Source organism: Pongo abelii, chromosome 1, assembly GCF_028885655.2.
Source record: "Pongo abelii isolate AG06213 chromosome 1, NHGRI_mPonAbe1-v2.0_pri, whole genome shotgun sequence".
In the NCBI taxonomy this organism is placed as follows: Eukaryota; Metazoa; Chordata; class Mammalia; order Primates; family Hominidae; genus Pongo; species Pongo abelii.
Window position 1 is genome coordinate 192,082,099 of NC_071985.2, and position 70,799 is coordinate 192,152,897.

The window sequence follows — 70,799 nt, forward strand, 5'->3', positions numbered from 1 at the left end:
CATCCATCCATTCATTACAAAGATGGACAGTGAGTGCCTACTGTATGTCAGACACTATTCTGGGCAGAGTGAACAAGCAGACAAGGGCCTGGGCCTTGGGCAGTGTGAGGATGAGGACCACTCAGTGACTGAAGCTGGCTATTCGCCAGTCTTCCAGCAGGAGAGAGGTGATCTGTGCCCTGAATCCTGGCTCAGTGCCCACCGGGATTATCCAATGGGCAGAGCCCCCTCCTGCCCCTCTTCAGCACCCTAGTACACTTGTTGTGAGCCCCCTGGGTAAGTGTGGGGCCCTAGACAAGCAGAGAGATGACAAGGAAGGTTGGGGGAGAGATGTGGGAAGGTGGAGCTAGTTGGGAGACTGCCCAGTCAACAAAACATGTGCTGAAGCACCCTAAGGTGCCCCAGTACAGGCAGGGGATAGCTGGACCTCCCTCCCTTGCTCTCAGCGTGTTTGCATTTCCCTTTTCCTACTGCAGAGGAGTATCCAGGTTGCTGAAAACTCCAGAGGCTCACCTTGGCCCTAAATTCAAAACTCAAGCCAGGGCCAAGTGCGGTGGTTCATGCCTGTAATCCTAATGCTTTGGGAGACCGAGGTGGGCGGATCACAGGAGTTGGAGACCAGCCTGGCCAACATGGCAAAACCCCGTCTCTACTAAAAATACAAAAATTAGTCAGGCATGGTGGCACATGCCTGTAATCACAGCTACTCGGGAGGCTGAGGTGGGAGAATCACTTGAACCCGGGAGGCGGAGCTTGCAGTGAGCTGAGAAGGCACCACTGCACTCCAGCCTGGGCAACCTAGTGAGACTCTGTCTAAAAAAAAAAAAAAAAAAAATTAAAACAAAACTCAAGCCAGGGCTTCTGATTGGCCCAGTGTGAATCACGTGTCCTTCACTGAGCCAATCAACATTGCCCAGGAGGGTAGGCTCTGTAAAAGATGGCAGCTCCCATTCTAAAATCAGGGTTAACATGGGTTGAAAATGGTTCCTTGTAGACAAAACCACAGATACCCACACCAACCTTGGGCATATAGAGATACATGGAGCCTCACTTTTCTGACCTGTAAAATGGAGCTAACTATTGTGCCAACCTCACTGGGCTGTCTCAAGGGTTAAAGTAGATAAACAAGTGTGCTTGGCACACTTTACAGATATTCAAGAAATGGAAGGCAAGTGTGATTTAGGACCTCTCTGGCCTCAGTCAACCCTTCTATAAAATGGGTGTCCTGCTCGATCTCCCCAACCCTGATGTCCCAGGATCCCAGGGCCCAGGGCCTCTGTGCAGGTGGTGAGTGACCACAGACCTTCCTCTCAGAGATCTAGTGTCCTCCGTCTATTCCTGGGAACTGAGATCTCCTCCTGCTGCTCTTCCCCTCTCCAACGAATGTTTCTGGCCCCCTGTGACCACCCTCAACACCCCACATCTCTGCCTAGAGTCCTGGGAAGAGCATGTGCAGGGCTATTCTGAGCTGGGCAACCAGAGTTCAGACTGCAGTTCTGGCTGGGTGCTCTTGCTCAGGCACCTTAAGCCCTCCGTGCCTTAGTTTCCCTGACTGTGACAATGGGGTGGTGAATAGTAGAAACTCTCTCATAGGGTTGTTGTGTATATGGCCCAGCACAGAGCGAATGCCATGTAAAAATCTTAGCCATTCCCATTGTTAACACTGCTGGCTCTCGCTCCATCTGCTGCGGAAATAGCACAGACAGGTCAGAGTGAGCTGAGCGCTGGGACAGAGCCATAAACAAGACTGACTGACGCCGGCCCTGTCCTCCTGGAGCTCCCATCCTGATGGAGGCAGACACATCAACAGGCAATTTCAATGCAGCGTGACCAGGGCCACTCTCAAGGGAAGCCTCGGCGGCCAGAGCAGGGGCCCAGCCCCACGGATAGAGGGTCAGGGCAGGCAGCCAGCAGAGGTGATGGCTGGAAGACAGTGCAAGTGGACCGGGTGAGGGAGTTCAAGGTGCATCGAGGCAGAGGGGCCAGACAGTATTCAACCTTGAGAGCTGACCGGGGTAGACACAGGCTGATCTTGGCCAGTTCAAGTGGAGGGAAGGTGGGTGAGGTGGGCATGGAGGGCATCCAGGTGGAGGCAGTTGCTCTCTGGGGCTGAGTGTGGAGCCTCAGCCCCGCTCTCTCCCTGGACTGTGCCTGTGTGTGATTTTGTGTAACTGAGATTATGTGTGTATGTGTGTGGCCGTGTAGAGGGTGGTGTGTTTGTGGGTTTGTTCCTCAGCAGGGTTGTGGCGAGGGTGTGAAAAATAGTGTGAGTTTGGAAAGGGATGCCTATTTGAGACAGTTTAGGGTGTGACCACTGTGTGTAAAGTTGTGTGTGTGATGCTATACGCGTAACTGTGTGTCCATGAATGTCCCTAAGACTGTGTGATGTGTGGCTGTATGTAGCTGTGTATTATGTGTGTGTCTTTCTGTAGGTATGTGTGTATAAGTGTGTGTATGTGTGTTAGACACACATGCACTGCTGTCTGTGGAGACCAGGGCAATGAGAGCTGCTCCCCGACTTCCATCCAGCCCTGCCGCAGAGGAGACACACACACACACACACACACACACACACACACACACACTCCTGGGGCTGGGAGGGGTGGCTGCCTGTCGCTGCCACAGCCAGTCAGAACTTGCTAATTTGCATGTTAATGAAGCCCGGGGAGCTCTCCAGCTCCAGACTGACAGGAGCCCCCGGCACCCCCATCCTCCCCTGACAAGACTGGGAGCGAGGAGTGGGGAGGGCTGAGAGACGGCAGAGGGAAGAAGAGACAGAGGAGGCTCTGGGATGAAGCTCCCCTTTCTCTTTCTCTCACTCCACCACCCCTCTGCAGGCCCCAGGCCCCCCCACTTAGCTGCCAGCCCCCACACTCTCCCTCCACTCTCCCCACAAGACTCTGAGCTAAGGGAGAAAAGCCTGGGTCAGAGCCCTCACCAGGCATGGGCAGCCCTGGGGTGAAGGCAGGGGACGCTGCTCAGGGCTGCTCTATGAGCTGAGCTGAGCTGCCCACACCTGGCCCCTTCACAGAACATGCAGCAAGTCATCCCATGGCACCCGCAGGTGCCCTGGGGCAGACGCCTTGAGCCAGGCATCTGAGAGCAGCAGGCACTAGTGTGCCCAGGTTGGTGCCAACACAGTCAGCGGGCTCTCTCCTGCCCTCTGCGCCAGGCTTCAGCAGAGGCCGAGGGGACTGCTAAGCTCTCAGCCTGCCGTGTCCTAAGAGGGAAGACTCAACCCATGTGGGAACCCCTGCCAGGGGTCCTGCCAGCAGGGGAGATATGAGGCAGAGTAGGGGACCGGGATGGGGCTGGGGGATCTGAAAATATGATGTGTGAGGAGTAACAGTGGGGTCATAACAGTGGAGGGCACCCACCACCCTCTCCCCAGAGGGGCTGTGCTCCCAGCGAGGGAAGGGCAGTGGCGGCCGGAGAGTGGAGCCTCGCAGCTTTGATCAACAGGTCAGTCCAGGATTGTGCTGTTTCATTCTCAGTGTTGTGCCATTTGCAGTCTTGTCTAGGCCCGGATCCCTCCCCCTTCCCATCCCCCCATCGCCTTTGTGCCCCATCCCCTCCTCCCGAGCTCCTTCCTTTCCTAATCAGCCACATCCCACAGGGGGCTGGGCTCTCTGGGGAGCCCTCCACAGCCAGCTCCTAAACACACTGTCTGGTTTTGTCTCAGAGAAGTTGTGTCCCCTGCCTTGGCAGGGGGACAGTCTGGGCTCCTGCCCTGTCACCCTGGCCCCTACTGGGCACTTTCTTCCCTCCTTTGCCTTCCCTTCTCCCCCCATCTCTCTTGACTTGGGTCTGGTCCAGTGCTCTCTGCCTACCGCTGGGCCTAGGCCTCCATCTCTCCCTTTTTTATCCAAATGCTCAAATCTTCCTATTTATTCACCTTCTCTCTCTCTCTCTCCTCTCTCTCTCTCTCTCTCTCTCTCTGTCGTCTTGACTCTTGGTCCCTGGACACCCACCCTGCCTCTGCCCCATCCCCCCACCCTGTGGCTACGCCTGGTCCCCAGATGTGCTTACCAGAGCTGGGAGGCAGAAAGGTGAGGGCACCTCAGGGCCCTGGGTCTCTGCAGGTGAGAAGAGAGCAAAGCAGTTGCTGGTGTTAATTGCAGGGAGGATGTCTGGCAGAAATAAGGTGGTTTTTCTGCTTCAGTGACGACTGTTACAATCAAATTGTCCACAGACAATTAGCAGAGTGGGAGAAATAAGAATTAGATTTCTAATTATTTTCCCAGTAAAAGCCGCCCTGGACCCTGTGGGTGAGGGGGAAGGGCTTCTCAGTGGAGCCAACAGGCGCTTTTGTGGGCCTACCTCCCCTGAAGCTGGTGTGAGGGAGCACCAAGTAGCAGGTGGTGGAGACAGAGGAATGCATCCCACCCCAGTGCTCAGCACCACCAAGACGGCAGGAAGGAAAGGACACACCTTGCTGAGCCTTGGAGTTTTGGAAAGAACCAGCATCTAGAGGCTGCTACTGGGTCTCAGGACCAGCCCTGGTACTACTTGCCGTCTCTTCCCATTTTCAACCCTCAGTTTGCTCATTCCAAAAATGGGGGACTAAGAATTCTCAGGTAGTGGAGTTGTTGTGAGGAGCCAATGATGCGAGCTGGCGGGAGCATCTCACAGTGACTGGCAGAGGGCAAGGGGTCCTGCCTGCTCCTGCCCCGGCCTCATTCTCACACCATATGGTGCACGTGCTCACAGACGACTGTGTGAAGTGTAAGCCCACACACACATTCACGTACGGGAAGCCGCTCCTTCCACACGCCTCTGCACATCTGGGTGCACAGCCTAACTCTTAACAAAATGGGCCAGGCATGCTGGCTCATGCCTGTAATCCTAGCACTTTGGGAGGCCAAGGCGGGTGGATCACTTGAGGTCAGGAGTTGAAGACCAGCCTGGCCAACATGGCGAAACCCCCTCTCTACTAAAAATACAAAAATTAACTAGGTGTGGTGGTGAGCGCCTATAATCTCAGCTACTTGGGAAGCTGAGGCAGGAGAATCGTTTGAACCGCGGAGGCAGAGGTTGCAGTGAGCTGAGATCATGCCACTGCACTCCAGCCTGGGGGACAAAGTAAGACTCAGCCTAAGAAAAAAAAAAAAAAAGCCTTTCCTTGATCTGTGTGAGCCTCCATTTCCATATCTGTTAAGGAAGCTGATGAAAGTGCCTACTGCATAGGGTTCAAGGACACATGTGGAAAGGGCATGTCTCCCGCCTGCTGCATGGCGTGCATTCAGTAAATGGTGTTAATGATGAAAATACTATACGAGGTGTCCAGCCCATGCCTGCAAGGCTAAAGGAGGAAAGTAGGGGGTGTTTCAGGAGGGAATAGGTTTAGGAAGTTGAAGGAAGTGATGAATAAGCATTTGTCAATCTCTACTAAGCACAAGCCCTCTGTGCTGCGTGCTCGGGACCCATCAGGCCCAGCCTTCATACTCAGAAAGACAGGCAGCAGCAGAGCAAAGACCAACTGGGTTTGAGTGGGACAGTTCTAGGTTTGTGTCGGAGCTGTGCCCTTGGTACGAATCAGGATGCTTCCACTTCCCCTCTCTGAGCCTCAGTTTTCCTCTCTGTAAAGTGGGGATAATACCTACCTCCCAGGGTAGTTTGCAGGCTGTGACAGTGCTTTGCACCTGGGAACATGCTTTTGGGGTGGAGGGGCCATTGGCACAATCACTCTGACTTGGACACCAGCGCCACACACGTCCCACACACAGACTCAGTGTCTACAGGTGGATGCCTCCAGACCACCCGGGGCTTTCAGGCCTGACTCCACATCGAGGAAAGGGAAGACCTAGCTCACTAATGTCCAACAGGTGCCCAGACCTAGTGACAGCCAACACACCTGCACAAAGGTCTCATGCAGGTGCCACACATGATCACTCTGTCACACTCATACACACACACAAACACCCCCCCACACACACACACACAAACACCCACGTACCCTTCCTGGGCCCGTTCCTTCTCGCACACCAGGACAGGCAGCCAGGATGTCCCCGAGTGAACCTAAGAGAAGCTCAAGGCCGCACCCACCAGGGCTGTGCTGAGGGAGGCAGCTGCAGCCCAGCTGTGGGGTCTGGGCTGGGGTGAAGGGAGCTGTGTGGAAACCCAGATGGGAGTTGGTGTAGGAGGGGCGCAAGGCTGCATCCTGGGCCCCACCTTCCCACCTCTAGGCCAACGGGCTGGGCTTGGTAGGGAGGCAGTCGCCTGCCTGGAGGTGGGAAGAGCCTCTTTCTGTATTGATCCTCCCTCCCCACCTGCCCTTTATTCAACAGTGACAGCAACCCTGGGGAGGATGCCTCTGCCCACCCTACATCAGCCCCACCTCTGTCTTCCTCCCCTGCCTCCTCCTGGGTCCATGGTCTCTGTCACTCTGGGCCTGGGTCTCCCCGCCCTCCCCGTGCTGGGCTATGTAAATGTGATATTTCCCTCCCATCATCGGGGCTGCCGGCTTGGCTCACATTTAATTTGATCCGTGGCGGCGCCTCTGCGGAGCCACTCATCAAAGCAGGAAGACAATTAGGTGAATGTCAGGGTGGCCTAGGCCCCGCAGGGGCCACCAGGGCCTGGAGCTGGGACTGTGAGGGGTGGGCTTGGGGTCCTGGCTGCAATCCTGGTCTCCTTTGGACCAGTCTATGCTCAGGTTCCAGTGCTTGTTGTGTGACCAGAGGCCTGGACTGCCCAGCGAAAACCAGGCTTAGCTCTGCCTAGACCCTGCTTTGAGGGGTGTGACCGGTGCCTTTGAAGTACAGGAAAGGCCCTGCAGACCTCTCTTTCCTTCTCAGGCCACAGAAAGCATGGGGCCCAGGCATCTGCATGGCTACATTCAGGTTGACCCCTGGGCTGGCAGTAGTTGGGTTTGGGGGAGGATCCAAGCTCTGGACTGGGTCCTGCTCCATCCCTGCTGCCCTGGCCTTGATGCAGAGCCCAGAACCACTCTTTGGCATCCAAAGGGCAGGGTATTTGGAGAACATGCTGGCATTAGTACTTCATGATGGGAGAGATGGCTTCTCCAGACATGTTCAAGGATAGCAGTTAGAAGTTTGGGCAGGAACAGAATGGAAGAATAGGTGTGTTCCTCTAATGAAAGACAGGTTTATGCCCCCCTGGAAGATCCCCTACCCATACCGCCCAAAGCCTGCCAGGAATGGTGGTGGCCAAAGGCCCTGCAGTGAGCATGGGGGGACTCTGATCCTGGATCATTTGGGCATAAGAATAAATGTAAATATGACCTTACTTGTCCTCATCGGTTCTGCAGCTCTGTGTCACCTCATGCCAAGGACATGAGCTCATTTAATTCCTACATAAACCCATTTTACAGGTGAAGAAACTAAGGGTCAGAGAAGCTAATTGCCCAGGGTCATTCAGCCAACAAGTAGTAGAATCCTATAGACTCTGGATTCATGCACTGTCCACATCTCCAGCTGCCCCCAGAGTGCCAGCCCTCCTGAGAGAGCTCCCCACATCCCCAAGGACACCTCCTACTGGGGACCAGGTTACCCATGTCTCCTGCAGCCTGGTGGAGGTCTGCCTGCTAGGGTGAGCCTCTGCCTCACCCGCCCACCCGTGTGCTAGGGACAGAAGGGGGACTTTATGTGCAATCTGCCCGACTCTCCAGAAAGCACTTAGGTTTACGATGTGCACGAAATTGATCGCCAGTTGGCGCAGCCCCCGCTCACTCAGTGCCAGCCCAGTGCTGGCAGGAGGCTCCCCCACCACCCCCCACTTTCAAGGAGCATCAAAGCCGGCTGCCAAGGCCTCTCGTGAGGGTCCTTCTCCAGTAACAAGTGCAGAATGGAGGGGGGAGTTCTGCCCAAAGGCCTTTCCACAGTGCACACACCCCCGCCCTGTGAGAGTTAAATAGCTCCGTGTTTTATGCCAGTTCCAGCCTCTTCTGCTTCCCCTCTAACAAGCCGATGCTTTCAAAGGCCCCACTAATTGGTGTTTGCACCTCACACACCACGACACTTTGATAGTCACTTAGAATGTGGGTCCATCCATCACACCCAGGGTACAGGGAAGCTGCTCACCTTGCTGTACCAGGGTACCCGGGCCTGTGTGCTCTGTGCATGTGTGCAAGAGTGCGCATGCCTGCATGCACATGTGAGAGTACTCATATGCCTTCCTTCATATGTGCAGAATATGTGCCTGTACAGGCACACCTATGTGCACCTATGTGTATAAATGCTCCCTTGAGGATATTTCTTGTACAACTCTGTGTTTGTATGACAATGCATGTGCATGGGTGAACACTAACATCTGTGCACGTGGGAGTGTGAACTTGTGTGTATGCACACTTTCCTAGGTAGTGTTTGCATGCACATGCAATAGTGCTTTCGTGTGTTTAGGCATGTGCAGAAGTGCTTTGTATGTCTGTGTGCAAACATCTGCCTGGGGGCATGTACATGTGAATTTTTACAAGTCTACGAATGAGGAATATATTCATGTCTGACTGCGCCTATGGGTGTGTGGGTTTGCCTGCCTTAGCACAGGGGAGAACAAACTTGTTTGTGTACATACAGGGAAGATGTGGCGATGAGTGAAGTTCTGTGTCTATCTGTTTCTTAGTGTGAATGTATATACAGGCATACGTGTACCTGGCCATTTGTGTCTGGCATGGAGAGAAAAGGTTTAACCTAGTCAGTGGCCCATCGGCTTTGGGTTTGAGACCTGGCTCTACCATTTTCTCGCTCTGTGACTTTGGGCTAGTCACTTAACCTCTCGAGTCTCCGGTTTTCTCATCTGTAGTGGAAATAATAAAAGCATCTTCCTCTGATTGGTGTGCAGGTCAAATGGGATAATACATCTCAAGGGCTGGCAGGATGCAGGGGCGAGCCTGTGGGCAGACAGGCAGACTCTCCTCTCTCCCTATGCTTCCCCGCTCCCTGGGAACACCCACGGTGCAGACACTTTTCCTGGTCTCATCATGTAGCTAGCTGCCCGAAAGAGACCCTGTGGGCACTTGGGGAGAGAACTGGAAGAATCGTGAGAAAAGCCTGGTTGGGCCCAGGTCACACAGTGACAGCCAGGACTTCTGAGATTTTTGTTGCATCCAAACTGAGTTCTCACTTTATTACCTACCTTTGACATGTGGGAAACTGAGGTGCAGAAGTAGATGCAAGCTGGTGGCAGAGCGGAAACTTGCTGTCAGTGGACGCAGCCTACAACCAGGCTGGTGGGAATCCAGGATGTCCTTCTGAGTCCTGAGGGAGAAGGGGCAGCTTCACCTTTCTCATGCGCCTCGTGCACAAATACTAAACCTGGGATTCTTGCACTGACCCCGGCCTGGGGTGCCTGTCACAGGCTGAGTGTGGACCTCAGGGAGCCCAGCCCTGCCCCTCTGTAAACACAGACTGAAACACACAGCTCTAGTCTAACCCTGTCATTTACTCACCAAGAAACAGAGGGCCAGAGAAGGAATGGAGCTGGCTCAAGGCCACAGGGCATGAGAAAGCTAGAACAAGGCTGCTTATGTCCCAGACTGGGGTTCTCACTCTATTGCTGTCCTCGTTCACCATGCTGCCACTCAACAGTATTGACCTGGCTGGTGGGTCATGGCTGGGGCAGGGCTCTCCCCATGGGCAGGCCACAGGACCTTCAAACCCACCTGGTGGTCAGCCCAGAGGATCCGTGTGCCTCCATTTGGGGGAACACAGCCTCTAGACCTGGGCTCCCACACTGCCCCACCTAAGATCGCAACTAGTATGTGTCCCTTGTTTTTTCCTTCTTAGTTTGCAGGGTACATGTTTTATGCTAATTTTTTAATATAAAAAATTTAAACTTTACAAATCACAACCAGCAGCAGCAGCATGGCAGCCTCACCAGTTGACATCCCCAGTATCATTAGCACCACCATCCCCCAAAGTCATCGTCATCTCCAGCATCAGGGTATGACTGTACCCTGCCCACCAATCCCCACCCCTTAAGCAGTCATGACTCCCTAACCCTTCATAAATGTCCCTGACATGGCCCAAGAATCAAGCAGAAATGGTCCTCTTCCACCATCCACATTTCATTTCTCACTCCCCCCTCGTCCCTCCCTCACTATGCCCATGCTCATTCCAGGATCATATGACCTAAAGCCCTCCCAAATCTTTATCCCTCCCTGTTCCTAAGAGCCCTGGGCCTAGCCTGTCCTGCAGAAACTGCGGGCTGGGCTTTGGCCCTGGAGTCTTCACTGGGGCAGGCAGCCAGCAAAGGGAGCCGGGAGGAGAAGGAGGGGTGAGTGGCCCCCTCCTCAGGCTTGGTGCCCCACCCACCCAGCCGGCGGCCTGTCTGCCTTCCTGAGCTCATTAACTGCAGGTCACCGTTCAGCAGGAAAGACAAGGTGTGGGTTCTGCGGGCATTCATTAGCCGTGAGAGGAACAGTGTGTGTGAAATTAGCAGTCACCTGAGGACCTCGATAATTTCATAATTAGGAGGCCTAATGGCTCCAGCTCTGGATGCCAAATGACTTAACCCCTCGCCTGCTGGGCCCCCAACCCCCAGCCCAAGGCTGCAGGGGAGGGCCTGTAGTGCCCTCTCTTCTCCAGTCCCCCTCCCTAGGGCCCAATAATGTTTATTTCTGCCTCCCCAGTGCCCAGCACAAAGGCTGGCACAGAGGGGGCATAAAACCAAAGTTCATGGAGTGAATGAATGAATTAATGGATGAATGAATGAGCAAGTGTCTGAATGGGGAAAATGTTCCAGCCCCTGCTGCAGGTGCTCAGGGGAGGAAAGCTTTGGAAAGGGGTGTGGAATGGCTCTGCATCTGCATGAGCAAGTATGCAGCTATGCACATGCTGGTCTGTGTGTGCATGTGCACATCGAAGCCACACACATGTAGGTGTATGATGTCTGCTTCTAAGAACCTTTCCTGGGTCCATGTTCAAGCTCTGTGAACACACTCATTCTGCTGCCTCCTCTCTGAGAACAGGGGATGCTCTGTCATGGGGCCCAAGAGCCTCCCTTGATGCCATCCTCTCCTGGCACCACCTCAATAATGGTGACTCCAGAATTTCTATATGGGGGCATTCTTTGGGGGAGAAAGGCATTCTAAGGCGCTCACCTTGAACCTGTATAGCAAGTGCATTGCTTTTACCAAGACTGAATGTTTACTTGGGAGTCTGGGGTACTGGTGCTAATAAGAGTGCTGAAATCACACCCTTTAGCATAGGGGGAGCTGGTCAAGGAAGCCTCCAAAGACCCCCCTCACCCCGCCACCTTTCTCAGCCTGGCCCCCCTCCTCCCAACCTTCCTCTGGTCCTTTGGAGGTGAAGGATGAGGTGGAGGGGTGGGGTCCTTGGGGCTCCAGGCTAGTGCAGGCCTTCCCCAGTTTGGGACAATTGATTCTGAGCCTCCCTGACCCAGCCTCACTGTAGAGAGAAGGAGGTGAGTGGTGTGAGAGGGGAGGTCTATAAAGAAATAGGGAGGAGAGGAGGTGTGGGGAGAACAATAAAGGAATATCAAGGGAAAGAATGGAGGGGAAGGGGAAGAAAGGGGAGGAGGAGAAAGGATAGGAAGGAGGTGAGAGAGAAGAGAGAAGACGGGAGGGGAAGGGAGAGGAGGAGAGGCAGGGAGGCTGAAAGCATTATCAGCACTTAAAAAGCCAGCGGCTCAGTTCTTCTTTGGCACAAATAATGGCTTTTTATGAATAAATCATGTGTCAGACGCCTCCCAGGGAGTGGGCATAGAGGGGAGCGCGTCTGCTGGGCTCCAAAGCTGATGGGGAAGAGCCAGTTGCAGCCCCCCAGCCACAGGGGTGTTGCCCCCTTTCTCCTGATGGGGCCCAGCAGGACAGAAGCTGTGTCTGGAATGATCCCTGGCCTGAGCCAGGCAGAGCTCAGTCAGAGCTCTGAGGTGGTCCCACTCCTCCCTGCTCATAAGCTGGGCTGGATCCCAGGGTCTGGATGTCCCTCTGCTCCCCTCCCCTCTGACAGACAGCAGAGCAGCCCAGAAGACGCTCCTGGCAGGGGAACACCAGTGCTGATGCTCCCGGAGAGAGCTTTGTGCCAAGACAGGCAGGCAAGCCCAGAGAGGAGGGTGTGCATGGCACATGTGGGGACAGAGACAGCACCTCACACAGGCATGGACTGCACAGCCCCGGCACTTGTGTGGGCACACTTGGAGGCAGATCCACTGTCATTCCCACCACACACACACACACACACACACTCACGCCCAGCCATGTGCACACTCGGCAGGGAGAACCTCAAGCACCAACCCACCTGCCCCGCAGCACACTCACTAACCCCTAACACACACACAGACACACACACACAGGCCCACACAGACAGACACATATGGGACTACATGGAAACACACAGCCCTGCACACACACACCAGCGGCCCACCCTCCGTCAGCCTAGGGTGGGGGCAGTTCTGCAGCCCATATGGAGCCCACACCCAGCTGGGCTATCTCAGAGGCTGGCTGTGGGGTGGGGCTGGGGCATCTGTCCCAGGGGAGGGGCCATCAGCCTCTATGTGCTCCCCACTTGGCAGGGACACCCGCCATACCAGGTTGGGTCTCAGCCCCAACTCAGAGCCCAGAATCTGTGCGGATTCTACTGGCTCTGAGTTCCTCTGCTCCTCTGCTCTCAGCCACCTCATCAGAGAGGCAGTGGGGGCTGCATGAGAGCCTGGGTGTTGGAGGTACACACTCAGGGGCTCTGGCCCTTGCCAATAGTGTGACCTCAGACAATAATTCCTATCTTATTTGCTCCTCAAAACAAATGTGTGAAACAGGTGCCACTGCCCCATCTTCCAGACCAAGAAAGTGAGGCTCCAGAAGGCAAGAACATTGGGTATTCCTTTCTAGGACACCGTCCCCAATTCCCTGGGGTCCTGCTTTTGCTTCTCTTCTCCTCTCAGCCAGTGGGTCCCTTCTGTGCCAAGATGTTCATCAAAGCAGACTTGGACTTCCTGCTCTTCCAACTCTGCAATCCTCCCCCTCCCAAGCCATTTCCAACCCCTCAGTGACACCTTCTGTGCTCCTGATTCTTGACCTCCCTTTCCAGCCCAGACACCTTCTGGGCTCTGACCCCACTATGCAAGTGGACACCTCAGGGCCACTATGTTGCCCAGTGCCACAGAATGTCATTTCACGCAGTGTGTATGCTCCTGAACATCCCTCCCTCTGCTCCAAATCCCAAAGATTCTCATGAACTGTAGCTCAAATGAGCACATCAATTTCCCTAGGGCTCCTCCTGCTTTGGTGTGCCCCATCTCAAGGAATGGCCCTGTCTCCCCAGATACCCAAACAAAAACCAAGCATCAATTGATGCCTCCCTGTCCTTCATCCCCCAGGTCCAATCCCCAACCAAGTCCCCAGTGACACCATATCCAAAGTAGATGTGAACTCATCCTTTCCCTTTCAGCCCCGCTGTCCTCCCCCATCCCTTGGTTTGAACCACATCAGCACCTCTGGCTGGGCCACACTGTCCCTCTTCCACTGTTGAACCCTCTGGCCCATTAGCCTACCTGCCATCAGTAATCTGTCCCTCTCTGAACTTTAGCCACACTCAACTGCTTTTGGTTCTGGAATCCACACACCTCTTGACTCTGGGCCTTTGAACATGCTATTTCATCTAAATCCCCTTCCCAATGCCAATTCCTCCTACCAAGCTTAGCTGAAGCAGCACCAGTCCAGGCACCTTCCCTGACTCAAGTCCAAGATGAGTGCTGCCCCATCATTCATTCCCACGACAGCCCCCAGCTCCTCCTCCGATCAGCACAGCTTTGATCTATAATCGCCTATTTGCTGGTCTGTTCTCCCCAGGAGCCTCTAAGTTCCTTAAGGGTAGAGACTGTGTCTGTGTGGCTCTAGGGCAGCCCCAATGCTTGGTATAAGAACTTAACAGGTGCTCACCGAATCTTCCTGGAATGAACGAGTGCAGGACCCGCGCTGAACACTTTCCATACCTTTCCTCGTGCCTGACAGAAGTTCATGAGATGGACGCTACTATCCCATGGTGTAGTCCAGGAAGACAAGGCTTCAGAAGTTGAAAATTTGCCCGAGGTCACACAGCTGGCAAATTGTAGGAAACGGATTCCAACAGCAGTCTGTGCACCTCAAAGAGTTCTCTTTTCACCATCTCTACCCTCCTTCCCAAGTCATTTTCTCTCTCTGACCTTGTTTTCTCATCTGTACAATGGGAACAAAAATCGTGCCCAATACAGAGCCTGGCACTAAAGGTTCTCAGTAAATATTTGTGCATCCTCTCCCAATCTCTGAGGCTTATTTAGGACGCATTTTCCTGGGCCAAAACTTCGTGTATGCACATGTTCACAGAAACAGGTGCAGAGCTCGACGAAGCACATCTTCAGCACGGGGGACTCAGTAGGCGCTTAACCAATATGTGCCGGGCAGAGGAGCATTAGTTTAGCAAAGGCTGACGAGTACCAGACACAAAGCCACAATAGTGACTCAGGCACAGGAACCCTTCCCCTGCCCCAAGTTCCCTGTCAATTATCCTCCACCACCACTCCCCTCCCTCTAGCCCAAGGCGCGGGAAATATTTAAAACAATTTTATTCATGAAAATATGCTGTACAATGCACTCTACACAGCCTTGACACGGCACACACGCACACGCACACTCTGACGGCACGGCCACGGTACACTGCCTACGATACGCGCCGGGGACGCCGCGCCCACCGCCCGTCCCGGCCGGACACTTATAAATATGGGAGAAGGGCCAGAACTGGCGCGGAGAAAGGGGCGTCGGGGTTGGGGGTGGACGGGGCTGGGCCCCCTGGAGAAGCTGAGACCAGTACCGGGGGGTTGGGGCGGTTGAAGAGAGGGACTGACTCCGACGGGGGAGGGGAGAAGCGAGGGCCGGCAGGGATGGGAGGGGGAGACTGAACTGTGGGGGTGGCGGTCGTCGGAGGGCGATTTGGGGGTGGAGGGCTGCTCAGGGTGGATGGATATAGGTAGGTGTGAGTTTTCAGCAGTGTTGCTGGCTTCGGGTGGGTGAGACTAAGACCAGTGGGAAAGTGTGTCAAGTGGGAATCAGATCCGTGTTTGGGGTGGGCGCGGGGTCACGGCTAGCGCTCCGCAAACGAAACTGAAGATTTGTAAACGCTCACTGGCCCATCTCCTAGTTGGCTTCCCCGACCACCGTCCACACCAGGCGGCCCACCCCGCTCCTCCCTACTCCCAGCCAGCCTGGAATTCAGCCTCCTCTCCCAGGCTTCCTGCCCAGGAGAAGGGGGTAGATCTCAGGAGTGTGGGCAGGGGCAGTGGGGTGCCCCGGCCCCTCCCTCCCCTTCCCCGGCGGCCGGCCTCCGAGGGGGGTCCCTAGCTGGGCTGGGGCCGCCTCCTGGGGAGCTAGAGTCGGGGGCGGGGACCCAGGAATCGGGATGGGAAGACAGAGGCCCCTTGGGGACGGGACGGGGCGCCCGGGAGCGGGAGGCGGCCCTCAGCCCGGCACCCAGCTCTGGTTGGGGGGCGGGGCCCCGACCAGGCCCGGCGGCGGCGGAGGCAGGGCCGAATCGAAGTTGAAGTCCATTTCGTCGCTGTCCATGAAGTCGTTGAGGATGATGGACTCCACGTCGCACTCGAGGCTCCCGCTGAACATGTCGAGGTCCAGGTCGGCCGGGAAGCGGTCGGGCGCGGCGCCCAGCGGGCCGGCGGCCGCGTAGGGCCCCGGCAGCGCGTCCAGCAGGAGGCCGCCGGGCGGGCCCCCGAAGGCGGCGGCGTGGCCCGGCGGTGCCAGGCCCGCGGCGCCCGCCTCGCCGGGCAGCGTCATAAGGCTGATGGGGTGGGCTAAGGCACTGCGCGAGGGCGCGGGCGGCGCGTACGGGGCCGCCCCCTTGCCGGGGTAGGCGGCGGCTGCGCCCGCCAGCGCCAGCTCCCCCGGCGCACCCAGCACCGGGCCGGGCCTGGGCGCGGGCGGCGGCGGCGGCAGCAGCGCGGGCAGCGCCCCGGGGCGGAAGGGCGCCGCCGCCGCCGGCGCGAAGCTGGCCTGCTTGTTCTCCTGGATGGTCTGCATGGGCAGGCGGCGCAGAGCGCCCATCGCCGGCGGCCCGAAGCCCCCGCCCCCGCCGTAGGCGCCGCCCTTGCAGCCGCCGAAGTAGGCGGGCGTCCCGGCGCGGGCCCGCGGCCCGTACGCGTCCTGCGCGCCGTCCAGCAGGCCCTCGGGCAGCCCCGCGCCGCCGCCGCCGTGCAGGCCCAGTGGGCCTCCCAGCTCGGCCAGGCGGGGCAGCTCACCCGGACAGCGCGCGCCCAGCCCCGGCGACAGCGCGCTGGCGGGGCTTGGGTACATGAGCGGCGACGATGGCGCCAGGGCCTCCAGGGCCTCGTCGTCCTCCAGCTCGGCCGCCTCCCCGAGCAGGGGTCTCCCGCCGCCGCGGAAGTCGGCCCAAGCCTCGTAGTCGTCGCTGGCGTGCGAGGCGGGACTGGCGGCCCACTTGGCTGCGGCAGGCACCGGCCCCGGGGCGGGCGCGCTCGGGGAGCTGTCGTCCGGGCTTCGCTCGGGCGCCTGCAGCTGCTTCTTCTTGCTCGCCTTGCCCTTGATGCGCAGGAACTTGGCCCCGTTGTCCATGGACACGGCCCTGCGCCGCGGGGTCTTGCCTGTCTTTCCGCCCTCGGGGTTCAGCATCCACCACGAACTCTTGCCGGTGCCCTCGTTCTGCACGCGGATGAAACGGGTGTGCAGCGACAGGTTGTGCCGGATGGAGTTCTGTGGCCAGAGACAAGGACGCGGGTGGGAGTCGGGGAGTGAGGAGGCCATGGGGAAAGAGGGGACGTGATGGAAAGAAGAGGGGGAGGATAAGAGAGTGTAGAAGGAGAAGGGAGATAGGGATGAAGATGAGGTAAGGGGGTTGGGAGAGGGAGGGGACAGGTGTAAGTACCGGGTTGGACAAACTCAGAGTACCCACCCTCTGCCCCAGAACTGCACCCCCATCCCTCCCCACTCCCACACAGAGACTGCCCAGAGGGTGGGGGCCACAGCTTTGGGCCTAGCCTTTCCCTGGGGGCATGGCCAACCCTGTGGGCTACTCTGAGCCTGTGGGGGGCCTGCAGCAGGGAGCAGGACCCCCTCTCCCCAGCTCAGCCAAGCCCCACGCGGGGCTAACGAGGCTGCCAGGGCCCCCAGCAGATTACGTAAGGGCTTATGCCGCCGCGGCTCATTTGTCCGCCCCCCTCCCTCCCCAGCCTGGCATGGCGCCAGGAGCCCGAAAACCCAGGGCTCCAGAAATCAATCTCGCGGTGACTGATTAAGCCCTGTTTAGAACTAATTGCTCTTTCGTGTGTGGGGAGAATAAATTACCTGCTTTAATTTCGTGTCTTTAAAATGCAACTGCAGGTAGAGAAGACTGTTAACCCTTTGCTGGGAGGGCCTGGCCAGGGGAAACAGAGTAGGCTGGGGGTCCCCAAGGTGGGTCCAGGCCTGAGACTTTTCGGAGGTATCACCCCAACTCCTCTTAGCTGCTGTGAACTCCGCAGAGGGCTTGGATTCCAGCAGGCCCCTCAAAAGACATTCTTTTGCCACAGAGACCTCAGCCTTCACCCTCTTCAGTGCCCGCCTTCAGGCCAGCCCAGCTCTCCTGCCTGCCCTTTGGGCTGCACCCTGCCCTCCTCTCCTGACCCACCTGCCTGCCCTCCAAGCCCCTTCCTGGTGGAGTCTTCTCAAAATCCCCACAGTGTGTGGCAAAGTCCCCATTCACACACCAGAAGACCTAGGCTCAGAGAGAGGAATGGCTTGCCCAAGGTGGCCTTTTCTGCTGTCCCTCGGTTCCTCCCTGGGCTTCACCTCTGCCATCTCTCCATACATCCTCTTTTTAATTCTGCTGTGCCAGTCTCCGGTGCTCCCCATGTCACTGCCTGCTTTTGCCAGGCCTGTTCTGAGGACAGAGGAAGGCAGGAAGTCCACTGGCCCCACTGGAATCTGGAGTAGAACTTCTGCTGGGCCTGCCGCACCCCACCTCTGGGGCCTCCCACCTGGTGGCCTCAACCTCCGGGTCCAGGTACTGCTATGGAAACAGCAGGGGCTTGGGTATCAGAGGGCGGGACAGGATGCCTGGCTCTTTGGCTGCCTAGCTATGTGACCATGGGGTGTTTACTCAGTTTCTGTGAGCCTCAGTGAACTACTCTGAGAAAGTGGGCTACATTCAGTAACTACCTCTTAAGGCTGTAAAATCATTACATGTGCATGAATAAGTGTTTGCACACCAGGTTCTTATAAACGTTGGTTATATCCTCACTCTGGCCAGAAGCTCTCACCCCTTAGGTCCCCCAACAGACCTGCTCTGTTTCCATCTCTTTAACATCATGCCTTGTGTGCAACTGTGCTGGGCACCAACAACTCTGGGAAGCTGGCATTCTCCAATTTCATACACTGGGGACCAGAGGCCCAGAGGCATGATGTAACTTCCCATGGCCCCACAGCTAGGCAACGATGCCAGGTACCACTCCAGCTCTGCCCAGCTCAGGGACCTGCTCTTAACCTGTGAATCCACCCAGCCACACTCACAGCCATTGCTCTGTGAGGCTCTCCCTCCTGCCTCCTTCCCACCAGTCTCCGGGAGGAGGGGTCCTTCCTGCTGCCCGGGGTACCCTCCCACCCCTCACCCCCAGCTCCAGGCACTGACCTGACTCCTCAGGGCCCCAGACTGCCTGTCTCTGGCACTTTCTGGCCTTTGAAGGCAACAGCTGGGACTTGCCAGCCTTGCCCTGCCTGGTTCTCCTGAGACCCTGAGGGGAGGGGAGCTGGGCCCCCAGGGAGCAGTGCTCCCTCAAGTAGATACCCCCTTCCTGTTCCCACCCCTGCACCTGGCTCCCCAGCCCCTCCCCAACACCTGTGTTCAGGCTCCTAGGAGGCCTCAGTTCTCCTCCCCCATAGGACTGTCTGGCTTACAAGAGGCTCCAACTCCCACCTCCCCATTTCTCCAGCTGGAGGTCACTCAGGCAACACCTCTTTATCAATGTCATTATGTCCTGGAGGAAGGACAGTACCAGGTACCAGCACCTAGCAAGCACTTGCCCATTCAGCCCTGGGCACTCTAAGTACTTTATCTAATGTAATCATTAGATGAACTCCATACAAGTCCGGGATTGTGATCCCTATCTCATAACCAGAGAGTGAGGCTCAGAGATGTTAAGTGAGTTGCCAAGGTCACACAGCTTAAGTGCTGTGCCAGGTATTGATTTCAGTTTGGTGTTTTGTTTTGTTTTTTGTTTTGTTGAGACAGGGTTTCACTCTAGCCCAGACTGGAGTACAGTGGCACGATCTCGGCTCACTGCAACCTCCACCTCCCAGACTCAAGTGATGCTCCTGCCTCAGCCTCCCAAGTAGCTGGAATTACAGGTGTGTGCCACTGCCACCCGGCTAATTTTTGTATTTTTAGTAGAGATGGGGTTTCACCATGTTGACCAGACTGGTCTTGAACTCCTGACCTCAGATGACCCCCCTGCCTCGGCCTCCCAAATTGCTGGGATTACAGGTTGGTCTTATTCTAAGTCTAAAGGACATCACATTCTGCCATGGAAGACAGAAACAGGTCTGAGAATCCCAAAGAATCTTAGGAAGCGAGTATTCCAGTGCTCCTCAAACTTTCCAAGTAAACCATCCCTGGAAGCTGGCAGCAGGGGAAGTCTGGGGGAATGTTGCACAGGTCAAAATTTCCTGCAAGTCTCAGCTTTCTTTTTAGAATTCCAGGAGATTTTGCATATACTTCATAATCCACCCACATTTTCTTTATACACGTTATTCACATGTTTTAGAATTACCGCCAAGACAAGCTCCAGGCCTCTGAAGGTTTGCATCCTTCCCTGCTCTGTCCCAGATCCAGCCAGGTACCCCTGGAGCTCAGGCTTCAGCCTGAAACCATGGCTGGCCCAACCCATGGGGAAGAAAGGAGTTGCCCAAGGCTGTCCAAGACCTGGTGGCAGAGCAGGGATGTGAGCCCAGGCCTCCCGACCCCCAGCCCAGTGTTCCTCCCACTCTACCAAGCCTGACCTAGATGAAGTTTCTCCTTCTTTGGGGGCCTCAGTGTCCTGAACTATAAACTAAGGAGATGGGCAAGTTGTACTCTGGGGACCTTTTCAGTTTGACACTGAAAATCCTTAGAACCATTCAGCCCAGAGGTTTTCAAACATTTTTCTTAAATAGTGGAACTCTTCCTGTAAATGAGATTTAGGGCAAAACTTAAGCGTTACACACTCAAGCCAACGGGGGTGGGGACAGGAGTACCTGGATCCCTATGCACTCAGCACCCTTTTTCACAGAAAATGAAGCTCCTGGGGAGGATTCTGCAGGCAGATGGATGGGGTCGTCGAGGCACAGAGGGATGCCATGCCTTGCTCAGGGTCAGACAAGGTGGCTCAGAGCTGAGCAAGGACCTAGGCCTCTGACTGCTGAGCTGGGCTCTGAACCAGGTGTGCTCCAGGGCTGTGCCCCATGAGAGAAGCTCAGGCCCTGCAGCCCAGTCTGGCTCCTCAGGGCCCAGCCACCTGGTACCAATCAGAGCTCCCTGCCAGATCCAGTGGCAAGCACTGATCACAGCTCTGGCTCACACCACAAGGCCTCCTGGGAGGCCAGAGGCCATGGAGGAGGTGAAAGAGGTAGAGGAGGGAGATGCCTCTGCCAGGCAGCAGTAACCAGGGCTCCCTCTTAGAGTCGCCTAGCAACCTACCACCACAGCCACAGCCCTGGCATGCCCGGGCTCCCCTGGTGCCCAGAGCTGGGCCCAGCTTCTGGGGCCTCATGCCTCCCACACCTACATCCAGACCTGGAGCATGTTGCTAGGGGAGTCAGGACCTGCCTGATTCAGGGCCCGAGGGAGACCATCTGGGGGCAGAGGGAAAGGACAGTGGGTTATATGTCATGCCTACCCCATTCTCCCTCAGAACCTGGGCCAGGGAGCCCAGCACCCCAGGGATTTCCCCACCAGGGAGGAGGCTAGAGTAGGGCAAAGTACATCAGCTGTAGCGTTAGAACGGGATTCCAGTTTCAGCCCCATCACCCGTGAGTGCTATGACCCTGGGGCAATATGCTTTCAAGCTCCATTCCTCAAATGGCTCCCTGCTCCCTCCCTCACCTCCTTATAGCACTCCACGCAGCAGCCAGGGTGACCCTTCAAATAACCGAGATCACGTCCATTCCTGCCCAGATCCCTCCGACACCCTCCATCTCATTCACAGTGAGGAACAAAGGCCTTGCCATGGCCCACAAGACCCACGGTGATCATGCAGGTACCCTGCTCCATCCCTCCCTCCCATCCTCAAACCTGCCAGGCACCGTCCCACCTGCCCCCAGATATCCACAGAGATCGCTCCTCTCCTTCCAGTCTTTGTTCAGATGTCATCTTTTGGAACGGGGCCCATCCTGACCTCTCTTAAAAACTGTTCCTCTTCCCTGGAATTTCTTGGCCCCCTGATCCTGCTCTATGTTTTTGTAAAGCATTTTCACATTCTAAATTAATACATTATTTATCCTATCTTTATATTAGAATATAAGCTTCATGAGGGCAGTGATTTTTATCCTTTTTTAAACTGTACCTCATGTGTTTGGTACATACTAGACACTTAAATGTTTGTCAAATGAATGAATGGATGAATGAATAAGAGAAAGTGTGTATGTGCAAGGAGGAGTAATACTGTGTTGTAGGGAAATAGACTGGGCAGAGTGGCTGGCACATAATAGGGGCTTTTCCAAACCGGGCAAAAGAAGACACAGGCAGGATGAGAAGCAGGCAGTGGGGTGAGAATGTCTGCAGCAGTCTGACCCACTGAGGGGTGCCAGGGAGAGGGGTAGGGCATCCGTTGGGGGTGAAGGAGAGGTCCCAGGGTGCACAGTGCAGCTGCCTGCCCTCCCCAGCCCCCCACCCTGCTCCCCAGAGAGACTTGGATAACCCAGGGCTGGCACACACCGAGGTCTCCCCTGGGCCAGAAGACACTCCAGGAGCCCCAGTGGGAACAGAATAACCTCGTCCTTGCTGATGGTGCCTCCCTCATGGACAGGGTCTGATCCATTTGGTGGTGGCAGCTCATCTATCCAGCAGGACACCCTCATCTATTCCCAGGATGCCCTTCACCCGTGAGCAGTAATGCATTCACCTGACAGCACAACCCCATTTATCCAGCACACCAGTCCCATTTATCCAGCAAGTACAACGTCATTTGCTAACAGCACTCCATTCACCTGACGGGCCCCCTCATTTATCCAGCAGGACACCCTCATTTATCCTCTGAGTCGGACACTGTCCTTCCTCCTGTGGTGTGGCTGTGTTCTCTGACGGAGCAAGCTGACTGATCCAGCAGGACGTCACCTCTACTACAAGTACACTTCATCCCCTGACAGTACAACCTCATTTATCTAATAATGCAGCCTTACCTTGCCTCCAAGTACCACCTCATTCCCTGACAGTACAACCTCGTTTATCTTCCGGTACAACCTCATTTCTTCTCCCAACACAGCTTCATTCTCCGACAGCTCAACCTCATCTAATCTTACGCCTCCAGCCAGGGCCTGCCAGATCTCTGGGAGCCAAAGGAGAGTGTAGAGAAAAGAGAGGTCCCCTCATTTGCTGTCCCCCACCTACAAGGGCTGCCTGGTGCTATAACCATCCAATTTCTCCAGGCCCAGAAGGGGCCATGGACTTTGAGTTCTAGGCTGCTTGACCAAGCCAGAACTCCACTATTGCCCTGCCTCCTTTTCTGTCCCCACTATGGCTACAGAGGGCCCACAGGATGGATTCTTGGACATGGACTCATGGTTGCTATACCATCTTCTTATTTATTTATAGCCAGGTTCGTTCATTCTTTCTTTTCTTTCTTTCTTGCCAGGGTATTTATTTATTTATTTATTTATTTAGAGCCAGGGCCTCCCTCTGTCACCCAGGCTGGAGTGCAGTGGTGCAATTATAGCTCACGGTACCCTTGACCTCCTGGGCTCAAGTGATCCTCCCGCCCTACCCTCCCGAGCAGCTGGGACCACAGGTGTGCGCCACCACACTCGGCTAATTTTTATATTTTTTGTAGAGAGGAGGTTTTCTTATGTTGCCCACGTTGGTCTCGAACTCCTGACCTCAAGTGATCTTCCCGCCTTGGCCTCCCAAAGTGCTGGGATTACAGGTGTGAGCCAACTTGCCTGGCCATCTCTGTGCCATCTTCTTCTGATCCTGGGCAGTGGGACTAGGGGAAGTTACCTTTTCTGGGGCACATTTAGTGGTGTGCTGGCAAATGTTTAACCACCAGCTCTTCTGGAAGTTAAAAAAAAAAAAACCCCACCTGATCTGATTTGTAGCTGTTGCTGCTTTCTGTGGTATGGATACTCACATCATAGCCAATTTTAAACTGCCACATGACGTCACTGAGTGCAGAATTGGGAAGAAGTGTGCACGATCAGCCCTCATGAGCCAGTGCAAGCCAGCTCTCGCACACCACTGGCATGTGCTTCAAATGCTGAAGCCAGAGAAGGGCAGCACCTACTACATGCCCAACATAGGCTAGGCTCCTTTAATCCTGATAACCATCCTGTGAGTAGGTACTGCGATTTTATGAAGCGGGCAAACTGAAGCTCAGGTGGGTTAAATGACTCCTGAGGCCACAAAGCTGGGAAATCATGGAGCCAGGCTTGGGTCTTAGGGCTGCTGGATTCCAAAGCCAGAGCTCTTCCCACACCTACCCCTAATGTGGCAGGGGACACTCTGCTGTCCACTCCAGTGGCCACCTCCACCTTGACGCTCAAGCCCAAGCTCTCCTAGCTTTCATCAGAGACAGGAGACAAGGACTTTGCCCCCACCTACCACCAACCCTGTGCTACCTCCTGGCCTCCCTGGTATCTGGGGTCTTTCAGGATCCAAGGGCGGCCCTGGGTCTTGTGTCCACCCATCACAGCCCAAGCCCAAGGTCAGGTGTGGATGCCTGTCCAGGTTGCATCACAGTCAAAGGCTCAGCCCAGCCCCTCCCTCAGGAGACTGACCCTGACTACCTGATGGGGAAAATGACCCAGCACCTGTTACTGCAGTGACCTTCTGTGGGGCTGTGGTGAGGGCTCTGATCCCCTCTATGATTCCCATTTCCTCCTTCCCTCCTGGCCTGCCTTCCTGCATATGGAGAGGTCAAAGACAGGGGACTGAATCCCAACTTCATCCATGTGACAGTGGGCCTCCACTATAACGGAGATAACAATCCCAGCATCCACAGGGACATATGGGACCTAGATGAGACCTCACATGTCAAGAATGTCATCCCATCCCTGTCTCAGAGCCCCAGGAGCCTCCTCATCCTACCCCTTGCCCCCACCCAACTCTGGGGCCCCAGCCTGGCCTAGGAACACACACCTGTGTCAGACAGAGCCACAGACACCCTGAGAGTCACTTGCCCTGCCATCTGGGGTGAAGTTCAGGTTCTCAGTCCAGGCCTCTTCCTGGCAAAAGAGGTGACCTGGATGATGCCAGGGACCCGAGGCCATGTGCAAATCCTCGGCACTAGGGTCTGCAGTGGAGAAGGGATAGAAGAGCAGGTGGGGGCCATGAGACACAGATGTCTCCAGGTGAGTGGTCTCAGGATCAGCAGTGGATCCCAGAGTGGGCAGCCTGGGGCCAGGAGGAACCAATATCCACAGGAAGGCATGAGGCTCTGGCACCCCCCAGAGAAAGCAGAGCCCACACACCCAGGCTCGGCAGCAAATAAACCACCAACGAAAGTCCAACCTCACACTGCTCCAATGCACATTCATCCTTGTCACCCGCGGGCTTGGGTCCAAACCCAGGCTGATACTAAAGAGCCCTCTGATGTCCTCCAGCCTCATCGCCCCCTTCCCTTAGGGCCATCTGGGCCTTCAGCCACCTCGGATGCCCCCATCCCTGTGCCTTTGCACACTATTCCCTTTACTCTTGTCCCTTTCTCTGCTCTATCAGTTCCTGTTCCTCCATCAAGGCTAGCTCTGTGGCACCTTCCTCATCCCCTATGCAAGCCCCAAAGATAGATGCTCCCACCTCAGGGCTCCTGCAGAGATCTAACAGCAAACCAGAGCAAAGTGGTGTCTGAGCCAGCCTCCCTACTCAAACTTTGTGGGGCAATCCTTGGCTCAAGAGAAGTCAAGAGATAGGATGGAGCCCTCAGTAGCCACAAGCTGCTCATGCCTGGCATTTCTGTGTAGTTTCTGTTCAGCAAAATCTCAGGCCAGAGCTCCAAGGCTTGCCCACCCTCTACCAGGGTCCTGTCTGACCCTTCTCCCCGCTGCTTTCTCCTGCAGCTCCTGCTGCCTCTGCCACCTCCCTACTTGTCCTCAGTACTTCCTGCCTCCTTGGGAAAGTGAGGCAGTGAGTGGGGAAGGACTGCTGCTTCTGAGACATTGACCACATGCCATACCCTGTGCTGCCACTTGAAAATTATCTCATTGAATTTTTGTAACAACCCTCTGGTTGGTTTATTGTCCCCATTTTACAGGTGAGAAACTGAGGCTCCAAGAGACAAACTGACTTGCCCAGGGTCGCATAGTGTAAGTGGTGGTGCAGGAATTTACACCCAGGGCCCTTGCTCTTTCTCCTGCCCTGAGAGACCTCCAGAGAGGAGCCAAAGCCAAGCAGAAGCTCCAGAGTGAGCCTGCGGTAGGGGCAAGGGGACTCTCCGTACTAGTTCAGCAACCCCTTCACAGACCCTCCTTCATTCAGGATTAAAAAGAACTCCTAAATGCAAAGCATTCAGACTTTTCCATCTCCCCTCTCAGTCTGAGCCCCTCCCTCCCTCTGCGGGCAGCACTTCCCCACTCCCCTGCCCCAGGTCCTGGGAGCAGCTGCAGTGACCTCACCCAGCCCTGCCCTGAGCCCAGCTCTGGGGAAGGCCCAGCAGCTGTGCCCCAGCCCTGCAGGCTGGCTCCTGGGGGAGAAAGAGGAAGAGTGGGCATGGTGCCAAGAGAACCATCTGCTCTCCCAGGGGCACGGCCACCCGCACAGACACTGGCCTTGCCCCCAGGGGCTGCCCTTGGTCCCCATGCCAAGGGGCTCCAGGAGCCCAGGGCAGCCCACCCAGACTGGGGCACCAGCCCTCATCTGCCATCTGTCTTCTCCTAGAGACTGAGAGGTCCTTGCAGGACATGTTGGAGCACTCAAATGTCCACTGGAAAATGAACAAGTGATCAGAGTAAGCCCTAGGGGCAGAGGCCAGAGGCCAGGGTAGGGTGTGCTGAGCACTGCCTCCCCCAGCCCCGGCCCCAGCCTTGTCCGGCTAAGAGCCCTCAATCCCTTCCCGGGGCCCTCCATCTCAGCACATCTGTTCAGCTGGCAGGTGCCTCAGGAAGAGGGCAAGCCCCTTCCCCCAGGGCCCCAGCTCAGGTTACAAGAGGAGGAGGAGGAGGCCAGCTGAGGACAGAGGGAGGGGACAGGAGAGAGAAGGAAGAGGCCTCACAGCTTCCCAGAGTGTTAGGGGAGGGGAACTCAGAGCCAAAGAGGGAAGGGCCATGCCCAAGGTCGCACAGCTTGCCAGTGGGGCAAAGAGGAGCCAATGTCCAGGGGCAGGGCAGTCCTGGGTTCAAGGGTGACCTTGAACAAGACATGTCCTTCATCTGTGAAAATGGGGTGCCTAAAACCTGCCCTGCTTGTCATCCAAGGCTATGGGGAAGGCTCTGGAGGCTAGAAAGCAGCGGGCCCAACTAAGGGCAGGAGGGAGCTTGGACATCCTGAATATCTGACACCTCAGTCTCAGGGACAAGAAAGGGAAGCATTAGAGGAAGGACCCTATTATTATCCTATTTTATAGAGGAAGAAACTGAGGCTCAGTTGCCCAAGGCTACGCAGAGGGTAAGTAGGGCTAGGCTCTGCCTGCCTGTTTGCCTCCAAGACTCCTAACCATACAGCTTGGCCTCACCTAAGGGATTCTCAAGGCACCAAGGGGTGCTGCCTATGCCAGGCCTGGCATCTGGGACTCTTTGGGCCTCTGCCTTATCTCAGGCTCATTTTCTCCCCTGGACCCCAGTAGCAGGCCCACACTGGGCGCCTGGGCCAGCCTCTCCCTCCTGTCTACTCCCCACAGCACCCTTGAGTGACCTCTGCCCATGTCATTCCCATGGATAATTCGCAGTGAGAAGCCCAGAGCCTGGGATGCTGCTCTTCAAGGCCACTCACTTGCTTTCCCAGTTTCAACACCTGCTGGGCCCCACATAAGCACAGCCAGACCCTCAGCGGCTCCCCACACAGTCCTGAGGCCTTGACCCTCTTTGTCTGCTTTGTCTCCCTTCCCGTCTTCTACCTCCAAACACTCAGCTCATTATCTGGCCTTCCATCATGACCCTGAGCAGGTTTTACCCTGCATCAGAGTCAGTGTCCTCATATTATCTCCCTAGCTTGACCCCTGCAGGCTGGGATCTCAAGGTCAAGGAGCTAGTCCAGTCCCCACCCAGCAGCCCTGCATAATAGGTACCCAGTGGATGTAGCCCTGGATCACAGGGAATGGAGGGAGCTGCCTCAGCCCTGGGGGCTGCAGACCAGGGGAACATCAGGCTGGTCTGCCCCCACCCTCAGGGTGCTCTCTATCTGCGAATGGGAGCCAGGGACCCTAGGGCCATTCCACAGGCCAGAAGCCTGAGGGCCAAACTCCAAGGGATAGCAGAGAGACAATGACTGGGAGGGGGAAGGGGCAGAGGGAAGGAAGGTCAGAGCCCTGGGCTAGGGTGGAGTTAGTCCTGGAGAGTTTCGTTTCTGCCATTTAGAGTAGGGTACTGTTCAAGCTGCTTACTTTTCTCATTCTTTGTTTCCTCACCTGCAAAATGGGGAAAGTAACCCTACCAGCTTCACAGGGTTGCTGGGAAATTAAATGAAAGAATGTACGTAATGGCACGTGGCAGGTTGAATCCTGAGCTGGAATAGTTCAGTGTGGCTAGGGCAAGGGTCAGAAGATGGGAGGGTGACTGGAGAGGTTGACTAGGGCTGGTGGCCAGGCCTTGAGTGTCCTACTAAGGCCCCCCAGGACTGGATTAAGCAGCTATACACATGCCCCTCTTCTCTCCCTCTTCTCTGCTCTCTGAGAGCAGGGGCTGTGACTTTTTGTTTGTTTGTTTTTTGTTTTTGAGACGGAGTCTCGCTCCGTCGCCCAGGCTGGAGTGTAGTGGCGCAATCTCGGCTCACTGCAAGCTCCACCTCCCGGGTTCACGCCATTCTCCTGCCTCAGCCTCCCCAGTAGCTGGGACTACAGGCGCCTGCCACCATGCCGGGCTAATTTTTTTGTATTTTTAGTAGAGATGGGGTTTCACTGTGTTAGCCAGGATGGTCTCGATCTCCTGACCTCGTGATCCGCCCGCCTCGGCCTCCCAAAGTGCTGGGATTACAAGCGTGAGCCACCGCGCCCGGCCGTGACTTTTAGTTTCTTCATCATTCCAGTTCCAGAGAGGCTTCCTGAGTATTTACAACCACACAGACTCTGGCCTTGTCCCCAGGGGCTGCCCTGGGCTCTCTGTCCCCTTGCCAAGGGACTGCTGGAGACCAGGGCAGCCCTTGCTCCCTCCTGCAGCAAAAGCTCCTAGTAGCAAAGCATATCAGCCCTGGCTGTGGCTCCATTCTCTTCATCCATGTCCTATACAGTGTGATTTCTAAGCCATGGGGTGGCTGCATGATGCTGACGTGGTGGCCCAGTCCCTGGGTGCTGACTGCATGGGGTTCAGAACTCTGGAGGACCCAAAAGGAGTGAGGAAGAGGGGCGTAGCCTCAACCTGGGTAGCCTGCTTGGAGAAGAAGCTGGTCCACGCTGGGAGGAAGAGGCAGGGGGACAGGCAGGAGGCCAAGAAGCCACCCTCTAAGGCATCGGTTCAGAATGACCTGTCACCAGCCATACACAGATTCCAGCGCCCATGCTGATATGAAGGATCTGAGCTGGGGACTGGAAGCCTGTGTTGTCAGAAAGCTTCTAGGTGACTCTAATCATCAGCCAGGTTTGCAAACAACTAAGGACTTGAGGCAGGAATTCTCAATCAGAAGTGTTGGGTTCCAGCATCACCTGGAAGGTAGGGCTTTGTTCAAACCACCCAAGACCCCGCCTAGTTTCTAAGGGGTATCCAGAGGGATCAGCCAAGGAGAATCAATAGGTGCCTTGGTGACCGTGTGACAACGGCAGTGGGGTGTGGGTTGAGAATTCCAGTGTCAGGTGTGAAGGTGGAGATGCCAGGGCGACCTGAGATCAGAGGAAGCAGGAAAAGTGGGAGGAAGGGCAGGGCCTGGACAAGGTGGGCTGAGGGCCTATGGGTCCCAGCAGAGCAGTTTGGGTACTTGGTTGACTTCCAGTTGAACCATGGAGCCCAGGAGGGTTCTGGAGCAGGAGAGCCTGGGGGCAGGAAGGCTGGCTGGCGTGTGGAGCTGACAGCACCAGCATGGGGAGATGCAGAAATGTGGCAGAGACAGACGGGTCTGCGGCTAAATCCAGGCTCCGCCTGTCCCAGCTATGCTGCCTTGGCCAAATGACCTCATTTTTCTGGGCCTCCATTTCCTCAACTGCAAAATGGGGTTATTAATGTATACCTAGCGGGATCCAGGGAAGATGAAATGAGAGAATTTATGTGAACTGCCCAACTGACTGCCTAGCACCCAGACATTAATTCTCTTACCTCTCTTTCTCCTTTCCATAAGAAGCACCCCCACTTAGAGACCAGAAAGGTTTCTCTCTGCAAAGAGGGAGGCCCTTGGGGGAGGGTGTGGGAGGCCCCTCCCCCACACGCCACCTGGCCCCCCTCCCACCTCCACATATGGGTTGGGGGGTGGGGAGAGGCAGCAAACAGCCAAACCCTCCCAAACAGGAGTTGGTTTCTATGGTAACCAGGGTGCCAGGAGAAGGGGGGTACTCCAGATCCAGCTGTCCCCCTGAGAACCCTACCCAGGCCCCAGAGCCTGAGCTCATGCCCACCCAACACCCTGAACCCCCATCTGCCTGCTCTGGGGGCCAGCTGGAACTGCCATAAACACCCCTTTCATTGTACCTAGAGCATATCTGCCACCTGGGTACTGCCACAGACAGGACAGGCATCTTTAAACAGGAGTCCCAAGTTCAAGTCCACCCACACCCGTACTCATATGTGTCCACCTGGGAGAAGTCCTCTCAGTACTATGTGCCCTCTTTCCAATGAACCCCTCATGGCTCCTAGAACCAGTGGGCTTGTAAGTTACGGCACTGAACCAGTAAGAGACTGAGTTAAGGCCCTCTGGACACAGATGAGAACACTGAGAACCAGAATGGGAGAGAGCTTTGCTCCAGCTCACACATGCAATGGATCAGGTTCCCTACAGGTAGGTGTTCTGTCCAGCCCCTCACCTACTCCTGACTCCACAGCTGACTCCAAATGACACCAAAGGGCTGGACTAGGAAACCCTGTGTGATGCTGAAAGGGGATGGGGTACTGCTGGGGAGAAGGAAATAAGTCCTAAAAGCTTTAAGACTCATCTAGCAGCCAGGCATGGTGGCTCATGCCACGATGTAATCCCAGCACTTTGGGAGGCTGAGGCAGGTGGATCCTTTGAACCCAGAAGTTCAAGACCAGCCTGGACAACATAGGGAGGACCCCTGTCTCTACAAAAACACCTTTTTTAAATTAGCCCCGGTGGGATGGCCTGTGCCCATGGTCCTAGTCACTCAGGAAGCCTAGGTGGGAGGATCACTTGAGCCCAGGAGGTTGAGGCTGCAGTGATCTCTGCCACTGCACCCCAGCCTGGGTGACAGAGTGAGACCTTGTCTCAGAAAAAAAAAAAAAAAAAAAAAAAGACTTGTCTAGCAACAGCATGGGCAATCCCGAGACGGCGAGTTTCCAGTCGCTGGGAGTGTGTCAGAGTGTTGAGCTGGGGAGGAGTCAGGGGTGCGGAGACTGGGTTCCAGGGCTCTCTAGCTCTTTGGAGAACCCAAGTCTGATTTGAACGTGAGGGAGCAGGCACCAATGCATAGGCAGGCCCAGCCCCACCCTCTCCTGTTTCCCAGGCACCCCCCACTCCCGGTAAACGGGAGTTGGGAAGGGGATCTAGTGAGTCTGCTGGGACGTAAGGGAAACTGAGGTGAGGAAGGGGCTCCCCCTGCTGTAGCTGATGCACCCACATCCCACCCAGTACTTGACTACCCCTCAACCCCTACAAGTCACAGATAGGACCCCATGTGGTGGTCACCACTAGCTGCCACTCAAAAGACAGGGAAGGTAGGCGGCAGGGAACAAGCCCTGAAGCCTTTCAGAGTCCAAAACAAGCCCTTCCCTCCAGCCCCTGCCCCACCTCAATCCTACCCAATGGCACAGAAAAAGCTCGAGCTTGGGGTCCAATTCCCAGGTCCACTACTTCACAGGTAGCGACCTCAGGGAAAGTCACTTCCCCACCTGGAACACAGGGGTGCCAGCCCGCCTGGGTGGCGATGAGGGTCTGATGGGAGTGCTCTGGACCGGCGGGCGCCTCTGTCCCGGCCCCCTCAGCCCTCCGCCCCTCTGGCAGGGCCTCTCCAGTTCCTCAACCTCCCTGCTCCCTCTAGTCAGTCCCTTGGCTGGAGCCCTCGGGGCGTGCAGAGAGGGGGCCCCCCAGACCCGCGGAAACTGGGGGCTGGGGGCGCTGAACTTTCGAACCCGCAAACCCCCCCGCGCCGTTCATTACCTTAACGCGAGTTAAAAATAACCGTCTCATCTCTTTAAATTAGTCTGTCTGCAATTACCGCCTGGCACGGCGCTGCCCGCCATCGTCCCGCTGGAGCGGCGCCAGGTGGCAGGCGGGGCCCTCACCCTGTCTGTCGGTCTGTCTGCCTCCAGGCCCCCTCCTCTCCCGCCGCGTGGCTGCCCCAGGGGCCTCCCTGAGCCCCGCCTCCTCAGCTCCCTAAGTTGCGCGGGGTGTGGCGGGGGCGGCCGCAGTGGGGCCGGAAGGGAGCGAGGGGGTCCGCGGGGAGCAGAGCGGGGTGGGGGGGGCTGGGCACGGCGGCGGGGGAGGGGCGCCGGGAGGCCCGGGAAGCCGGAAGGGCCCGAAGCGCGCCAGCGCTCGTGGGTGGGTGTGAGCAGGTGGCCGTGGGAGTCTGCCGGGCGTGCCAGCAACTGTGCCAGGAGCGGCTGGCACGGGCTTGTGCCCAGGAGGCGGGCAGCTGCCAGCCCCCCGCTCATGCAGTAAGGGGGGTGAGGACACCCCCCAACCGGGGCTCACACCGCCTCCTCCCGCACCCCCATCAGCCCTTGGGGCTGGGGATCCCCGGAGGACAAAGGAGGAGGAGGGAGCCCTGCTGGAGCAGGCTGGGGGGAGAGGAAGGGGGTGGCTTCAGCTGACAGCCACTGCTCAGGGCTGTAGCAGGACCCTGCCCCCAGCCTCTCAGATGAGTCCCTCTCTTCCAGCCCCACCCCACCTGGAACTTCCTGGGCCAGATGGGGGTGGTGCCACCTCTCCTGATCCCACCTCTCATCAGCCAGGCTGCCGCAGCCCCTGGGAGAGAAGGGAAGTTCCCATCCAGTGTGCTCCTTCTGGGGACAGGAATGGGAGGCGCCCAGGCCTGGCCTGGGAGCTCCCAATGGAGCTGGCAGCCAGGAAACACAAAAGCAGGCAGAACAACTCCAGGGGCGCTAAGTGGAAGGTGTGCCAGAACTCAGAGCAGCCTGAAAGGCTTCCCAGAGGAGTCCAGGGCCAAGGGAAAGTGAGACTGGAGCATCTGAGAGAAAGTAGGAGGCTCTACCTGGATATTCACAGTCTTGGGACACTGTAGAGGGACCGCCCATCCAAGCCCCCATCCTAGGCCTGGAGGGGAACACGACCAGCCCCTTTGGTTGGGTTCCCAGCAATGAGCCCAGCCTCTCTAGGCCTCAGCATGGTCTGGGTGTCCCCAAGCCTGCTGCTGGTCTTGTCTTCTCCAATTCCTGTCCTGCACCACTCAGCTACCTCCCTGCATCACAGATGTGACCACAGGGATAAGGCCAAGCATGTCATCCCTTCCTGATCTGGCCCATTCCACCCTTCCCATGCCACCTCCCTGTCTTGCCTGGACACCCTTGGTTTGACTCTGGCACACCCAAACTGTCCCCCAATCAAGCATGCACAATTTCACCTCCCTGCCTTTGGGAATGCAGTCAATACTTCCTGGAAGACTATTTCCCAAATTCTCCCCTCCCCAATGAAGGCAGTGCAGACCAAGTGCCACCTCCTCTGTGAGGACCTCCCTGGCTCCCCCAGGGTATCTAACTCCCCTTCCCCTAATCCCTACCCCCATCCCCAGCCTTTCCTATCTACAAAACACAAGCCTGGGTGTGGAACTGGCTAAGTCCTGATTATTCTGAAATAGATCCAATTAATGCCTTCTCCTTTGGTCCCCTGCCCCATCTAACACAGGGTTTGGTATACCCCAGGGATTCAATTCCAGTATATTTGTAGGGGAGGGGAATGAGGAGAGAACACTGGGCCCTAGCCCCAGGCCTGGCACCTGAGGTGTTCTGTCTGTCAACCTGAGCCTGGCTGGGAGCTGGGACGGCTCTTTCACCAGGCCTCTGGAGGAAATGACTGGGAATGGGGAAGGGCACCGTGCAGGAAGCTCCAGGAATAAGTGGGGAAGTAGGCTCGCTGGGGAGCTGGGTAGAGGGTGAGGTGGAAGGGGACAGCATCAGGCCGGCCCCTTTCCAGTGCCTGGGTGGTCTCTGTCAAAACCTAGGTCAGGAGCCCACGCCTGAGGCTCCCTCTCCAACACCCAGCCCATGACTGGGGAGCCCAGGCACAGGGAGAATCGGTGTGTCCCTAGCAGTGTGGTGCAGTGGAAACCGCATCCAATGGGCAGGCGGGAGGCCTGGGCCCTCATCCAAGGCCTGCTGCTCAGTGATGCCGTGGCAAGACTCCTATCCCCTTCCAGGGCCTCAGTCTCACCGTCTGAGAAATGAACTCATAGGTCTAAACTATCTCCAAGCATATTCTCAATCATGTTTTAGGATTTATACCTGCCCATATTCAAAGCCTTCAATGTGTCCCTACCACCCACCCCCCCCCCCAACCCCCGCCAGCAGGACACTGTTCCAGAGGCACTTGGGGACCCTGGAGGGAGACACATGTAGGCTGGATTCCAGCTTTCCCATCTACTAACTGTGTGACCAGTTCACTCCTAAATACGGGCCTCAGGGCCTTCCTTGTACTTGGGGCCAATGCCGGCTTTGGGGACCCTGGAGGGAGACCACTTGGTCACAGTAAAACCACCTCAGGGACTGTTGAGAGCATTAAAGGCAGATGTGTGAAGGTGCCTCTCACAGTGCTTGGCCCCAAGACCTTCAATGAACTGCAGTTCTCTGCTGACTTCCAGCCTCACATTCCCTCTTCCCATCTTTCCCCATGCTGCCTGATGCAGCAAGCCCAGCTGGAGCTACACCTCCTGCAAGAAGCCCTCCCAGCCACTCTGGCCCAATGTACTGTCCCCTGCCTCAGCATCCTGCACCATCCACTCAGTTCCCTACTCTTTCACTAGACACACACTGGTGGCTTCTTGGTGTCAAGACTGTATGCTGGGTGCTGTGGGCACAGAATGGCTCTGACACTGCCACTGTCTTCCAAAAGCAGGGTAGAGAGGGGAAATGAGACAGAACACAAATGACTAAAACCTGCTACCAGCAGGGAGAGGGCCAGAGAAGGGGGAGTCCTAAGCTAGCTAAAAAGGGTTAGGGAAGGCTCCCTGGAGGAGGCATCTGAACTCTGTACCCTTGAGGACAGTGAATACATCTACAGGGAGGAGTAAGCCAGGGCATGGGGAGTGCAGGACACACTTGGGGGAAATGTGTTCTGGTGGGGGTTGAGTCCAAGGGGATGGGAGAGGGGATGCGGAAAGAGACCCAGGTCTACTCCTCCAGCCTGTGTTCCTGCCCCACAGTGGCCGGTGAGGGACAGAAGCTGCCAGCACTAACCCTGAGAGCCATGGGCTCCCAGGTCAGGATACCCTGGCTCTACAATGCTGCCCTTGGGTATCTAGAGCTGTTCATGCCCACAAGTCTCCCCTCCTCCACTGGCACACCTCCTTCCTCTGACCCAGCTTGCAGGCACCACAGGGCACAGCCCCCTCCCTTGACATAGGCATGCCTCCCTCACAGAGGCCACCCCTCCCATAGGGAGGCTGACAGCTCGCCTCCTAGGCACAGGAGGGGTCTCCAGCCTCCTCTTCCCCAATGGCCAGGGGAGGAGCTGGGTCGAGAGGCCACAATCCAAGCAAGCCCCTGTCCCCTCCTAAGATGGCTCCCCCCTTTCCACTGGCTGGCACTGAGGCCTCCCTGGGGTACCCTGCCCCTCCCCCAGCCCCTAAATGGATCTGGGCTCCGACAGCCAGGGAAGTGGGAAAAAGCATCCTGGGTGGGTACGGACAGATCCCCAGCTCTCAACACCCTGTCCTCACACCAGCAGGGGCCATCACCAGTGACCCCCATCGTAAGGGGGGCAGCAGCCACCCCATGGAGAACTCAGATCTCAGGTCACCTGCCGAGTTCCCCACTCCAGGCTGGTTGGTGCCCTAGGGTGAACTCTGGCACCACAAGAAGAACTGTGGGCCCATGGTCACACTCCTCACCCTGGGGACAGCTCCAGGAAGCGCAATGATAGAGATTTGGGAGGGAAAGCCAGCATTGGCCCCAAGTCATTATTCCAGCGCTCTAAGAATGGTGTTCTGGTGGAAAGGGTAAAACAAGAGTCACACAAAGCAGACTTGGGGGAGGAGGGGGAGGCTCCCGAATGTCCGCGGCCTGGGAATGGGTTCCTCTGCTATGCCCCCAAGGACCGGGTGGGGACGTGCCTCGGGGACGCCTCAAAGCGGCAGTCCCTTGTCACCCTACCAGACCTCCCACCCCGCATCCCTCCCCGCAAGGGAGCACGCACACAGCTGCTCCCAGTACGCCCCCGCCCGTCCGCTGGCCGGCCCCACGCCCTGGGCGCACACTCTGTGACCCCAGGGGGTGCCAAAGAGCCCTCCTCCTGACGGCCCGCCTGGAGCCCAGCACACCTAGCAGCCCTGAAAGCCCCAGTCGGCGTCCCCAGCCCCCTCCCCAGCCGGACGCCCCCACCTTCCAGCCGGCCGAGCTGTTGCTGTCGCCTTTATCCTTGAAGTAGGGCACGTAACGGACCATCCAGTCGTAGATCTGCGAGAGCGTGAGCCGCTTGTCCGGGGCGCTCTCGATGGCTTTGGTGATGAGGTCGGCGTAGGACAGGTTCCCCCACGCGTTCCGCCGAGAGCTCTTCGCTTTCCGCAGCGGTCCGACCTCCGCGCCCAGGGGCGGCGCTGGGGCCATCGCCGGGGCCGTGGCCCGGCGCTCCGGCCCGCAGTCCTCGGCGCCCTCGGCCACCCCTGCGCCCAGCGCTCTGTCCTCGTCGCCGGCCAAGTCAGGCTGCGGCAGGGGCCAGGTACACGAGCGCGGCCGGCTCTGCGGCGCGAAGTCCGGGTCCACGTCCACCTGATGCGCTCGCAGCTTCGCAGCCATGGTCCCGCCCGGCTCGGGCGAGGAGGGGAGGGAGGCTTCGCGGAGGGTGGGCGGGCGGCTCCGGGATCTGCACGCCCCGGGGAGGCCCGCGGGAGGGGTCCCTGGCGGCGCTGTCTCAGTCGCGGGGCGCCATGGGCCGAGGCGCGGAGGCAGGGGGCTGGACGCGCTGGGGAGCACGAAAGGAGGGAAAGACCGGGGCAGTGAGGGGGCGGCGGCCCGGGAGCCCAACGGGCACACACCTCGCCCAGCCCCGCTTCTAGCACCTGCCGCCTGCCTGCGCCTGCAGCCACCACCGCCACCGCCGCTGCCGCTGCTCCCCGGGCGCCGGCCCTGCGCACGGGCCCCGCTCTCCCGGGACGAGGCCGGATTGCACCATGCCGGAGCCCGAGCCGGTGCCGGAGCCCGCGCCGCCGCCGCCCGGTGAATGCCGCCGCCGCCGCCGCTCCGGCTCCAGCGCCAGCTCCCGCGCCTGCCGCGCTCAGCGCCGGCTGCACCTCGGGATGGGCGGGGGACGGGGAGGGGGCGGGCCCGGCGCGGGAGGGGGCGGGGCGTTTCGCCTGCGGCCGCGGAATCCTCAGCCAGCCCAGGTGCCCCGCCCGCGGGCTGGGAGACCGGGCGCGGAGCTCCCAGCTCGGGGCGACCCCGCCGCAGCCCCTGCAAGCAACAGCGCCGCCTACGGAGCAGGGGCGGAGCGGCTGGCGCGACCCCGCCCCCTGCTCGGCGCGGAGGGGCGGGGGGCTAGGGGGCGGGGCCCTAACACTCCCATTGGTCCGCGGCTGGACTGTCCCGCCCATGGGCTCGACAGGATCCCTCCCAGAAGCGCGTCACCGGTTATTGTTACAACCCGGGGTTTCCCGGGGCAACGGGATGGGGCGGGGCTCAGGGCACTGGCCCCGCCTTCTACTCCGGAGAGGACTGCCCCGCCCTCTGTTTCTAGACCCCTGACGTTCCCAAGTCTCCGTTCCAGGAATCTGACAGGGAGGATGATCGAACTCTGCTCTTCTTTGTGCCCTGGACTGGGCTGGGGGAAAAGAATGGGTCAAGAATACCTGGGTTCTAGGCCAGGCTTTGCCACAATTCTCGCTCCTCCATCCGCAAACATGTTCTTCATGGTGCCTGTGGGCATAGTTTTAGAGCTCCAATTCTCAAAGTTTGACGCAGAGCAGAATCATCCCCTAGAGCTTGTTAACATTGCTGGACCCCAACTCCAGAGTTTCTGATTCGGCAGGTCTGGATTTGGGCCCCAGACGTTGCATTTCTAACCAGCTCCCGGGTGATGCATGAGAGACCACACTTTGCAAACCATTGCTTTAGAGTCTGTGGGAGGTTCTTACTACGGTTGTTGGAACAAGCGCTTGTCTAAAGTTCACAGTGTTTGGGGAGATGCTTCTCATTCAGTTCCTGGATATTTATTGAGCACCTCTGACGCACCAGGCACTGTCCAGGGCTCTACAGTGAGAGCAGCAACGGAAACAAATGAGGTCCCCTACTGCATAGACTAGTCAGGAGTCAGATGCTAATCAGATCATCACATGAGCTCAGAAGGGCGAGGCTAGCTGAGAGGTTGGGCAGTCCGTGGCCTTATCCTACAGGCTGCTGAGCTAGGTTTCCCAGTCACCACTGCACCTGCTGGCCTTTGCTCAGGGTATTTATCCCCTCTGCCTAGAACACCATTTACCTTCCGCAAGGCCCTCATCAGAGATCCTCCCACTCTTCAAAGCTCCGTGCAAATGTCAACTTAACCCTGACACCTTCTCTAGCCCCAACTCCCAACACTTTATGTTCTCTCCTCGCCCAGACCACTTGTTGAGCTGCCGGCAACACCTTCTGCCCTTTAGCACAATATTCCTATTTTGCCAATCAGGAAACTGAGGCCCAGAATGAGCAGGTGATTCCCCTGGTGGCATGGCCAGGACTGGAATCTCAAGCTCCTGATTTCTTTACCAGCCAGTACCTTGCTCCTGAGGAGGCTGGAGATGCAAAGGTCTCTGGGCAGTGGGAGGGCTGAGCCCAGGCCATGGAAGATGACCTCCTTTCTCAAAAATTTCTTCCTTTCAGTTTAGGACCTGAGGAGCAGGGCCAAGGGTGAGGGTGGGGGTGGGGCTGGAGGAGCCCCTCCTCATTCCCCAGGGTGGGAGCAGGACTTGCTTGCAGATGCCTGGCATGGCATTTGCCTGAGTCACATCCCAAGGCAAGGGTGGGCATGGGAAGTGCTGGCTGATGACACCCCCCCGATCCATACACATACACACATCCTGCAGGTGGTTCTGTTTAGAGTCACAAGGAGCCTGAAATCATTGCTGAATCCACCCCCTACCACCACATCACTCATATGCCCTCCATGTCTGGGGAGTCCCTACTGGGAGCTGCTCCCCTAAGGGACCCTGGAGACCGAGCAAGCCTCCCGCCAGTCTGCAGCCCTGGCCCAGCTCTGAGCTGTGAGACAGAGGCCTGCTGAGGGCCATACCATTGCTGGGAGGATCTTTAGCTGGGGGCCCTGGCACAGGCTGCCACCGTGGGTCTGGGAAGCCAGGTTGGCAGAGATGCACTAGAGGCTGACTCAGGCCCCTGCCCTGCCCAGTGTCCACAGCTGCTGCCTGGACTCTCCTCTGAGGCCCATGTCTGGTACACTCAGCTCCTACACACACACACACACACATTCAAACTCACACCCAATGGTGCACGCTCACATTCTTCTCACAACTTGGCCCCTGCTCACGCATTCATTTTGAGGCAGTATAACATAGTGATTAAAAGCATGGGCAAGTTACATAACTGCTCAAAGCCACTCTTTCCTACTCTACAAATGACAACCATAATAGCACTACCTTCACAGGATATTTGAAAAATTAAATACGTTTATGAATGTGAGCACCAGGCTCAGAATAAGCACGCAATAAATGCTAGCTGTTTTTATTGCTGCTGTTGTGTGTACATATCTTCCCTTCCTACTTTGCCTAGCTCATACAGTCCCACCTGCTCTTACCATGCACACACTCACAGCCGCTCACACACATAGGCTCACTCACAAGCACACTTGCCACGTGCCTCACACTCGTGTCCCAATTACACAGACCCATGGTTTCTACCTACAGTTCCCTTGACCACCAGCTCTCACCCTTCCCCGCTCCCCCAGGCTGGCTCTCAAGCTCCCATCCACCCTCCCTACCACGCCCACATTCATTTCTGTTCACAAACAAGCCCCCACTTGCTTCCCCTTTCATTCCTCGTTTTTCCACATGCAGGCACGTATTCTTCACTCACACCTCCCTGGACACTGGAACATGCTCGCATTCCAGTGCACGCGCACTCACTTGCCCACAGGCAGATGGATGTGCACGTTACCCACTCAACTCGTGCTTGGATCACAAAACTTGTACACATACACTCAAACAATCCCAGTGCATGCCTCAATACCTCAGCTGGCTCGCCCGCTCCCAGTGAGGAGCACACACCACACAATTCTCCCAACACACACTGTCATCGGCAGACACCCCCCCACCCAGGGCTACGGTGGCACGGTGGCACTCCCCTCACCCTCAAGAGTCTGTCTCCTCCCTGTCACTTCCCCTCCTCCAGTCTCGGCTCCCCAGCCCCTCCCAGCGCTCAGAATAGCCCCTGCCACCACTGCTGCTGCCACCGCTGAGCCATCAGGGCCCGCCAGAGCCCGCTTCCCAGTGCTTGCTGCCAGCTTTCCCAGCTCACTCAGGGCAAGTGAGGACAGGAGGACGAGCTTCTGTGAGGCCTGATGGGCATAGCTGCGCTGCATCCCCAGAGCCCCTTCCAGAGCCCACCTGGAAAAAGTCAGCCATCCTGGGATTGGCTGCTACCATATGCTCAGGTTTCACCTGTGTGCCCTGGTCCTCATACCCCCCGCTGAAAGCAGAGAGGGCTGCCTCTCAGAGAAACCCAGGTCTGGGAAGGAAGAGGTTTGCTCAAGGAAGCGCAGTGAGTTGGGAACAGAGCCAGACCACAATCAACCCAATCATTCCTAGCCCATCATGCAGGAGCTTGAGAAGACCCTCCCCTAAACCACATGGTTATCAAGAACCCCCACCCTGCCAGCACTGAGCAGAGCCTGGTTGATATTTAATGCCACTGTTGCCAGGAAAAAAGAATAGCACAGAGGTGATGTCTGGGGACACCTCTGGAGGGGAGGGGAAGGGGCTGGTGACCAGAGGAGGCCTCCGGGGGCAGAAAGGGGGAGTGTCTGCAGAAGCCAGAGGGGATATCAGGACAGCTGGGAGTGCCTCCAGGACAGGCTCAGGCCTGGCCCTTGCAGGGACAGTGTCAGGGAGTGGGTGGGGCTGAGCTGAGGAGGCTCAGCTGAGGGGGACAGTGCAGCAATGCAGCCCCTGTGAGAAGACCCAAGGCCCCTTCGGCGGCCTGCATAGACCACAGACCAGGCCTAGGCAGAGAGTTCTGCTGGCTCTGGGGAGGCAGCTTACAGCAGCAACTGCTGGGTGCCCAAGAACATGGAGCCCAGGCCCAAAGGACCTTGTACCTTCCTTGTCCAGGAGGCTGTACTACCACTGGCAGGGTAGAGAATGAATGCCAAAGTGAGCTCCTCTTACAGGCCAAGCCCATTCTGCACACCATCCCATTCAACCCTATATTCTTATCCCCATAAGATTCCCCAAGCACTCACTAAATGCTGGCCTCTGTGGAGCACCTGATAGGCATTACCCAAAAGAATCAGACTCCTAGGAGCAAGAACTGGGCACATCTCGTTCATTGCTGTGTCTCTGGGGCCTAGAGCAGAGGCTGACACAGAGGAGACCTTCTGTAAATATCTGTTGAGTGAAGGGATGTGAGAAGAAATCACAACCACCTGAGAAGCAGAAACTATTATTCCCATTTTCTGGATGAGGAAAGTGAGGCTGAGAGAAGGGAAGTGAGTAACTTACTTCCCTGGAACTCAAACTAGAGTCTGGGTTTGCTCCTTGCATAGCACCAAGGGGCAGGGAAAAAATGAGCTTGGGGCAAATAACTTCCCTTTTCTAAGTCTCAGTTTTCTCATCTGTGAAATGGGAATGACTGTACTTACATCAAGATCCCATATGTGAAGTGCCAAGCACAAAGCCCTGCAAAGAGTAAATGTCAAACATCACATGTCCTTCGTCCTCCTCCTCTGCCTTGGGTTTGTCCTGATAGTCTAAATTTCGGCAGGACCACACCTGGGAGCTATGATGCCTGTATGTCACCCCCCTTCTGTACCATGAGAAGGAGGTATATTAATTTGTTAGGACTGCTGTGATAAAGTACCACAAACTGGGTGGCTTAAAACAACATGAGGAATTTATTGTCTCACAGTTCTGGAAGCTAGAAGTCTGAAATCAAGGTGTTGGCAAGACCACACTGTCTCTGAAGGCTCTAGGAAGAATCCTTCCTTGCCTCTTCTAGCTTCGGGCAGTTGCCAGCAATCCTGCGTGTTTCTTATCTTGTAGACGCATCATTCGAGTCTCCGCCTCGGTCTCAACATGGTGTTCTTCCCCGCCTGTGTCTTCACATGGCAATCTCCTGTCCATCTCTGTATCTTTCCTCTTCTTATAATGACACCCACCATATTGGATTTAGGGCCCATTCCATTCTAGAATGACCTCATTTTAACTTAGCTAATTATATCTGCAGAGACTTTATTTTCAAACAAGGCTATATTCTGAGGTTCCTGGAAAGGCATGATTTTGGGGGGCCACTATGGAACCCAGTGCAAGAGATGTAATAGAAAACGTGTAGGATTTGGAGACAGGCAGGTCCAGATTTGAATTCTGCCTCCTTCACGAAGAAGCTATTTGACTTTGGCCTTCTCTGAGTCTTGTTTCTTACCCTGTAACATGAGGACAACAACCTTGACCTCCCAGCGTTGTTGCAGGGAAAAGATAAGTGATGATCTGATGGCAGTGCCCGGCAGAATAAGACCTAGCATCTCACTGTGGCCTCACTGCCTGCCATGTCCTGCCCAAATGTCCTCTCCTCTGGATTGCCCTGTCCCCAGGGCCTCCAACAGTGGTGTGAAAACACTGGGCTGCAGTATTCTGCTACTGGCCCTGCTCTTGGCTAAGTCACTTCTCTCTGGAGCTCTGTTTCCTGATCAGTCAAAAGGGTGGAGGACCTAGGCAGATGCTCTCGAAGCTTCCATCTGAGGGTGATGTTCACAGAGTCTTGAGACCTCCTTGCAAAATACTAGTTTGGAACTCTAAAGACATAACCATCACTATAAGAAGTCACTGAAAAGGGAGTGAGCTTTCTAGGAGAAAGCTACCCCTTCCAGCTTCCCTCCTCCCACCAGGCCCTCCCAATCCCCACCAGGCCGTGGAGGCAGTGGACTTTCCCAAGTCAGTAAGCCTCCACCTGTGAGGACCCCCCAGACTTACTGCTTCTCCCCTTGGCGGCCGTAGCTCCAGCGCTGGTAGGTGACTGTGGAAGGAGGTAGCTAGTACCAGCTCCATTAAGGACCCACTGTGTGGCCATGGAATGGTTACTTACCTCAGTTTCCCCATCTGCAAAATGAAGATCACATCTATCCCACTCCCCCAGAGGAGATACAAGAATAAAAGGAGATAATGAGGTAGGGAAGGAGCTATGGGGCCTCTGAAAAATTGTAAGTATTTCTCTCTCTGGCTGACAGATTGGCCTTGCCCTGTGTCCTCTAGATGCATGGCCAGCGTCACCACCTCCTCAGCTTGACTCTTGGTCTCAGGGCCCCACCGCACAGGGAACCCTGGTAGAGAGGCTGGCGCCTCCTGGTGAATTAAGATAATTAGAACAACCAGCCCTGCAGAAGTGGCTGACGGAGGGAGGGAGAAAAGTCCTCCTGTGTGCCAGGCACTGTGTTGTGTGCTCCGTCTTATTTAATCCTGAAAGCCACACTCTGGAGCAGCCACAGCTATTCCTATTGCAGATGGGGAAACTGAGGCAGCACTCCTGAGGAAACTTCACAGTGTCTTTGTGAGAATGATAATAATAATGACTGCTATGGTCGAAACGTTTAAGTCCCCCCCAAAATTAATATGTTAAAATCCTCACCTGCAAGGTGATGGTATTAGAAGGCGGGGCCTTTGCATGGTGATTAAGTCTTGGGGCTGGAGCCCTCATGAATGGGATTTGTGCCCTTATAAAGAGGCCCTAGAGAGACCCCCTTCCCCTTCTGTCATGTGAGGTTGCACCAAAAAGTTGAAGTCTATGAACTAGAATACAGGCCCTCACCAGACACTGAATCTGCCAGTGCCTGGATCTTGGACTTTCCAGGCTCCAGAAAGGTGAGAGACACATTTCTTTTGATTATAAACCACCCAGTTATAGCAGCCCACGTGACTAAGACAATGAGGAAGAAAATAATGTATCAAAGCACTTACTAAGTGCATCCTTTATGCTAAGTGGGTCCCTGGCTCTCATTTGATCCTAAATTAATCCTAGAGCCTGGGATTATTTTAGAAGGGACAGCAGAGGCTCAGAGAAGTAAAATAAATTTCCCCAGGTCACAGAGCCAGAACCTCAGCCCGGATTTTCCAGCCCCGAAGCCAACGCTTTCATGGCTGCAGCTGCTTTCTCTCACCTGGTTGCTGCCTGCACAGGTGGGTGATGCCAAATAAGTGGGGCACAGACTTCCCAGGCCAAATGGAGCAGACAGGGTGGCAGGGAGGGGGCATGCCCTCTTCTCCCCTTTGTGTTGTGTGAAACATGCTTAGCCCACAGCCTTAAGTTCTACTTTTAATTACTGCAATTTAATACTTGGGTTAGAGTAAGTGAGGACAAGCCAAAAATGTGGTCCCCACCAATGCTGTCATCTTACCCTTTGTAAACTCTCATCAACCAGCCGATAGTCCCTCAGCTGGCCTGACCGCCCTGGGACCTGGTTCCGGCCCCAGGCTGCTTTGCAGTCACTTCTCTGCTGCTCCTCTGGGTGCTAGGCATGGCCTGAGCAGGGCCCCACCACAATGACCACAACTCTTACCCGCAGGGCCCAGGCCAGCCACGTGTGCCGCCCACATTCTCCCTGCAGCTGCCGTTCAGAGGCCCTCTCACCCAGTAGAAAGACCTCATGCCGTGCATGCTCATCCTAAGCCTACCTGCCTAACATGCTTTTCCTGAACCTTCATTTTTATCTCCTGATCTCCTGGCCTCTGTCCCTTAACATGGAGAGTGCAGGAATTGAGCCCAAAAGGCTTGGGTTAGAATCCCGGCTCTAACTCGGTGACTTTGGACATTTCATTTCCCTGAGCCTCAGTTCCTTAGCAGTAAGGCAGCACTGGCATTGGCAGCAACAGCACAGGACTATTGTGAGGATGATAATAATAATAATAATAATAATAATAATAATGACAGGCTGGATGTGGTGGCTTACGCCTGTAATCCCAGCACTTTGGGAGACCGAGGTAGGTGGATCACTTGAGGTCAGGAGTTCGAGACCAGCCTGGCCAACATGCTCATGCCTATAATCCCAGCACTTTGGGAGCTCGAGGTGGCAGGATCACTTGAGCCCAGGAACTCCAGACCAGCCTGGGCAATGTCCCTACAAAAAAATTAAAAACTTAGCCGGACACAGCGGCCAGCGCCTGTGGTCTTAGCTACTCAGGAGGCTGAGGTGGGCCGGGCGCGGTGGCTCATGCCTGCACTTTAGGTGAATCCCCGTCTCTACTAAAAATACAAAAATTAGCCAGGTGTGGTGGTGGGCGCCTGTAATCCCAGCTACTCGGGAGGCTGAAGCAGGAGAATCACTTGAACCTGGGAGGCAGAGGTTGCAGTGAGCTGAGATCGTGCCACTGCACTCCAGCCTGGGTGACAGCGAGACTCTATCTCAAAAAAAAAAAAAAAAAAAAGAGACAAAAGAAAATAACAATAATATTTCTCAAGAATATATTAAGTACAGCCTCTGTGCTAAGTGATTCCATGGCTCTCATTTGATCCTTCATCGATCAGGAGAGGTTGGCATTATTTGACTGTCATCCTCATTTCACAGATGAAAAGAGGGAAACAGAAGTTCCTGGCACATAGTAGGCACTTGACAAGTGCTGATTGTTTCTATGGCTTTGGATTTTCAACCATCTAAATTCACAAATTAAACCAACTATTCTCAAGCTGAGCCAGAGTACACAGCAGTTGTTCCTACCTGTGGCATCTGTAGGTGTCTGGCTTGCTCAGTGACTCTAGCTTGGCAAATGGATCACCCAGGCTGGCTCCTTGTTCTGAGATATCTCATCCAAAGATCTCATCCATCCAAACTCATAAAGAGCCTATGCTGGGGTCAGGAGATGTGGGCCCCTGGGCCAACTTGACCAGTGTTTTACTTAACTCCTCTGAGCCTCAGTTTCCTCTATTTATGTTGCAGAGAAGAGTAGTAGGAGTGGCACATAATAGGTGCTTCTAAACTTTTGGCCCCACAACCTCTCTATATGCCTTAGTCATTTGGATGAGATATAATTAAAGACCAATTCAAAACACTGACCAGCCAAACACACAAGGGAGCCATAAACACAGTGAACAAATCAATAGAGAGGGGGTGGGCGAGCAAGCGCTCTCCTGATGTCACTGGATGGGCCCTCCGTCCCCACATTGCAATGTGTGCAGATATGCTACCTTCTTGCCTGCTGGGAAGCACAGAGTTAAATCTTGTATCAAACACAGGAACTATTCTAAGTGTAGGTTTGTAGTTCATTCTCTTTTCCCTTTGTATTACAAAGTTCTTACTTCTTTTCCTTACCTAATGGTTGTATTTTTATTATATGTGTCATTTTATAAAAATCAGAATCTACCCAAATCCCTTTTTATGGAAGTAGAGGCATAAATGATGAGGGAGGAAAAGTAGTACAGATACAGGAAGTCAATCCACATATAGGGTGAGACAGAACTCAGGCAGCTTCCTCGCATCCCTGACCAACGCCTTTGAAAGTTAGCTTGTCTGTCACCTCTTCTAAGAAGCCTCCTTGGATCACTTTGGATGATGCCTTAGGTTTCTCCAGAGAAACAGAGCCAACTGGAGATAGATTAGACAGATTGATGAATAGATAGATAGATGATAGATGATAGATAGATAGATAGATAGATAGATAGATAGATAGATAGATAATGAGGAAACTGGCTCACACAATTATGGAGACTGAGAAGTTATGGAGGCTAAAAAGTTCCACAGTCTGCCCTTGCAAGCTGGAGGTCCAGGAGAGCCAGTGATATTGTTTCCAGCCCAACCCCAAATGCCTGAGAACCAGGGGAACTGCTGGTATAAATGCCAGTCCAAGGGCAGGAGAAGACCGATGTCCCAGCTCAAGCAGCAGGCAGGCAGGAAGGAGACAAATCCTCTCCTTCCCTACTCTTTGTTCTAATCAGGCCTGCAACAGTTTGGATGATGCCCACCTACATTTGGGAGCTCAATCTACTTTACCGAGTCCACTAACTCAGAGGCTAATCTCATCTGGAAACACCCTCACAGACACACCCAGAAATAACATCTCATCTGGGCACCCCTTGGCCCAGTCAAGCTAACACATACGAGAAACCATCACAAATGTATCAGTCATTCTTCCTATGTTCCTGGTGTATGCTTCTTGTTCGCACTCTCTGCTGTAATTATCTGTTTCCAGGCCTGTTTATAGTCTGTGAGTTTCTCTAGCCAGGGTCTTTGCCTCGCTCATTCCTCTGTCAGGCCCAGTGCAGGACCTGAATGGGAGATGGGAGGGAACAGCGAAAGGGAATATAAGAGTCTTCACAGAGGTGAAACATTTGAGCTAGGTCTTCCAGTAATTTCCTGAGCACCTATTATATGCTGGGCATGAAGTATCCAAGAATAAGAATGCCATATCATTAAAAAAATGTATGTAGGCCAGGCACAGTGGCTCACACCTGTAATCCCAGCACTTTGGGAAGCTGGGGCAGGTAGATCCCTTGAGCTCAGGAGTTTGAGACCAGCTGGGCAACATGGCAAAACCCTGTCTCTACAAAAAATATAAAAATTAGCCAGGCTTGTTGGTGCACACGTGTGGTCCCAGCTACTTGGAAGGCTGAAGTGGGAGGATCACTTGAGCCTAGCAGGTCAAGGCTGCAGTGAGCCACTGCACACTCCATACTGGGCAACAGAGCAAGACCCTGTCTCAAAAAAAACAGAGTACATAAAGGGCCTCCCGTAGTGACAGGCACATGATAGGAACTCAGGAAGTGACAGCCATGGTTGTAATAGGAAAACACTGAGGTCATCTGAAGGAGATTGTGCTATTGGCACAATTACACAGAGAAAAACTATGCAGCCTTCAAAAGTAATAAGGTAGACTTCTATGGACTAACACAGAAAGGTGGTTCTAAGACAACACTCAGGAAGAAAGGAAGTGGTGGAAAAGTCACAGTGCCTATTGCATGCTAGGTAACATGTGTCATATGATTACATGTTTGTAAATACTACACATGTGCATTATATTTGCACATATATATGCACACATATAGACATTTCTGGAAGGATTCCCCAAATCTGTTAAGAGTAGTTAGTTCCAATCAAGAGTGATATTGGGGGCTGGGCGCGGTGGCTCACGCCTGTAATCCCAGCACTTTGGGAGGCCGAGGCGGGCGGATCACGAGGTCAGGAGATTGAGACCATCCTGGCTAACACGATGAAACCCCGTCTCTACTAAAAATACAAAAAAATTAGCCGGGCATGGTGGCAGGCACCTGTAGTCCCAGCTACTCGGGAGGCTGAGGCAGGAGAATGGCATGAACCCGGGAGGTGGAGCTTGCAGTGAGCCGAGATCGTGCCACTGCACTCCAGCCTGGGCAACAGAGCAACACTCCGTCTCAAAAAAAAAAAAAAAGAGTGATATTGGTGATTGAGGAAAGCCTCCCCTTTTACTTTATATAGTTTTATATTGTTGAATATTTTTATAATAAATTTAAAAATACTGAAGGGAAAAAGAAGAGTTGCTAGAGAAGGCATGTACTTGAATGAATACTTTAATTAATGAATGAGTGCCCCAACCAGAACCTCGCTGAAAATCCCAGTGACTTGGTGAAGTGTGTGGTCCAGCAGCCTGGCCTTGTGACTTCCACCGCCCCAGGACAGGCCTGATGAGTGCAAGGGATAGGAAGACATGGAGTCTGATGGAAAGGGCCTTAGAGAAGGTCCCAGGGTCCCACAGAAATCAGAGGTAGGGGAATTGGCCTCCCCTGAGAAGGGATGTGACTTGGGACCCCTGTGGAGTCACAGGGGTGGCCAGAGCTCCCTGAAGGTCAGCCCTGTACTCAGGAGGCTGGTCCTCTGCCAGAGCTGGGCCCTGATGGAGTCATGAGGACAGGACCCAATGCTCTGAGATAAAGAGGGAGCCTTGGACATCACCGAGCCATTGCCCTGCCGCCAGTATGGGGAGGGGGTCAGGCACATGGGCAGGGGCAGAATTCAGGAATCGTGACTTGGAGTAGCTGATTTCCCAGGCTCCCGCATGGCTCCCCAGCAGGGAGAGCCTGAGTAGGGAGAGCACGAGTCTTAGAGAGAGACACAGGTGGTTTCAGAGCTTGACACCCACCCTGTGAGACCCTAGGGCCTCAACTGCCTCCCCAGGAAAATAGAAGCAATAATGCCTCTCTTGAGGGTAATTGTGAGAATTGGATTAGGTACGAAGGTGGCCAAAGGAAGTCTCTAACTGAAGTAGGATTTAATCCATGGTGTTAAGATGGGCATGAGGGGTGTCTTTAGGAGGGGGTGGGAATTCATGGATAGGGACAGGATAGCTGGGGCTTTGGACTCTGGTCTTTAGGTCTCATGCATGATATACCTCAGAGAGTGAAATCTACACTCAACCCCGGCAGTTAAGAACTTGGTCTGGAGTCAGTCTCCAATGCAAATTCCATTCCCTCACTTCTAATCATATGGCCTCTCCAGGCTTGAGATCCTTCATCATAAAAATGGGGATAATAGTAGTTTCTACCTCACAGGCTTGTTATGGGAATTAAATGAATAAATGCTTGTAAATTACCTAGTACAGTGCCTGACACTATTAGGAGTTGTAAGGCAAAGAGGCTCAAATCTTTTCCACCTGAGAGAAAAGGACCCAGAGTTCCCAGTGGACCTCAGGCTGTGGCTTGGAGAAGAGACTGTCAGAAGGAGGAGGTGTCTGGCTTTGGCAACGACAGTGTGGAGTGATGAAGAGAGCAAAGACCTAAAAGTCAGACAGATTCAAGCAAAATACCAACATCTCTACTTTCCAGCTGTACTTCTCTAAGCCTCAGTTTCCCTAACTAAAAAAAGTTGATTTTTGTGCCTGTTCCTGCTCTACCAGATATATTAAAGCGAAACTCTAGGCTGGGCACAGTGGCTCATACCTGTAATCCCAGTGCTTCGGGAGGCTGAGGCAGGCGGATAGCTCCAGCTCAGGAGTATGAGACCAGCCTGGGCAACATAGCAAAACCCTGCCTCTAAAAAAATTAGCGGAGCATGGTGGCACACACCTGTGGTCCCAGCTACTCAGGAGGCTGAAGTGGGAAGATCACCTGAGCCTAGAAGTTCGAGGCTGCAGTGAGCCATGATTGTGCCACTGCACTTCAGCCTGGGCAACAGAGTGAGACCCTGTTTCAATAAAAAAAATAAAAAATAATAAAGTAAAACTCCAAATACCACATCACCCAAACCTCCCCCCTTCATCTTTATTTGCCATAGCTCCTCATTTCCGACCACAGTCTCGTGGGAGAAGTGAGCACTGGGCTTGGAGTCCCAAAGACTCACCTTCCAATCCCAGGGCATCCCCTGTCACCTGTGGGATTTTGAACAAATCTCTGCGCTTGACAGAATCTCCATTTCCAGTTCTGGGATAATGGAGGAGAATTCCTCCTTCTTCACAGGGCTTGTGGGAGTGAAAAGTGAGGCACTATGTGTGAACGTGCCTTGCCCAGTGTCTGCAGAATGCTCGTCTTAGGGTAAATGTTCATTCTGACTTTTTCTTCACAAGACATTTTTTTTTGGATGCCTACATTTTACTGTCAGTTTAAGAATAACTTAGCTTTACTCTCCTTGACCAAATGAACACTCTGAAACTTAATGTGGAAAGCATGCATACTGTGAGCCTGACAGGCCTGGTTTAGATCCTGGCTCTAGCTCTGTGTCCTTGGCCAAGTCACTTTGCCTCTCTGAGCCCTAATTTTCTTAGCTATAAGGTGGCATTGATAATCTCTACTTCGGCCAGGCACGATGGCTCATGCCTGTAATCCCAGAACTTTGGGAGGCTGATGGGGGCGGATCACTTGAGGTCAGGAGTTCAAGACCAGCCTGGCCAACATGGTGAAACCCCATCTCTACTAAAAATACAAAAAAAAAATCAGCCAGGCATGGTGGTGAGTGCCTGTAGTCCCAGCTACTCCAGAGGCTGAGGCACGAGAATGGCTTGAACCCAGGAGGCAAAGATTGCAGTGAGCCGAAATAGTACCACTGCACTCCAGCCTGGGCGACAGAGCGAGATTCTGTCTCAAAACAAAACAAAACAAAACAAACAAACAAAAAAAAAACCCTACTTCACAGGATTGTCGTGAGGATGGTAATGACAATAGTGGTAATAATAACAGGGGAGGGGCTGAGAACTGGCTTCATGACCACTGTCGGGGTGGGACAGCTCTGAAGTGACAGACCAAACACCTGGGCAGGTAGAAGGGTTTTCATCTAGCAGATCACAAAACTGCTACCACCTGCCTGAGGGTGTTACTTGAGGGAGGAGTGGCAGTGAGGAAGGGCAGGTTTAGGGGCTGCATGCCTAATATTGGATTCCTGTGTAACTCTCTGCACATTGTCTGTCTTCACCAACAGCAACTGCCTCCTGAGGCAGAGTCTCAGTTCAGCTGGGAAAGGTCTTTGGATGAGATATCTCAGAACAAGAAGCCAGCCTGGGTGATCCATTTGCCAAGCTAGGGTCACTGAGCAAGCTGGACACCTAGAGATGTCCCAGGTAGGAACAGCTGCTGTGTACGGTTGGTGGAAACATAAATTAGTTCAACCATTGTGGAAGATGGTGTGGTGATTCCTCAAAGATCTAGGACCAGAAATACCATTTGACCCAGCAATCCCATTACGGGGTATATACCTGAAGGAATAGAAATCATTCTATTACAAAGATGCATGCACGCATATGATCATTGCAGCACTATTTACATCAGCAAAGACATAGAATCAACACAAATGCCCATCAGTGATGGACTGGATAAAGAAAATGTGGTACATATACACCATGGAATACTATGCAGCCATAAAAAGGAATGAGATCATGTCCTTGGCAGGGACGTGGATGGAGCTGGAAGTCATTATCCTCAGCAAACTAACACAGGAAGAGAAAACCAAACACCGCATGTTCTCACTTATAAGTGGGAGCTGAACAATGAGAACACATGGACACAGGGAGGGAAACAACACACACTGGGGCCTGTCGGGGGGTGGATTGGAGGAGGGAGAGCATCAGGAAGAATAGCTAATGCGGGCTTAATACCTATATAGGTGCAGCAGACCACCATGGTACACGTTTACCTGTGTAACAAACCTGCACATCCTGCACATGTACCTCAGAACCAAAAATAAAAATTAAAAAAAAAAACAGACCTGGAAAAAAAAAAGAGAATAGTGGATTTAATTTATGAATGTAGATAGTTGGGAAACCAAAAGCCATAGAAAGAACCAGCACTTGTCAAGTGCCTACCAGGAACTTCTGTTTCCCTCTTTTCATCTGTGAAATGAGGATGACAGTCAAATAATGCCAACCTCTCCGGATTGATAAAGGATCAAGTGAGAGCCACGGAATCACTTAGCATGGAGGCTGCATTTTATAAGCCCTTGAGAAATATTAGCCCGTATTATTATAAGGCATGGGGCAGAGGGGAGGGGTGGTTACTGAGACAGAGATCACAAGAAGGGGTGGATGCTTCAGAGGAAGATGATGGATTCAGTTTGGGGGAGCTGAGTTTGTGTGCCAGTGGGTCAGCCAGGGAAGAAGTCCATTTGGCAGGCAGTTGATACGGTGGTGGTCGTGAGGCCACAGTCTGGAACTTGGGCAAAGGTCTGAACAGGAGATGTAAATTTGGAAGTCCTTGGCACAGAGGTGGTGAAACCATGGCTGGTGGGGAGTGAAGACCCCAGGGGTGATGCTGGAGCAGAATATGAAAAGAACAGAGAGCCAAAGGGGGCTGCTGAAGAACACCAAGATGTTAGGGGGAGCAAAGCCAGGGCAGACTGGAAGCTTCTGGGAAGGAGCAGCCAGTGAGCTCAGAAAGAGTGAACTCATGAGAACCAGAAGAGAGTGGTTAAAGAAGGAACTAGTAAATAGCACATATGTCATGGAAACGTTAAGAAATCAAGGGCCTAAAAGCACATGCTACAGTACATGCTTTCTCAGGCCAGCGCAGGCCAAAAAGTGAGGCAGTGACTGCCCTGAGTATATACTACCAACGCCCAGCCAAGCAAGGCCAACCTGTAAAGCTCACATAAGAACTGTGAGTCAGCCAGGGGCCCTCAAAACGGAACCTCAAGGCTCTCGAAAGGCAATGTAGAGGAGGAGAGGGGCTGAACCTCTCTGTATGAGACCGTGAAATCCTGGCAGGCCTCTAAACAGCTCTGAGACAGTTTCCTAATCTGCAAAAAGGAGATAATATCCAAACTTTATATCAGGGTTGCCTAAGAATTGGATGACATCATAAGATACCCAGTATACAATGGGCACTCAAAGGTTAGTGTTCTCCACTATTTTAATATAAAAATATTGATCCCTAATGATGGTCCTGAATCACCAAGAAAAAGTTACATTCAGGTCAGTTACCCTTCTTTCGGAAACACAGGGAAGGGTGTAATGGACCTTAGAAGGATTCACAGTAGGCCGAGGGCAGTGGCTCACGCCTGTAATCCCAGCACTTTGGGAGGCCGAGGCCGGCGGATCATGAGGTCAGGAGATTGAGACCATCCTGGCTAACACGGTGAAACCCCGTCTGTACTAAAAATACCAAAAATTAGCCAGGCATGGTGGCAGGCGCCTTCCCAGCTACTCAGGAGGCTGAGGCAGGAGAACTGCGTGAACCCGGGAGGTGGAGCTTGCAGTGAGCCGAGATCGCACCACTGCACTCCAGCCTGGGCGACAGAGTGAGACTGTCTCAAAAAAAAAAAGAAAAGGAAAAAGAAAAGAAAGATTCACAGTAGAAGTCACATCTGTCTTATTTTCGAAGACGGTTGGTCTTGATGATGGGGTATCCCCAGCATGACCACCAAGATCCCCTTCAGCACCATGATTTAGTGGTTTTTCCTGGAAGGAAGTGGGCATCTGCCAATTAGCTCTCTGTTCAGAAGTGATGGGGAGCTTTCCCGGCTAGTCTAGAAAGACCCAGATGGCTGGGGAATGAGAGGAAAGCCATGCAGAGCTCATAGAGGAGCCCCAGAGAGGGTTCAGGTTAGGAGAGTAAGGCTAAGTTGTTCTTAAAATGACTGGTAAAGATTCAGTCACAGTTAGCATTTACTCCAAGTACTGAGCGAGGCACGGTCACATATCACATATCACACGGTCTCAGTTGTCACTCTCACCAACCTCAGGAGGAAGATGGAATTCTCCTCTATCTCACACATGGACACGGAGATTCTGTCAAGTGAAGTGATTTTCTCAAAGTCACACAGGTGGCTCTTGGACAGGAACGAGTGCCTGTGCTCAGGAAGGAGAAGTAAGCTGGATGTGAGGAGTTGGGGAGGAAGCCAATGAGGGAGGAAGCTGTGGGCAATGTGATGTCTGGGTTTCACTCTAACACATTCTAGCAGAACAGTGCCAGGCACAGGGAGGGGCTGGGACCTGGCCTCACGACCACCACCATGAAGGGACCGCTCTGCAAGTGACAGACCAGACACCAGGGCAGGCAGAGGCATTTCCATCTAGCAGGAGCCCGCCACCTGCAAACACGTATCAAAACACTGCCATCACTGTCCTTAGTCTACGACTTAGGTAAGGAGTCACGACAAGGAAGGGAAGAGGTTTGAGGGCTGCATGCCTAAAACCGAGCCCACTGGTGGCCATGGTGGCCAGGACGGCAGAAGCATCCAACACCCCAGCTGTGAGTCCACAAGGCCCTGAAGGAAGTCTCAGGGTCAAGTAGGAATGAAACAGAGATAAGAAAACCTAAAACAGTGGGTTTTCCAAGCAACATGTAACACAGCACGTGGGGAGCGCCCCAGGGGGTTCCTGGCACCGAGCAGGTGCCGCTTTCTTCTTTTCACCTCGTGATTGTCACATGAGGATGCTGAGGCCTGGAAAGGAAGAGCGACATCACATACATAGTGAACTAATGATGAAACCAAGACTGGGATCCCGATTGCCTACCACCCAGAGGCCCCAACCCTTAGGCACTTGATGACTCCTTCCTCCTGATCCAGAGTGATGTGTCAGGTACAACACCACAGCAGTTCAGACCACGTTAACAAAGGTAGAGTCTGGACTGCACTGCCCAGCACTGGAGCCACTAATTCCGTGGAGTTCCTGAGCACTTGAAACGAGTCTAGTCCAAATGAGACGTTCTGTTAAGTATAAAAACACACTGGATTTGAACATTTTGTATGAAAAAAGGCTTCAAGTATCTCATGAATGATTTTTTGATACTGATTACATGCTGAAATAACATTTTGACTACATTTGGTTAAGTGAAAATATTTTTTAAGTTAATGTTACCTATTTCTTTTTACTTTTTAAAAAAGATGGATGCTTATTTATTATTTATTTATTGAGATGGGATTTCACCCTGTTGCCCAGGCTGGAGTGCAATGGCACAATCATAGCTCACTGCAGCCTTGAACTACTGGGCTCCAGCAATCCTCCCACCCCAGCCTCCCAAAGCACTGGGATTATAGGCGCATGCCACCATGCCCAGCTCCTTTTATTAAGGCAGCCACTAGACAATTTAAAATTATACACGTGGCTCACATTATATTACCACTGGATAGCACAGGTCTTGATGTAGTAGGAGATGGGGCTGCCCTATGCTGTTCAGAGGACTGAGCTGAATTCTAGACTGCACATCTCAGGAGGCACCTAAGCAAAGAGGAGTAGATTCAGAGCATGAGCAGGGTGGGGAAGGGACTCAGAATGAGGTCACGGCATTGCACAACTCTAAGGGCACCACTGATGGTATGGTCCAGCAGGCATATGAGCTATGTCATGTAAGGGACAGTTGAAGAAACTGGACATGTTCCACCTGGAGAGAAGACTTGGAGAGGGGATGTGATCACTGTCTTCAAATAGCAAAGGACAGTCATGGGACACTGGGAACAGATGTGTTCTGTGTGGCTTCAAAGAGGAGAGCTGAGATTCGAGGGAGAGCTCCAGGGAGCAGACTTCCACTTTAAGGAAGGCCCAGGGCCCTCCAAAGCCAGGCTGTGCTTCCTTTTCTGGGGTCACAGAGAGGGAATGGCATTTGGAGCCCCTTGGCAGATTTGCCTTGGGAGGGGTGAAGCACGGAAGAAAGAAATATGTTAGATTATCTGCAGTGGAAGAGGTCCTCACACCTTGAGCCTCTGGAGCACCTCTGGGCTGGGTGGCTGCCCCAGGTAGGCCAAAACAGAGGGGCTCTCTGAGGTTTCAGCCTAATAATAATAACACTACAAAACTGCTTATTGAGCATCTATTACATACCAGGGGACTTTACACATATTATTACTGTGTCTTTCGCCTACCCCGAGGAAGTGGGTACTATTTCCCAATTATTAGATGGATAAGGAAACTGAGGCTCAGAGAGGAGGAAAGCTTTATCCCAGGTTACACAGCCAGGATGAGCTGGGATCTGAACCCAGTCTGGCTGATCCCAGGGCCCACAGGCATGGGGTGGCCTCCTCAGAGAGCCTGGAGGGACAAGGACCAGCTAGAGCCCTGGGGAAGCTGGGTTGGTTCTTCACGGGAAGCCAGGGCCCCACTGGGCTCTCCAATTAGCAAGAGCAGAGAAATCAGAGGCAGCAACAAGCTCTGCTAATGAGCTGCCACATTAAACAATGAGTCACACTTCCATACGGTGCCGCTCCAGCCCTAACCCGGAACAAACAAGCTGTGAGAAACAGTTTACAAAACAGCGAGGTGTGACTGTCTCCCTGCTGCCGCCCGCCGCTGCTGCCACCACCACGGCACTGCAGCCACCACGGGCCCACCGCCCACGGGCACACACAGGTGCAAGGGGCAGGCCCGGGAGGGGGCTAAAGAGCCAGCCCTGGCTTCTGAGCTCAGGGGGAGTACCCTTCTTTGGCAGTGACCCGGGGACAGACCCTGAGCTGCAGCTTCCACTGCACTCTAGCCATCTCCTGGGATGCAGGGGTTCTGTCATTTGGTCACTCTGTGACCTAGGGCAAATGACTTAATCTCTCAGGGTCTCAGTTCTCTTATCTGTATTGCAGGGATAATAATATCTAGCTCATTCTTTAATTGTGAAGACTAAATGTGATCATCACGTAAACTTCCTACTACAGAGCCTGGCACAGAGGACCTATGCAGCAAACCATTCACCCCGCCACCCTTGCATCCTTCCCTTCCCCTGTATAGGGAATCCAGCTCAGAGCTAGTCTTGTAGAAATCCCCCATTAATGGTGTCTGCCTTCCTTTTCCTGACCTATATTGTATTTATTTGTGTCCCTGGCTTACCCCCTACTGAAATATGGGATCCTGTGAGCAGGGACTTGTCTTACTCATTTCCACACTCTCAGGCCCAGCACAGGAGGTGGCAGGGTGCAGTGGGAGGAGCATTAGGCGTTAGGGACAACAACTGTGAGTTCAGATCACTCCTCTGGCAGTTATTATCTGTGAGATCCTGAGCAGCTATGCTAAGAACCATTTATTGAACACTTTCCTGTGCCAGACCCAAATGCTTCATGTGTTCTATCCCATTTAATCCAATGGGATAACACCTCCAAAGAGAGGTGTTACTGGTCCCATCTCACCAACAAGGAAATAAGCTCTCAGAGCAGCTAGGTAGCATGGTGTGATGTCTTTGTAATTGTCAACTAGGCTCAGCTGAACTACGTTTCCCAGAATTCCCTTTCCTGTATGTTTCAGGTTAGAATCCGCTAGTGGTTCTGTTTCTCTAATTGAAACCTGACTGATACACATGGCCAAGTTTCCAGAGTAAGATAGTGATGGAGCTGGAGTTCAAAATGGGTGTTCCTGTCACCCAGCTGACGATTGTTAACTACTCACTCTGATAATAATAGCTAATACATAGTAATTATGAGCCAGTTATATATTTACTCATTTAATTCCCCCAGCAATCCTATAGGTGATTTCCATCATTAGCATCTCAATTCTTACAGGTGGGGAAACTGAGGCACAGAGAGGTTAATTTGCACAAGGTCACATAACTAAGAAGTGGGAAATCTGAGAGTCAAACCCCGATTGATTGGCCACACAGTCCATCTTTTTATCTGTTACATTCTTCTACCTCTCAACTCTGGTATACTACAACTTAATCCCTAAGACTCAACTTTCCTCATCTATAAAATGGGGATAATCATACCTAATATACAAGATATTTGTGATAATTAAGTGTGGAAATGTAGTTACAGGGCTTCTGGACAGAAGAAATAACAGGAAGTCGATTCACCCTCTCTCCTAAAGCAACTGCAAACCTAGATAAAATATATGAAACAACAGTTTTCAGACACTGAACATAAGGCAATACAAAACAGCAATTCCTCCGAGACAAGAAACTAATGAGGTAAGCCCTACCCTTGCCAGCTTCTACCTGGGGAGAGTTTCCAGGCTGCAGCACAAGGAGTAGCATCCAAGCTATTATAGCTCCCTGAGTGGAGTAGACACAACAGAGAGGCTGAGAGGCCAACGTGACTAGAGTTCACAGGGCAGAGAACTGGAGAGAAGAGCTTCTCAGAGAGAGAGCTCCAAAGATCTGCAGAGAGCCCCCTGAAAGCCTTCGGGTGAATATCGAACAGTATTTGTATGTGAGGAAACTACCCAGGTTTAAGAAAAGAATATCCCAAAGGAGCAGAGGAACCAGTTTCCAAAGACCTGGAGTGGTTTGCATCCCGATCAACCAGAGTGGAAAACTTCATAAATCACAAACCATCAAGCAGATTCCTTAAAAGGGCATTGCTTTAACAGTGGGAGGAAACGTAGTGGTCCTGCCTAAGAACGCTGCAAAGTGAGCCTCAAAAAATCAAACTTTTCAAGTAACTTAACTGCATCCCAGAACAAAGTTTAAGAATATTTATAGGAATATTAAAATGGTCAGCACACAAGGTAAAGTTCATAATGTTTCACATCCAACAAAAAACTACTAGGCATGCAAAGAAACAGAAAAATACAACCGATGAGGATAAAAAATTAAGCAATAGAAACATACCTGGCCATGTGTGGTGGCTCACGCCTGTAATCCTAGCACTTTGGGAGACCGAGGCAGGCGGATTACCTGAGGTCGGGAGTTCAAGACCAGCCTGGCCAACATGGTGAAACCCTGTCTCTACTAAAAATACAAAAAATTAGCCGGGTGCAGTGGCACGCACCTGTAATCCCAGCTATTCTGGAGGCTGATGCAGGAGAATTGCTTGAACCCAGGAGGTAGAGGTTAATCACGCCACTGCACTCCAGCCTGGGCTACAGGGCGAGACTTCATCTAAAAAAAAAAAAAAAAAAAACCCAGAATAGCACAGAAGATAGTATACAAGACATTAAAACAATTATAATGACTGTATTCCATCAGCTCAGAAAACTAGAGTGATGACTGATCATGTTAAGTAGAAAGAAAGGGGAGAAAAGACCCGAATCAAACTTCTAGATGTAAAAAAATACAATGTCTGCAATGAGAAATGACACTGGATGGCAATAACAGCAGATTTGAGTTAACACAGAAGAAAGGACTAGTAAGTTTGAAGACATAGCAATAGAAACTATTTAAAATAAAATACAGAAAAATATATACAATGATATATATAGATATATATAAAGTGAACAGCTCATCAATGAGCTGTGGGATAATTTTATGCAGTCTAACATATGTGTAGTTAAGAGTCTCTCAAAGAGGAGAGGAGCATAAAAATATTTAAATAAATAACCAATAATTTCCCATATTTGATACAAACCATAAACCATGGATTCAAAAATACCAACAAACATCAAGCACCAAGGCATGTAATGATTAAATTGCTTAAAACCAGTAATAAAGAGAAAATCTGAAAAGTAGCAGAGAAAAAGAGACACATTATATACAAAAGAACAATCAATGACAGCAGACTTCTCATTGGAAATATTTCAAGCAAGAAGACAGTGGAATAACATCATTAAAGTACAGAAGGTAAAAAAATAATGAAAAAACCTGTCAACCTAGAATTCTGTACCCAGTGAAAATATATTTCAAAATAGAGGAGAAATGATTACTTTTTCCAAAATAAAAATTTGAAAGCATTCATCATTGGCAGACTTGATCTACAAGAAATGTTAAAGAAAGTCCTCGAGACAGAAGCAAAAATGACACCAGATGGAAATTTTAATCTACACCAAGGAATAAAGAGCCTCTGGAAAAGTAGTTATGTGAGAAAACATTGAATACTTTTTTTATTTTAAAAGTATCTTTCAAAGATAATTTATTGGTTAAAGCAAAATGACAAGCATTCTGGGTTTATAACATATATAGAAATTAAACACATGACAACAATAGCCTAAAGGTTGTGAAGGAGGAAAGAGAAGCATGCTGTTGTAAGGTTCTTACTCTGTGTGAAGTGGTATAATATTACTCAAAGTGGTTTGGGATTGAGGATGTACACTATAAACCCAAAAGTAACCACTAAAAAATAGTTGTATCTAATTAAGCTAATAAAGGAGATAAAATGAAGTCACAAAATATCCAATCCAAAAAAGTCAGAAAAAGAGGGAAAAGGGAAGAAACAATACATGGGACAAATAGCAAGCAGGTAGATTTAAACCTAATCATATCAATAATCGCATTCAATATAAATGGTCTAAATACCACAATTAAAAAGCCAAACTGTCAGATTGTTTATACAGAGCAAGATTCAATTCTATGAATCTTGATTCATAGTGGATTTCTAAGAAATCCACTTTAGGCCGGGCGCAGTGGCTCGTGCCTATAATACCAGCAACTTGGGAGGCTGAGGTGGGCAGATCACTTGAGGCCAGGAGTTCAAGACCAGCCTGGCCAACATGGCAAAACCCTGTCTCTACTAAAAATACAAAAATTAGCCGGGTGTGGTGGCTACCTGGGAGGCTGAGGCAGGAGAAGCGTTTGAATCCATGAGGTGAAGGTTGCAGTGAGCCAAGACTGTGCCACTGCACTCCAGCCTAGGCAACACAGCGAGACTCCCTCTCAAAAAAAAAAAAAAAGAAGAAGAAAGAAAGAAATCCACTTTAAATATGAAATAAGTTAAAAGTAAAAATTATGAGTAAAGATGTACTGTGCTAACAATAATCAACAGAAAACTGAAATGGCTATATTAATATAATACGAAGTAGATTTCAAGTGAAGAATATTACCAGAGATAAAGAGTCATTTCATAATGATAAAGTGCTTAGTTCATCAAGAAAATATAACAGTGCCAAACATTTATACACCTAATAGCAGAGTTTCAAAATACGTTAAGTAAAACCTGATAGAATTACAAGGAAAAATGGACAAATCTACAATTACAGTTGGAGATATTTCAATGTCCCTCTCTCAATAATTGATAGAACAAGCAGGCAGAAAATCATCAAGAATATATAGTAAACTTGAACAACACTATCGACCAACTTAACTGACATTTATAAAACACTTTACCCAACAACAGAAGAATACACATTTTTCAGTGTACATAAAAACATTTATCAAGATAGACCATATTCTGACCATAAAACAAATTTCAATACATCTAAAATTAGTCAAAGTGTGTTCTCTGACCACGGTGGAATTAAATTACAAATCAATAACAAAAAGGGGTCTGGAAAATCCCCAAATAGTTGAGAACAAAATAAGACACTTTTAAATAACCTACAAGTTAAAAAAAAAAAAAAAAAGAAATCAAAAGAGACATTAGAAAGTATTTTGATCCAAGTGAAAATAAAAATGCAACATATCAGAATTTGTAGGATACCACTAAAGCAGTACTTACAGGGAAATTTATAGGACTAGACACCTATATTAGAAAAGAAGAAAGGTCTCAAATAGTGTTATCAGCTTCTATCTTAAGAAATAGAAAAAAGAAGAGTGAATTTAACCAAAATCAGCAGAAAAAAAGCAAATAATAAAGATCAGAGCAGAAATAAATGATATAGAAAAACAAAAAAGCAACAAAGAAAATCAATGCAATCAAAAGTTATGTTGTTTTTGGTTTTTTTTTTAAAGAAGATCAAATGACTACTGGAAAAATACCAAGTGAATTGTCTGCAGCAGAGCACATGTTTTGGAGTCCAACAGACCTGATTTCAGTTACAGCTCGGGTGTTATTAATTATGTGATTTTGGATTGTCCATGCCTCGGTTTCCTCCTACATAAAATGTACCTGCCTTGCTATTTCATACATTGCTGATGAGGGTAAAAATGTAAAAAATTTTAAATGCATTTTCCCTTTGACCCAACCGTCCCAGTTCTGGGAATTTATTCTACAAGAAACTCTTTTTTTTCTTTAACAGCTCTTCTAAGATCTAATTCCCATACCACACAATTCACCCATTTAAAGTGTATAAGTCAACAAATTTTAGTTTGTTTTCAGAGTTGTGCAACCTTTACCACAATTTATTTCAAAACATTTTCATCTCTCCCCTAAAATTTCATACCCATTAGGAGTCACTTCCATTTTCTACCAATTTCTCCAGCCCTAGGCAACCACTAATCTACTTTCTCTATATATAGATTTGCCTATTCTGAACATTTTATATAAATGGAGTCATACATGATCCTTCACAACTGGCTTCTTTCACTTAGCATAATGTTTTTAAGGTTCATCTGTGTTGTAGCCTGTATCAGTACTTCATTTCTTTTTATTGCCAAATAATATTTCATCGTATGAATATACCACGTTTATCTATTCATCACTTGATGACATTTGGATTATTTTTATTTTTTGCTATTATGAATAATGCTGCTATGAACAATCATGTACAAGCTTTTGTGCAATTTTATGAAAGTGTTATTATTTCTGTCAGTTGTATACCTAGGATAATTTCTGGGTCACATGATAACCCCATGTTAACATTTTGAAGAACTTCCAAACTGTTTTCCAAAGTGGCTGTACCATTTTACATTCCCACCAGCAATGTATTAGAGTTCCAGTTTCTCCATATTCTCTCCATTGTCATGGACTAAATGTTTGTGTCCCTTCAAAATGTGTATGTTGAAGCCCTATGTCATTGTATTAGAGATAGGACCTGTGAGAAGGTGATAAAGGTTATACCTTTATCATAAGGGTGAGGCCCTAATATGGCTCTTATAGGTGCCCTTATAAGAAGAGGAAGATATTTATCAACCCATGTTCATAGCAGGATTACTCACAATAGCTACAGTGTGGAAGCACCCCAGGTGTCCATCAGTGGATTAATGGATAAGCAAAAGGTGATATGTCCATACAATGGAATATTCCTCAGCCCTAAAAAAGGAAGGAGATTCTGCAATATGTTATAACATGGATGAACCTTGAGGACATTATACTAGTGAAATAAGCCAGCCACAAAAAGACAAATTCTGTATGATTCCACTTACATAAGGTACTTAGAGTGGTCAAAATCATAATGATAGAAAGTACAATGGTGGTTTCCAGGGGCTAGGGGGAAATGGAAATGGGGAGTTATTGTTTAATGGAGTTTCAATTTTATAAGATGAAAAGAGTTATGGAGATGAATGGGGGTAACGGTTACACAACTTATGAATATGTTTAATGCCACTGAACTATATGCTTTAAAATGGTTAAGATGGTAAATTTCATGTTGTATGTATTTTAGCACAATGAAAATATTGGAAAAAAGCTGCCAATATATTATTTATGATCTCATTCAAATATGCAATAAAAGTATAAAAACGTAATTTCGGGTTAGGGGTTAACATGAGAGGGAGCGGGAAGGGATGAGATTGGGCTTTAGCTATGCTTTTAATATTTTTATGTCCTACAAAAAGAGAGAGTTCTGAAGGAAACGTGGCAAAATACCACACATTTGTTAAATCAAGTGAATGGGCTATATAGAGGTCAATTATATTTTTCTGTACTTTACTGTATTCTTTAAATATTTCATAATTTGAAATCTAAAAATTAAATTAAGTTGATAAAAGAGAAAGAGACACCAGCATACATTTGTGTGCTCTCTCTCTGTCTCTCTCTCTCTCTACACATGCAGAGGAAAAAAAGGTCCTAAGTACTCAGTGCAACAGTGGTCTTCTACAGGCCCGGAAGAGAGGCCTCACCAGAAACCAAATCAGGTAGCCCCTTGATCTTGGACTTCCCAGCCTCCAGAACCATGAGAAATAACATTTCCGTTGTTTGAGCCAACCAGTCTGCTATATTTTGTTATAGCAGCTGAAATGAACTAAGACACTTGTTATTATGTGTCTTTTTGATTATAGCCATCCTAGTGAATGTGCAGTATCTCACTGTGGTTTTGATTTGCATTTCCCTAAAGGGTAATGATGGTGAGCATCTTTTTTATGTACTTATCATATCTTCTTTGGAGCAATGTCTGTTCAAATCCTTTGTCTGTTTTTTCAATTGGGTTATCTTTTTATTGTCAAGTCTACAGAAACTCTTGTACTCATATGAAATGATACACACAAAGCCTGTTTTTTGCAACACTCTTTATAATAGCAAACAGATTGGGAACAATTTTGGTCTTCATCACTGGGAACTGTGTAGTTTATCCATATAATGAAATATTATGCAGCTGTGAAAAGACAGAGAAAGGTCACAGAGTAATTTATGGAAAGTACCCCAGGATATATTGCTAAATGAATAAAAACAAGCAAGGTGTATAACAGAATGTATAATATTCTTCTTTTTTCCAAGAAGAGAGAAAAATAATATATATTATTATTTGCTTATATTTTCTTTGCTTTTTTTTTTTTTTTCTTTTTGAGACGGAGTCTAGCTCTGTTACCAGGCTAGAGTGCAGTGGTGTGATCTCGGCTCACTGCAACCTCCACCTCCCAGGTTCAAGTGATTCCCCTGCCTCAGCCTCCAGAGTAGCTGGGACTACAGGCATGCACCACCACACCAGGCTAATTTTTTTTTTTTTTTTTTGTATTTTAGTAGAGACAGGGTTTCACCATGTTGGCCAGGATGGTCTCGATCTCCTGACCTCGTGATCAGCCCACCTCAGCCTCCCAAAGTGCTGGGATTACAGGCATGAGTCACCGTGACCAGCCACTTATATTTTCATAAAGAACCATAGGAAGGACCCACAAGAAATATTAAAACGTGATTACCCTTGTGATAGGAGGTGAGTTAACGGGAACAAGGATAAAACTGAAACTTTTTATTATATAGCTTTGTGTATTATTTTGATTTTTGAACCCTTTAAATGTATTGCCCAAAACACACAAAAAATTATATATGAAAAGCTTAAAATTTACATAGCGTGACCAGCTCTTCATAGGTGCTTCCCTTGGGCGTAGGCCTGATTCTTTCCCCTGCAGATAGATGTCCTTCCTGGCAGGACAAGACTGGGCCATGACCACACAAAGCTCCAAGTTTACGTCATTCTGGACCCCAGAGGAAAGATCAGCAGTTTCCTGCCCAGCATTTGTAGATAAAAATCTCAAGGAAGGACTCTGATTGGCTCTGCTTCATCACATGCTCATTCCTGTGGCAAGAAGCAGCAACTGTAATTTACTGAGTCACCTGAGCCACAGTCACAGGAGTGGAGGGGTGAGGGGGCGTCACTTCTTCAAAGAGAAGAAGATGCTGTTATCAGAGGGGGATGCTGTACAGATCAAAACAACAGGCATCCACCCCAGCAAATGACAGTTCTTAGAGTGTGATACATGTCATGATACAGGTCAATACAGTGGGCTGTGGGAGCCCAGAGGAGGCAGCAGTCTAGCCAGGAAGCCTTCCTGGAGGCAGTGACGCTCTGTCTAGGTTTTAGATGATGAGTAGGAGACCTTCATGGGAGAAGAAGAGAAAATGTGGACAGTGTTTCAGGCAGAGAGAACAGCAACATGCAGAAAGATGCAGAGAAGGAATGTGGCGTTATAGGCTGAATTATGACCTCCCCCCAAAATCTTTTTTTTTTTTTTTTGAGACAGAGTCTTGCTCTGTCACTCGGGCTGGCGTGCAGTGGCACAATCTTGGCTCACTACAACCTCCATCTCCCAGGTTCAAGCAATTCTTCTGCCTCAGCCTCCCCGGTAGCTGGGACTACAGGTGTGCGCCACCACGCCCAGCTAATTTTTGTATATTTGTAGAGATGGGCTTTCACCATGTTGGCCAGGCTGGTCTTGAACTCCTGACCTCAGGTGATCTGCCAGCCTCAGTCTCCGAAAGTGCTGGGATTACAGGTGTGAGCCACCATTCCCAGCCCCAAAAATCATTTTTTGAAGCCCTAACCCCTAGTTCCTCAGAATGTGACTATATTTGGAGATGGGGCATTTAAAGAGGTGATTACATTAAAATTAGGTCCTAAGGTGGGTCCCAATCCAGTTTGACTGGTTTGATTATTTATTTATTTATTTTTATTTATTTATTTATTTATTTATTTATTTATTTATTTATTTTGGAGACAGAGTCTTGCTCTGTCACCCAGGCTGGAATGCAGTGGCACGATCTCAGCTCACTGCAACTTCCACCTCCCAGGTTCAAGCAATTCTTGTGCCTCAACCTCCCAAGTAGCTGGGACTACAGGCATGCACCACTATACCCAGCTAAGTTTTGTATTTTTAGCAGAGACAAGTTTTCGCCATGTTGGCCAGGCTGGTCCTCAAACTCCTGGCCTCAAGTGATCCACCTGCCTTGGTCTCCCAAAGTGCTGGGAGTGCAGGCGTGAGCCACTGTGCCTGGCCTTGACTGGTGTCTTTATAAAAGGAGGAAATTTGGACTCATAAAAAGATACCAGGGCTGGGTGTGCACAGAGGAAGAACATGTGAGGACACAGTGAGAAAGAAGCCCTCTGCAAGCCAAGGAGAGAGGCCTCGGGAGAAACCAAAACTGCCAACACCTGGTTCTTGGCCTTCCAGCCTCCAGAATTGTGAGAAAATAAATTTCTGTTGTGTCAGCTGCTCAGCCTGTGTTATTTCATTGTGGAAGACTAATTAATATAGGTAGCATGATGCATTTAGGAAGACCTGGCTGTTCCACCTTGCTGGGCTGCAAGGTGCAAGGCAGGACTGGCGGTTTCCTCAGCAGGACAGTGTTATAACCACAGTTTTGATCTGGGGAAACACATAGTTTAGTGGAAATAAAAATAGCTCATGTTTCCTAAGTGTCTATTCTGCTAGACATTGTGCTAAGCTCTTTACATGCATTAACTTGTTGAATTCTCACAACAAACCTGTAAGTACTGTTATCATCCTCTCAGTACGGTAGAGAAAATTGGGGCACAGAGAGGTTAAGTGACTTGCTCAAGATCACACAGCAGACAAGTGATGGAGATGAGATGGAACCCAGGTCTGTCTGACCCCAATCCCTGAGAAAGAGGATATTCAGGATCTGGTGACTGCTTGGAAGTGGGTGGAAGTGGGTTGTGGAGGGGGACATGGACAGTGACTGAGGTTTTCAGCCTGAGTACCTGGTGGTGCCACAGACTTTGGGTGAACAATAATGGCATTTTCCCCAAAATACTCCTTAAATAATGGCTAATATTTTTGTTTTCCCAAAAATATTCGGTGCTCATAGCTACTGTTATCATTGCAGCTCCGGGGAAGGTCGGGGCGCTGTGCTCTTAGGAAAGCCTGTGTTCCTCCTCCGGGCTTGCCACTCCCACAGCTCCTCCCCCAGTGTTCCTCACCATGGCAATCCCTCCAAGCTTCGGTCCCAGGCCTACTTCCTCCTGGAAGCCCTCCCTCTGTTGCGGCTCAGGGTCAGTCTTCTGATACTTGTCTGAGTGTCTCTGGGTAGCTGCTTGGTCCCCTGGGGTAGTTTGTGCATAGGAGGGAGTCCATTCATGTTCATGGTCTCCCTCCCTCCCTCCTCCCTTCCTTGTCTCTCTTCCTCTAGAAATCCATGGCACCCTTGCCATCAGACCTCTGCGACGACCCCACCTGGGTGACAAGGGACCCCAGTCCTCACTTCTAAGCAGCCTCAGGCAAATATTAGCTTACCTAAAAGCCAGCAACGAATTGGAGTGGGTGAAGCAGCGGGTGTCGGAGGCAGGACTCTGAGACCTTGGTGGGGCCTGCAGCCCTGCTCCCTCCGGTGGAATGACCAGTGAGCTGTCTTGGCCTTAGTTTGGACCCCTTTGCTTCCTTCATATCTGGGGCCTGGCTTCTCTGAACCATGGGGGTTCTCATTTCCTCCATGTGAGATTTACAGAGTAGGGACCGGGCTGATTGAATGTACAGACAACTCCTCAGGTCGGCCTGGCCTCTGCTAAGGGGTAGGGACCGATTAGGCACCTGCAGTGCTGGGCCCTGTACTGAGCACACCCAGGAGAAAAGGAAAAGAGCAGGCAGCCCTCTGTTCTGGGAGGGGACATCCTCTGGCTGAGGGCGGGGCAGGGAGGTGGGCCGGGAACTTGGGGCATAGCCTGCTCCCACTTCCTGTGTTTCCATATGGAGAGGGGCTAAGAGGTTGCTCCCCAGCCTGAGGCCTGGGTCAGACCCAGCAGGGCACGCTGTTGGGATGGATTAAGGAAATACTCTGCCAGGGACTTGCAAGCAGCTGCCTCCTGACCACCTGCCCTTCTCTGCCCCGTCTCTGTCACCCTCTCACACACTGTCACACTTATTAAATGAGATAATCTGAGTAAAGCACTTAGCATCCTGACTGGCGAGCAGTGAGCGCCGGATAAATGTGAGGCCCCGCCCCCACCCAGTCTGTTTGCACACGCTGCATGCATGGGCCCTGGCGGCAGCACTGACACCCCACTCTTATGCCCCAACTTGCAGAGACTCACAAACACCCACTCACAGGGGAACCCTTGTTTACATTGTACACACCGTCTCACCCCCACCGCATTTCTTTCTCTCCATTGAACTCCCTCAGCAGGCTCCCGGGCAGAGGACAAGCAGCCCCTGTGGAAAGGGCAGGACTGGGGAAGACACTTGCTTCCCATGAGCCAGACTGGTCCAGAGACCTGAATCTGAACAAGCCAGAGAAGGGGCCTGGGGCTGGCAGGAAGGATGATGGAGGAGGCTGGAGATGAGCAGGCTGACCCAAGCCTCCCCACAGGGACCAGGAGAAAGCTGAAAGACAGGCTGGCCGGGGCCAGGGAATGGCAAGGACACAGAGACGCATGCAGAGCCTCTACAGGACCAAAGTAAGCTGGGAACGTGGGTTGGCAATGGCCATCCCTAAACCACAAGGCATCTTCCTCCTCAGGTCAGAAAGTAGGATCCTGAGGCTTAGCAGCCTAGGGCTGACTGGAGCCTGGGAGGGTTGGAGAGGAAGGGAGCAAGGACTTTGCCTGTCCCAATCTCCACCTCCAAGGGTCATGTATAAGAGCCCTTGGTCAGAGTCAGACATAGGCCTGGAAGACACCGACAACATATGGAAATAAACAAGACTGGCAGCCTGGGTCATCAGAAGAGTAGGGGAAGGGAGGGGAGCCTGGGCTCCAACAGACACTCAATACCATCAGCACACGCCCACCACGGATTCCCTGCCCACATACAGACACACACAGCTCACACTCAATACCATCAGCACACGCCCAGCATGGACTCCCTCCCCACAGACACACACAGCCCACACTCAATACCATCAGCACACGCCCACCGTGGACTCCTGCCCACATACGGACACACACAGCCCACACTCAATACCATCAGCACACGCCCACCGTGGACTCCTGCCCACATACAGACACACACAGTTCACACTCAGTACCATCAGCACACGCCCACCATAGACTCCCTCCCCACACACAGACACACACAGTTCACACTCAGTACCATCAGCACACGCCCACCATAGACTCCCTCCCTACACACAGACACACACAGTTCACACTCAGTACCATCAGCACACGCCCACCATGTACTCCTGCCCACATACAGACACACACAGCCCAGAGACATTACCATGTTGAACAGACCACCTAACAGCACACAGACACACTGAGCCACACAGTATTGACACCTCTCACCTGTGTCTCATATCTGTATATGTACAGTATGCACAACAGTGCCACACTTGCACCAGCAGCAAAGCACCCCAATATACACTGGACATACACTCAAGCCAAAGCCTAACAGAGCCAGCAGAGATATCCCCCTGCCCACATGGATAACCCAGAAATAGACACACACTTTCTTACAATGCAAATGTACACACATACATCGGTCCACATGCTGTCAGGGACATACGCACACATACACAAGCACATATGTGCCCCGACATGCAGACACTGCTCCTTCTACTCAGATAGTCCCGGGTTTTCTTGTCTTTCTCCGCAGTGCCTTTCCTGATTTCTATTTCCATCCTGTATGTCTCTTCAAGACTTATTAGGCAAGACCCCGTCAGTCCATGGCTGGCCTCCTTGCCTCACCAAGGATGCAGGCACACACACATGCACGCATGCGCACACATGCACACATTGCACATGGTCATGGGATGCCCTGGGGAGCAGCCTTAGCCCACAGGGAATTCTCCTGCCATGCTGGGCAGCAGGAAGAGAGGGTAGGGACTTCACAGGGTGACCACCCCACCCCACGATGGGGCCTCCTGGTTCCTTGTTGGACCTCCCAGCTGCCCTTACTGCTCTTGCTACTTAGTTCCAGACCAGCCTGTGCCTCTCCCGGCACCTTTGCCTTTGCACATGCAGTTCTCTGCCTAGAATGCCCTCCCTGCTCCAGCTGTCAGTGGCTGTCAGACTTTTGAGTTTCATGGATCAGTTAAAAACTTCAAAAGAAAGTTTGGGGAATGATCAAAGGTTGCCAAGTTTTCATTTCATTAGTAAAGATATTTAAAATATAACTACCATCCTCTAACCACCATCGTTTCATAAAAAGGACGCTTTAATACCAACAAAGTAGGAAGGACATAATCTCAGGATAAAGAGTAATCCTTTACATTAAACACATTTAGCTTTACATAAAACCCATTGTGTTGTCCTTTTTCTCATTTCACCCCATGAACCACTGGAAACTTTGTCACAGATCAGTGTTTCAAACCACGGAGTCCTCAGCTCACATTGGGCCTCCTCCAGGAAGCCTACTCCACAGCCTCACCCCGTCACCCCCTGGCTCCCCCCAGCACCGGTCAGTGTCTGAGAGACTCTGTTGCACTCTGCACATATAGCCACAATCATTATTGTTTACTGAGGGCCCACCCGGTTAAGCGCTGCCAGGTGCTTAACACGGATTATCCCATTTTATCCTCATAACCCTGAAAGGTGAACATTTTACAGATGAGAAATCA

General features: G+C 52.2%; 1 protein-coding gene and 1 long non-coding RNA gene across 6 annotated transcripts; one reads left to right on the forward strand and one right to left on the reverse strand.

Moving 5' to 3' along the window:
- Positions 1 to 9,093: 9,093 nt before the first annotated feature.
- FOXO6 (forkhead box O6) lies at positions 9,094 to 36,846 on the reverse strand. Of its 2 annotated transcripts, XM_054537221.1 has the most exons (3): positions 35,936 to 36,846; positions 13,859 to 16,672; positions 9,094 to 9,215 (listed from the first exon to the last, which is right to left on the reverse strand). In XM_054537221.1, exons 1-2 carry the CDS (start codon positions 36,347 to 36,349, stop codon positions 15,410 to 15,412), a joined length of 1,677 nt encoding a protein of 558 aa, XP_054393196.1. In that variant the 5' UTR covers positions 36,350 to 36,846; the 3' UTR covers positions 9,094 to 9,215; positions 13,859 to 15,409. The 2 variants fall into 2 exon arrangements, with proteins under 2 accessions (XP_054393196.1, XP_024088830.2); XM_024233062.3 differs by lacking the exon at positions 9,094 to 9,215 and having other exon boundaries at positions 12,568 to 16,672; positions 35,936 to 36,786.
- Positions 16,512 to 27,003, forward strand: LOC129051412 (uncharacterized). Of its 4 annotated transcripts, XR_008515664.1 has the most exons (8): positions 16,536 to 16,654; positions 17,488 to 17,960; positions 19,185 to 19,300; positions 21,043 to 21,186; positions 22,161 to 22,273; positions 22,672 to 22,743; positions 22,975 to 23,067; positions 25,390 to 25,601. It is a non-coding gene; the product is annotated as an uncharacterized LOC129051412 (long non-coding RNA). The 4 variants fall into 4 exon arrangements; XR_008515661.1 differs by having other exon boundaries at positions 16,512 to 16,640; positions 17,793 to 17,960; positions 22,161 to 22,743; XR_008515662.1 differs by lacking the exon at positions 22,672 to 22,743 and having other exon boundaries at positions 25,390 to 25,636.
- Positions 36,847 to 70,799: the final 33,953 nt, after the last annotated feature.

Coding starts and splice junctions, on each gene's coding strand:
- FOXO6 (XM_054537221.1), bottom strand. CDS start 36,349: ATGGCTGCGAAGCTGCGAGCGCATCAGGTGGACGTGGACCCGGACTTC. Junction 16,673..35,935: donor ACAGCTCGGCCGGCTGGAAG/GTGGGGGCGTCC, acceptor CTCTGGCCACAG/AACTCCATCCGGCACAACCT.